This window comes from Sorghum bicolor, chromosome 10 (genome assembly GCF_000003195.3).
Source record: "Sorghum bicolor cultivar BTx623 chromosome 10, Sorghum_bicolor_NCBIv3, whole genome shotgun sequence".
NCBI classification, from domain to species: Eukaryota; Viridiplantae; Streptophyta; class Magnoliopsida; order Poales; family Poaceae; genus Sorghum; species Sorghum bicolor.
This window is the reverse complement of record NC_012879.2, coordinates 46991916-47064004: the sequence shown is the minus strand read 5'-3', so window position 1 is coordinate 47064004 and position 72089 is coordinate 46991916. Positions and strand designations below refer to the sequence as shown.

Here is a 72089-nt window from a genome sequence, read left to right as displayed (position 1 = left end):
GATGTGACGGAGAATCTTGAAAAAAATTGGCAACTAAACAAGGCCTCAATTAAAGAAGCAAATAATTTGATCAGATTGTATAGTGGATACATCTATTGTATATAAATTCAGTTCTAAATGAGCCATGTTTAGGAAACTGATGACAAAAAGCTAGAGTATATCTAGGTATCTTAGACTGTCTCCAACGGCGTGACCGAAACCCAAAAAATAGGTCTTCATAGTGTTTTGCGTCCCAAAAACGAGCTCCAACAGAGAAGGCAAAGATAAGATGCATTTTGCGTAGCTGCCGACCCAGAAGGCAAAAATGCGTCACCGAGAGGGACAACACAAATCTACAACGTCCGTAGTGGTGGGCCCGCGGCAAGGCGTTGCCCGCGATGGGGCGCAGCCGGCTCAGCTCGGCGAGCCCACGACGAGGAGCCGCAGCCGCATCCGCGGCGGGCAGATGCCGGCACGACGACGAGCGACCGACGACGCGACGAGGAGCGCGGAGCAGGGCACGGCGGCGAGGCAGACACGACAGATCTGGCATGGTGGAAGAGCTCGTCGGCGAAGGACATGGCAGCGCTTGCGAGCTGCTGCTGCTGGTCCGGGTCTCTGGGACCGCCGCCATCTTCGCCGACGGCAGTGAGCTGCTACTGGTCCAGGACCGCGCCTCCACGACGGCGAGCCGGGGACCGCAGTGCCGGTGGGGGCCTGCGGATGTGGGCGCTCGGCCAGGGGCGCTCGCTCGCTTGGTGAGAAGAGAGAGCCGAGCTCGGCGAGGAGACAGGGGCAAGGCGGCAAGCTCGGGGAGGTGGGTTTTCTTTTTGGGGTGGCTGTTGGAGAAGCCAAAGATTTAGGTAGCTGAGTCATCTACTGTGTGTGTGACCCAAACATAGAATGGGTACTCTATTTGCATGAGCGCTGTTGGAGATAGCCTTAGTAGCCAATGCAATGTCGCCAGTCCTGGTACCATGTTATTGCGCGCTTGCACCATACAACATAACCCTGTGGAAAATCTTTGATTCCTCAGTGAGAGATCTCATAATGCATCACGAGACAACGCAACATCACTGCTGATGTCAAGGCCTCCTACACTCAATATTTATATGTAGGGATAAAGGGATGCATGATAAAGAAACATTTCTTGATTTGAAAAATACAATTCTATTGTATATAACATGTTTCATCATAAAGACTCTTGAAGAGTTGATCTATATTGATGAGAAAAAACTACAATTTATTGTGGGAAGAAGAATTATCTGTACGTTGGGATAAAGGAGTATATGCAAGAGGGCTTTGATTATAGGGCACCAGAAAATATATTTGTGGGTCAAATAACAAAACTTGTGGATAGGGCAGTAGAGGTTTATGAAAGAATAACTGAACATAGAACTGATACTACATGTTATGAAAAATTAATACACATAAAGGATGATTAAAACATTTTGTGCTTAAGATAACAAACTTTTATTGTTTATAAAGTACTTAGCACAAAAAAGAGTCGTGAAATAGGCTGTCGAGAAATAGGGAGAGGTAAATGGATAAGGGAGGGTCACAGCTGTCGAGAAATAGGCTGAGGAGTCACAGGAGGAGTTGAATGGATGAATGCAGCAGGATGGAAGCCAGCACCGCCACTGCCAACACTGCTACACGATCGGGGCTTTAGTTCCGGTTGTGAAGGGGCTTTAGTCTCGGATTTCGAGCCGGGACTACGCTTCTAGGACTAAAGGCCTCCCCCTTTCGTTCCGGCTCCGTGAACCGAGGCTAAAGCCCCCCCCTTTAGTCTCAGGCGGTATTACAAGCCGGGATTAAAGGGTACTGGCAGTGGTGCTACGCAGCAGCACCTTTTAGTCTCGGCTGGTAATACTGGCCCTGGTTTTATCTTTTTTTCTTTTCTTTTCAGTTTTGTTTTTAGTTTTGTTTATTCATTTAATAGTTTTCCAATATGTATTCTTTGCTGCTAATATATATATATATATATATATATATATATATATATATATATATATATATATATATATATATATATATATATATAAACAAGTATGAATACATACACAATGTAGTTTATTGAGGATGAGAGTAACTACACGTACGTGTAGAAAGGAATTTTCCTATATATATATAATATTAGCAGCGTATGACAATAAGCTTATTTTATGCATATATAATTGAATTATATAACTACATTTATATATAAATATATGCGCATAAATATATATAAGTTGATCTCCAAATCTATTACTGCACAAGTTGTACTCCAAAGTTAATACTCTAAACCTATTACAAGTTGTTCTTTTATCATCCAAAGATCTACAGGGCATACAAATGATCATTATTGTTTGGAATCATCGTCTCGTTAGGATTATAGTGGAACTCGCCGCTTTGATTTATGACTTGTTCCCGAAGAAATCCTACTATTGCCTCTTGTATTGCTTGGAGTTGTTCATGTTGCATGAGTTTTTGCTTCAACCATTCAGTCTTCAATTTGAATTAAAAGAAGGTATTAGTTATATCAAGATTATCAATAGTAATTCGAGAGAAAATGAAAAGAGACATGTGTTACATACTCTAAGGTATTCTTCAGGAATTCTATTTGTTTCTGCCATAATATACTCGCAAACGTAATACCCACATAAGTTGTTCCCCGGTTCTTGTCTCAAGATCCACTGTAGGATGTAAAGATTCATCTCGTAAAAAAGACAAGATATAAGATATACCACGTACATTGACGAAGGATAAACTTACTTGTAGCTGTATTATCTTTAGTGGCGCCCTACATTGAGTTAGATGTTCTCGAACAATGAATCTTTCCCAAACCCTAAACCAATGATATATATGAAACAAGAGAGTTGGATTGTTAAGTATACATATATACAAGCTTAGTCTACTTTACCCATGCAATGGATCAAAATTACCTTTGAATGATGTCTATCATATTTTGGTAATCTTGTTGTGGTTTCTTCATTGAGTCATAATTGCCAACTTACTTTCAGCAAGATCGATGACTATGAGTATCCAGTGAAAGCTGTTCATAGAGACATGAGTCGTAGATTAGGGTTAAGTAAAATTAAAGGTGCACACTTGCATGTTAACTATATATATAACTCACTTGAAGTTGTAGGGGAAGAGTATTCTTTTTTTATCTTTTTGGTTCACGAAGAACCTCATAAGATTCGTACACATGTCATTGATCCAAGTCACCGAATGGTTTGGCTCCTTGAAAACGATGTAAGGATCAACAAATCCAAGAGTATTGTCATTTTTGGATCTGAGCTTAGTCATTTGGAGCCTGCATATAGTGAGTCCATTGACAAGTACGTGTGTAAGGATTACTACTATATAGACATGCTGGAGAGTTTAATAACAACAATGAAATACTTACAAACAAAAGAAGCTAATGGGAGATTTGTTCAAAGTGTCCATGTGGCATAGCTGGTGTAATTTGCTCATCTGGACTAAGATAAGGTCATCGCCACGGAAGTAGTGGTGGTTTCGAATTCGAATAGAAATCCAATCAACTCTGCCTTTAGAAGCCTCCATGCACCAATTGTTGATTCCAAACATCTGCGTACCGAGTACATGTAGGTGCTTGGGGTTCATTAGACTTCTGCCCGGTGCAAAATTTCTCCTCCATTCATCAACTACTTCCGCACGTGGAAACTCTAGCCTAGCAGCAATATTTTCAATCATGGAGTACGAGAGGCCGCTCTCAATGAAATAATTTTTCAGTGAGTCCATCTCAGACAAAGTGGGCTCTCCAGATTTCCTCTGTACTACGTCCACATTTGAACCATACTGATCTGCCACAATTAATAGAGACAAAGGTCTTGATGTGTCCCCGAGCTGTGGAATGTTGACGGTCTTTAAGTATCAAATATAATCATCAAATAAACAAAGAAAAGAATCCAAATGTAATCAACATCTAGACTTAGGGTCTTATCTAACAGAATTCCACGAGTTTTGGTGTTTGTCTATTTCTGCAGGGGGTTATTATGGAAGAAAGGCCCACACGTCGGGTTTACATAGAGATATTAATGTGTTGCGCAAATATCCTACATCTAGAAGAGTCCAGAAGCCACAGGAACGAACGGGAGAACGGACGGGCTCGGGGGCAGGGCGCCCGCCCTCCCCCCTTGGGTGCCCGCCCTGGCCTCGGGGCCAATCAGCTTCAACTTCGCGGATCATGCTCCACCGACCTAAAGGATCAAGGAAAACCGTGCGATTAATGTCGGTTTGATCCGACGGCCAATATTCACTTGGAAGAACTATATAACCAGACCCCTTGGCCCCTAGAGGAAGAGAGCTCAGACCCCTAATTCATTATTTATCCTGGGAGAAGAAGCCTCTGATCAAGCCTTAGAGCCATCACATCAATTAGATCTCTAGTTTAACATAGCTACATAGGATTAGAACTAGAAGGAGTCAATCTTCGATTGGTTTCCGGATCTGTCAAGAGGATTCTTAGTAATTCCTCTACTGTTCTTCAATTGTTCATCTTTGTTCTTCAATATTATGAATATGACTTTGTTCTACTTCAATATATTGATTATGACTTTGCTCTACTTGTTTATATTCGTAATTATATTGTTCTTAGTTTATCATAGTTATATGCTTGGCTTAGTTAGATTGGAATTATATACATGTTTAGGATCGTATAGCGTTTATCCATGTGTACAGTGGGTAAATGATAAGTATTGTGTAGGCGTGGTGCCTATACCGTATTTATCTACGATTGTACCCTATATGCCAGATCGCGGGGTAGTTCATTGTAGTGACAGCTCTATTGATTCTTATATAGTCTCCCTCTCGTGTATAGGGCTGGCAGAGCAACATTATTACAGGGGAGTGATTGCTATGTTTCTCATATTCCTTGATAATATCACTATGCATGGGCGTAGTCCTTTCTCGCAATGATTGCCAATACTAGACTTTGTAGTTAAGAATAACTTAGGAAATATTCTTGTAGTTCATCCTAATTCCATGCTAATGACTTGTTAGAATATCTATTGAGGTGCTTATCATATTTATATGTGGCTAAGTTATGCAGGTCAGATTAATTATCTTTGTCACCATTCATACTTTATCTATCTTTTATGTGACACTTATCCCTGTATGAAAGAGATAGATAAATGCTCTCAATTATACATACAATGATACTCAATTCTATATTCCATTCTATAATCAACATTGATGTTTAGCAATCCCTTCCCAGTGGTAAAAATATAAATAACGATACCTGGAATACTTCCCGATTAAAATGCTACATCGGTATTAATCTGTGCGCTTGCAGATCCTATTTATTATTTATTTAGAAGAGCAATTGCATATTTCAATACCGCGTCTCTCATGTGATGCTGGGGATGACAACTTGGCTTAAGTGGCATGAGGGATAGGTTTGGCATTTTTGGCGCCGTTATCAGAATTAGAAAACTAAGTCTACTTTTGGTAATGACGTTAAAAATACACAACAAGCATTTTTGGCGCTGTTGCCGGGGAAGGTTGATAACTAATTAGGAATGAATATGGAATTTTGGGTCATCACTTGCATCACTAATATGATTGAGATTATCAATTCTCTCATACAGTTTTACCCTGATATTTTTCTATTTTATCTGATGCAGGCTAATGTATGAATAGAAGACATCTTCCAGGAAATTTTGTTGACAATCCCGAAGCATTATTCAGAAAACAAGACCCAAGCTCAAGAAGAGATCATCAACACTTTAGCACGAAGCTTCGTCCAATCAAGAAGATCACCGAAGTTTCACTCGGAACTTGTCTTCAGAATTCGAAGTCATGGCGAACAAATCGATCCGTGAGTTCTCAGCTCCCACTACGGACAACATCCGCACTGGACCTGCTCCAGAGATCGATGGCAATTTTGAGCTCAAGCCTGGACTTATCAACATGGTGCAATCCAACCAGTTCTGTGGGAAGGCACACGAAGATGCTAGTGCTCATCTCCAACACTTCCTAGAGATTTGCAACACATTCACCATATCAGGAGTCCCCAGAGATGCTATACTACTTCGCCTCTTCCCTTTCTCACTGTTGGGGAGAGCGAAGTAGTGGTTTTATGCTACAAAGGAAAAGAATACTACGTGGGCACTCTGCTCCACGAACTTTCTGGCTAAGTTCTTTCCCATAGGCAAGACCAATGCTCTCCATGGGAAAATTACAAGTTTTCAGCAACAACATGATGAATCCATTCCAGAAGCATGGGAGCGCTTCCAAGACTACATCCTAGAATGTCCCCATCATGGAATGGAGAGCTGGCTACTGATGCAGACATTTTATCATGGGCTCGGCAACAGTGCCCGAGAGACCATGGATGCTGCAGCTGGAGGAGCATTCCTATCACTCACCATACCACAAGACACAGCTCTTGTGGAAAAGATGGCGTCCAACCAAGGCTGGAATGAAGAGAGGACCTAGACACGCAAGAGAGGTGGAGGTATGGATCAGCTGAAGGAGGTAGACATGTTGTCTGCTAAGCTAGACCTGCTCATGAAGAAGCTCGATGATAGAGCTGGAGATAAGAAAGGAGTTATGCACATCTACGACTCTCACATGACTTGTGAGGAGTGTGGAGATACTGGACACTCAGGCAATCACTGCCCTAAGATGCTTCAAGATGTGAACTACATGAACAACAACAACAATAACTACTACAACCGTCCTCAACAAAATCAAGGTTGGAATCAACAGAGGCCTACCTACTCAGGTAATTATCAAGGTAAAAATTCTTACAATAATAATAATGATTTTCCACCTCTGAGAGAGTTAGTGTCTAATCAAGGAAAGCTAATGGATAACCTATCTAAGAAATTGACATCTAATGATAAAATGCTAGAAAATATAAATAATAGAATGGATAATTTCTCTACTGCCATCAAGAATCAAATTAGCTTTAATAAAATGATTGAATCTCAGTTAAATCAAATAGCTGCTGTTGTTCCTGCTACTAACCCCGGTATACCATCACAACCGGAAGGAATAGAATCTGCAAATCTTGTAGACATGTTTGATACAGGTACCTACTGGAGTAACCCCGTTGCGGAAGTAACTACTGACCTTCTGCCGGTCAAGAGAGGCGATCCAGGATGCCCCGTCATCCCGATCTCCATCGGCATGGTGGACTTCTCAGAAGCACTCTGTGACTTTGGCTCTAGTGTCAACATTATGCCCAGGGTACTCTATGAAAAATTCTTTACATATCCTTTATTAGAAACAACCATGTGTTTGCAGTTTGTAGATCAGGTGTTGAGTTTTCCAAAGGGAATGTTGAAGAACCTCTGTATTCGAGTTGGTACCTTATACGCTCCAGCAGACTTCGTGGTGATAGAGACCGGTAATGATGAGAGGGCACCCGTCATCTTAGGGAGGCCATTCCTGAACACCTCGGGAGCTGTCATCTATGCTAGTGCTGCCAAGATCAGTTTCTACATCAAAGGGAGGAAGGAGACGTTTTCCTTCGAGAACAAGACTACACAAATCCCAGAGCAATCCAGACATGAACCAAGGAAGAGGACCAACAGGAGGAACAGGAATAAACAAGTGTAGACCGAGTCAACTAAGATGGTCACTGCAGTTCAACGAGGTCAAGATCATCGACTTAAGTCACCGTTTCTGACCAAGAAGGATGACCCAGGTATGCCAAGCATCTACTGCTCCATCAATGGTACAACTTCTGCAAGACACTTTGCGACACCGGATCGGGCGTCAACATAATGGCCGCAGTCACCTATCGGCTCTTGTTCGGAACCATGCCCCTCAAACTGACATACATTCAGCTCCAGATGGCAGATCAGACATTCCGAAAGATTGAAGGTATAGTAACTGATGTCCCTGTCAAAATAGACAATCATTTTATCCATACAGACTTTCAGGTTATTGACATGGGAGAAGATGAGTAAGATCCACCCATCATCCTTGGGAGATCGTTCCTCAGCACCGTTAAAGCAATCATCTACATTGGAACCGGAGAAGTCCATATGCACTTCCCCTCTGAGAAGGTACGCCGCTATTTTACTGACCCTAATTATATAGCTGAAGACTCCAAGCAGGTCAGGACAAGAAGAAGACGACTCAATCGCAACCAGAAGAGGCAAATCATCAAGGACGGATGGGCAGACTACGAAGGAGAAGTTGTAAGATCTGAAGACATACAGCTTGAACAAGATTATCCTGAGGAGACCGTAGCACCGAGTCACGTGTGGAAAGAGAAGATTGTTGGGTATTCTTAACATCACTACTAAAAGTAGACTTAGTTTCTAATTCTAGTAACGGTGCCAAAAATGTCAAACCTATCTCTCATACCACTTAAGCCAAGTTGTCATCCCCAGCATGACATGAGAGACACGGTATTGAAATATGCAATTGCTCTTCTAAATAAATAATGAATGGGATCTGCAAGCGCACAGATTAATACCGATGTAGCATTTTAACCGGAAAGTATTCCAGGTATCGTTATTTATATTTTTACCACGGGGAAAGGATTAACAATCATCACTATTGATTACAGAATAGAATATGAAATTGAGTATCTATCATTGCATGTATAATTGAGAACATTTATCTAACTCTTTCATACAGGGGTAAGTGTCACATAAACGATATATGAAGTAACGAATAGTGACAAGGATAATTAATCTGATCAGCCACATAATAAATATGATAAGCACCTCAATTAGATACTCTAGAAAGTCATTAGCATGGAATTAGAACGAACTACAAGAATATTTCCTAAGTTATTCTCAACTATATAGTCTAGCATTATCATAGTTAGTGCAAGCATACTTAGCAATCATTGCGAGACAAGACTACGCCCATGCATAGTGATATTAGCAAGGTAAATGAGAAACATAGCAATCACTCCCCTATAATAATATTGCTCTGCCAGCCCAATACACGAGAGGGGGACTATATAAGAATCAATGAAGCTGTCACTATCACGAACTACCCCACGATCTGGCATATTGGGTACAATCGCAGATAAATACGGTATAAGCACCACGCCTACACAATATCTATCATTTACCTATGGATCCAATGGATAAACGCTATACGATCCTAAGCATGTATATAGATCCAATCTAACTAAGCCAAGTATATAACTATGATAAACTAAGATCAATATAATCTTGAATATTCATAATATTGAATAACAAAGATAATTAGAACAAAGAGACAAGATATTGAAGAACAAGTCATAAGCATTATATTGAAGTAGAACAAAGTCATATTCATAATATTGAAGAACAAAGATAATTAGAGAACAATTAGAAGCACAATTAGAGAATTACCAAGAATCCTCTTGACAGATCCGGAAACCAATCGAAGATTGACTCCTTCTAGTTCTAATCCTACGGAGCTATGCTAATCTAGATGTCTAATTGATGTGGTGGCTCTAATCTTGATCAGAGGCTTCTCCTCCCTTGAAGACTAATGAATTAGGGTTGAGAGGCTCCCTCTTCCAGGGGCCAGGGGGTCCGGTTTTATAGTCCCTTCAAGTGAATATGAGCCATTGGATCAAACCGACATAGATTGAACGGTTATCCTTGATCCTTTAGGTCAGTAGAGATCTCCCACGAAACAGAGTCCTCATTGGACTCCAACAGAGGGCGGGCGCCCAAGGAAACAGGGCGGGCGCCCTGCCTCTGGCCCCGTTCGGCCTCCGCTTCCTTCCCGTGGCTTCTGGAGTCTTCTAGATGTAAGATAATTGTACGGCACGTTAATATCTCTATGTAATCCCGACGTGTGGGCCTTTCTTCCGTATTTCCTCATAACCCCCAGCAGAAATAGACAAACACCAAAACTTGTGGAATTCTGTCAGATAAAACCCTAAGTCTAGATGTTGATTTCATTTGGATCCTTTTCTTTGTTTATTTGATAATTAAATTTGATACTTAAGGACCATCAACAAACTCCCCCAAGCTTACCTCTTGCTCGTCCCTGAGCAAGGATAGACTCAGCAATGGATCAGAAGTTGTTGCAATACTTTTTTAAAAAAAATTTGACGGTACACATGCTTTTAAATAAGATCTCATCTCTGAGTTAGAGTAAACTGTCAAGACTTAAAACTTACTTACTTTATCTTTCACCATGGGACTTGTAACCGTCACTTCTGTCTTGAGTAGTTAAAAGATAGAACAGTCTAGTCAAGTGCCATGTCTCTTATTCTTGATCAGCTATAGCTCTGGAGTTTTTGCAGATTTTCAAATAAAACTCAGAGATTCCTTGTATGATTCTCTCAGATTTCCCTTTTGTGGTATTTCTGGATCCTTACCAAGGCAGGAAGTGTTGGAGATGAGCACTAGTGTTGATATTTGGTAACGCAATAAGGAAATGATCCGCAAGCGCACGGATATCGGTGAGCATTTCATCCGGGAGGTTATCCAGAGTTATCGTATTTATATTTTTACCACTGGGAGAAAGGGTGCATCTGACTAACCAAATCTATTGCTACTATCCCTTTAGGCACAAAGAATGTCTTTCGATGTGAGTGATAAATAGAGAAGACTGCAACCGTAGTCTCCTTCTAACCTTGGTAAGGATGATCTACTGTTCTAATGGGGAGGCTAACGGAATCTAGACAACACAAAGGATGTTCGACACGCACCTATAATCCCTATCCTTCCTGCTAACGAGATGTGATCTACAAAGGTAGCTCGGAATTGTCACGTTCCTCACTACTACCACGGTCCAGCTAGTCAGGGAATATCTATGAGTACCCCAGCCTAAACACCACGTTTACGCCAGCAATGATTACTCTAAACTCTACGCGAAGAGATTAAAGTAAACTCATAAACCATAAGAACAATAAAACAAGAACTTACTAGAATTTAGAAGTCAAATTACTGAAGAATCCTAGGAGCAAGCTTCGGGTTAGGAGAACTTGATCCCGCAGGTACAAGCTTGGAGTAGACACCGACAGGCCGGGCTTCCTCCAATCTACACCTCCACTCTATCTCTCTCAATCTAGTAGAAACTAGAAGATCTATTTCTACCTTACATTGATTGCTAAGCCTAAAAAGAAATATTAATTAGAGAAGAGGTTTTCCTTCGAGGGCACCCTTCAGTCTCTATGATAATTTCTTCATGTCCTCTCCAGGGGCCAGGGGGGTCTCCTTATATAGTCCTCCCCTTCTATGCGTTTTTGGGTTGATAGGCGAGGTGGTACTATGTTTTCCTTGATCCAATAGGTCGGTGGAACATCCCGAGCGAAGAGAGTCCTGAGCTGCATCCAACAGGGGGCGGGCGCCCAGGTCCTCAGGGCGGGCGCCCTGGGCCTGGCCCCGTTTCGCCTCCTCGTTCGTTCCCGTGGCTTCTAGAGTCTTCTAGATGATAGAAAATTGCGCGGTGCGTTGATATCTCTATGTAATCCCGACATGTGGGCCTTTCTTCCGTATTTTCTGATAACCCCCTGCAGAAATAGACAAACACCAAAACTCGTGGAATTCTGTCAGATAAAACCCTAAGTCTAGATGTTGATTTCATTTGGATCCTTTTCTTTGTTTATTTGATAATTAAATTTGATACTTAAGGACCATCAACAAGCTCCCCCAAGCTTACCTCTTGCTCGTCCCTGAGCAAGGATAGACTCAGCAATGGATTAGAAGTTGTTGCAATATCTTTAAAAATTGACGGTACACATGCTTTTTAAATAAGATCTCATCTCTGAGTTAGAGTAAACTGTCAAGACTTAAAACTTACTTTACCTTCACCATGGGACTTGTAACCGTCACTTCTGTCTTAAGAGGTTAAAAGATAGAACAGTCTAGCCAAGTGCCATGTCTCTTATTCCTGATCAGCTATAGCTCTGGGTTTTTTTTTGCAGATTTTCAAATAAAACTCAGAGATGGTATATGCCTTCTCTCATATCTCTCTTTTGTCTCTTATTCCTTGTATGACTCTCTCATATCTCTCTTTTGTGGTATTTCTGGATCCTTACCAAGGCAGTGATGGTATATGCCTTCTCTCAAGAAATGTGGTATTTGTGGTATAAGGCATAGTGACATTGCCTTCTCTCTCACCCTACTCTAATAAGGCTTTAATATCTGGAGCTCATAGGTGAGAGATAAAGTATACATACTTACAAGACATTTATTGTATAGTCAAACCATGGATCCAGAGAAACAAATCAATAAGCCAAATCAAGATGTGCATGTGTGGCGAATGAATGGTGTATGGTGATGATGGTAATAACAATGGTGGAAGTCTAATTCTACTTTTGCTCTTTTGAGGGGATACATACCTTCCTTGCTTTTTGAAACTTTATGAGGAGAATGAGATGCTCTTCTTTTTCTTTCCTCTCAGGTGGGTATCTTGTACCCCTAATTCTACTATCGGACACTTGTCCATTTTTTACCTCTCGTCTCACTTTTTTCTTTCTTTCGAGGTTCCGGGCACTTGCCCCTTTTTATTTCCTCGTTTATATATTTTTTTTCTTTTCTTTCTCTTTTTTTTTTCAGAGCACTCATCTCTTGAGATAATATAGCAAGTGGTAGTAACCAAAATGTTTGGAGCATTTATTTCACAGGGAATAACAGGGATAGGAAAATGTTTTTGACTATTCTCTCCCGGATTAGGAGTAGAATATTTTTTTGGGTGATTCTGGAGATGGAAATGGATGGATATATGTGGATGGTACTTCCGGAGTAGAAGTAGCATATATGAGTGAACGTGCAAGTGAATCTTGATTTAACCACATGACAAGCTCCTAAGGGTCTACACAGCTTGACCACACTCAATGCTCATAAGCAGTAAATAGTAAATGTGTGGCCCAAAGTCTAGCAAGCATGTATATATGGCTGTGGTAGGAATTTAAACATCTCATCATACAGGAACTCATCATGCAACATTTTAAAGATTTTCAAAGATAAAATTCTCCAGAATTCTAGCATCTCTAGGAACAGATAAACAGCAGCTCAACCTTCCCATATCGTATCCGTTAACAACTTAGACTTCAGATCAAGTTTTCATCCCACAAGTTTAGATCTAGAGCAAGCTTTAAATTATAACAGTTATGTCTAAACTTGAGAGGGAACTTCAAAATTGCAAATTAGGCAGAGCAACTATTCATCATATCCATGCTAGAGTTTTATTATTAAGATTCAGATTAGCATAGCCACTTTATTTATTTATTAAACATACTAAGCAAAAGATATATATAAGCACAAAATCTTTATTTGGTTTTTCATAGTTTATGTATTTTAATATTCTAACATAATATAAGTATAAAGATAGGTAGAAATACTTAGCGAGAATAATGGGGGTGCTTTCCCCCAAGCTGAATTTTGACGTAATTTCTCTTGATGTAGCTAGCAGGTGGCAGAGGTGTATTTGAAAGTCAGCAGCATTCTGACAGCGATTAGAATGTCCTTCGTCTGCTAGTCTTCTTGATTCTTAAATTCTGTGGAGCTCAAATAGACAACAAAGCTTGTGGAACTAATTAAGTGTTAGCATAAATATCTAGCCTTCATCATGTTGAGCTTCCTTAATAAATGTTATTTATTTAGCAGGATCATACACTTATTATTATTATATATATTTATTATTATATATATATATATATATTTTTATTGTAAGATGAAAACTTATTTATTTTATTTTTATGCCACCACAGTGAATGTACTTATGGGTTTTATGCTATGAGCATACTCACATGGGGCTTACTATTTGTTAACATTTTTATTTTCTTTCCAAGATAGCATGAACCTGATTAACTAAGCAAATTATAATTGAATAATTGAAAGGAAAGGGTAACTACCAAGTTTACCTCTTGGCAAGGCGTTCGGTATTTTTATGTCCTCGAACGGGACTCTCTGTTTTCTTAGTCGTCCTGGGACTCGCTAGGTGGCGTAGTCGGTGATTCCGGCGGCGCCTCTCTTCGTGTATAACTATCTTCTCCCTCCACATCTGACTCGGTGCTACGGTCTCCTCAGGACAGTTCTGTTCAAGCTGTATGTCTTCAGTCCTTATCACTTCTCCTTCGTAGTCTACCCATCCGTTCTTGATGATTTGCCTCCTCTGGTTGCGGTTGCGTCGTCTTCTTGTCCTGACCTGCTTAGAGTCTTCAACTATATAGTTATGGTCAGTAAAATAGTTGCGTACCTTCTCAGAGGGGAAGTACATGTGGACTTCTCCGGTTCCAATGTAAATGATTGCTTTGATAGTGTTGAGGAACGGTCTTCCAAGGATGGTGGGTGGATCATATTCGTCTTCTCCCATGTCAATGACCTGAAAATCATCTGGAGCTAAATATATTGGTTGTAGGGGCATGGTTCCATGCAGGAGCTGATAAGTGACTACGGCCATTATGTTGACGTTAGATCCGGTGTCGTAGAGTGTTTTCTAAAAAGAGTATCTGTTGGTTGTGCACTCGATGCTTGGAACACCAGGGTCGTCCTTCTTGATCAAGAAAGGTGACTTGAGTCGACGATGTTGACCTCTTCCGACAAGGATCCAATGTTTTAAGTCTTCTGGACAAGACTTTCCACCATCTTCATCCTTTAGGTGCATCATTTGATTAGGTGTGGACCTTGACGTCTGCATCTCTTGATACGGTGTCACCCATGTTCTTCTTTGCCCAGCAGTTCGGGTATGGTGTTGGCAATTTCCTGCTTAGTGTGTTTATGCTCATAGATCCAGGTCCTTCACTTGGTGGAGTCTGGGAGTTGTAAGACTCCTCCATGTTTTGCTTGAAGTGTACCTGTTCATAGAGACAAGGCAGAGATCAAGTGCATGGGCTCTGTTGGTGGAAAACACCAACAGAACCAAAAGTGTATTTGTTCTTCTCTAACCTTAAGCATAGTGAGCAAGACAAAGTTGATGGATAATAAGATCATGAGTGTAGTATTTGAAACATTTGTCAGATCAGATGGCTCAACCTAATGGAAAGATAATCTATCTATATTTATGTTTTGTTTATATCTTCCAAAGATTGAATGTGCAACATTTTAGCTTATATGTTTAGGAGCGTGGGATCACGAAGGTAGTACTAAGAACAAAGATTAAAGGACTAAACATGTTGAATTAATTGAGTTGGTTAATCTGGAGTTATAAATCATACATGTTTGTCTCTTTATTTATGTGAATGCTAGAACCAAGGAGAAGCTTATAAAAGCGATAGTCAAGTACCTTAAGGTGTTACCTTACTTGAAGAGTGACGGTACAGTATCACCTTGTGGAAGCTTTCCTTTCTTAGCGGTTGTGCATCGTGTTTGTGACACCCTCCATGAATCATCTCTTATGAACCACGTCTTTCTTGTGCAAATTGTTAAACTTAATGTGTCACTTTCTTCATCTCCAATGCGAGTTTATCTTAGGACTTCCCGGGTTGATATTGAAAGTTTTCCTGCAGGGGTTAGTCCAACAAAATATCCCATATCTACTATAGCATACTATCGGCTTAAAAATCAACCTAGACACCATGTCTAATTTGATTTAGAAGGGCATTTTAACCTAAGCACCATGCTTAATTTAAAATCCCTTGGAAGTAAGATCATCATTCCTAAACTAAGCACCATGCTTAATTAAGAGATAAATGAAACTATTCCAAACCTAGACATATACTAAAGCAAATAAAGGTACATGAGAGCATTTATAGAGATCTACTTAAGTGGAGATGAAGTAGTGTAATTAGTATTTAACAAATTGAGCATGTCTCAAAGGTAAGGACAACCAACGTAGCAATATGGCAAAAGATGTTTTTATGTAAAGTACTCCCCCAAGCTTGAATTTTACAAAATTCAAGTTTGGATGAATTTAATTCAATGTTGTGTGATGGTTGGTTGGACATACCCTGTGCTTGTCATTCATCCGATCTTCTTGCTCCAATCCTGGAAAGGTTAGTGACAAGAATACCCAAAGGAATATTTCTACAATTCTTTTTATATGCTCAATACACAAGGCAATGTTGCAAATAATTAGAAGTTCATGTTATGATCTGATAAGTCCTTGTTTTAGGACACTAAGCTTGTCCTTGGGAAACCATCAAGTTATGTTGGTGAAGTGGTTTCCCCTCCAACACCTACCTATATCAAGATCAACTCAACGAGATCTGCAATATTTATTATAGACATATGCATCGACAACCGCCCTTTTAAAGTTTTTATAAATGAAGAGGAAGAGGGGGTTGGAGATCTCAAATGTGGTAAGGATGGAGAGACAAATTGATTGGAGAGATGTTTTATATGAGCAAGGACTGGGTGAGGTATTTATGAAATAACTTCCATGCTCACTGTTGTTTCTCTCATTCTTAAACTCCAAGGATGATTTTTCATGAATGCTTAAAATTCCTCTAGGATTGTCTCTCAAGTTTGTTTTATCTATCCATTCAATGGTGATAGCACATGGATTTTTAATGCCCTCTAGCCATTGATGTTGCTCTTCTCGATCCTCCTTCTTATGCATGGGATGTCTAGAGAGATTCATAGGATTATCGGGTGGTTCAAGAGAAAAAGCATAGTAGAAATTATTAAGCTCAAGGATGGGTTGGATAGCCGAATTATGGGATTGAAATGTTTGGAAATCGGCTATTGAAACTTCCTCTCCTTGTATGGGAGATGATTCCTTCTCTATCTCTAAGATTTTTCTATGAAGACTAGTGCAAGAAGGATGTCTACGAATGAAGACATACCTTCCTTTACTAATAGATAAAGAAAGAAAGACTCTACCAAAGGTTATATGATTAAGACCAATGTGAAAATATCTAGGAAAAACATGGTCTTGTAGGGCTAGGTCTAAACCAGAATTTATAGAAAGATTAACAGATTCCCTAGGTGTGGCTAAAAGTGCATTATCTTCTTGATTAAAAGATAGGACCTCAGCTATAGAAAAGGGTTGGTTTTGACCTATTGCAATCAACTCCGGACACAGATCATAATTAGGGGCAGGACGTGTTGACTCCCATGGTCTATGGCTGGTCTCCGAAGGTGCAAAGAATTTAATAATAGGTATGGAATTTGAGTTATCCATAAAGATAAAAATAAAAAGATAAAAGAATAAAAGTATAAAAGTATAATACAATATAATAGCAAGACTCAAAGTTATCTCAGCAAACCGTCTTTCTCCCCGACAACGGCGCCAAAAATGCTTGTTGATATTTGGTAACGCAATAAGGAAATGATCCGCAAGCGCACGGATATCGGTGAGCATTTCACCCGGGAGGTTATCCAGAGTTGTCGTATTTATATTTGTACCACTGGGAGAAAGGGTGCATCTGACTAACCAAATCTATTGCTACTATCCCTTTAGGCACAAAGAATGTCTTTCGATGTGAGTGATAAATAGAGAAGACTGCAACCGTAGTCTCCTTCTAACCTTGGTAAAGATGATCTACTGTTCTAATGGGGAGGCTAACGGAATCTAGACAACACAAAGGATGTTCGACCCGCACCTATAAACCCTATCCTTCCTGCTAACGAGATGTGATCTACAAAGGTAGCTCGGAATTGTCACGTTCCTCACTACTACCACGGTCCAGCTAGTCAGGGAATATCTATGAGTACCCCAGCCTAAACACCACGTTTACGCCAGCAATGATTACTCTAAACTCTACGCGAAGAGATTAAAGTAAACTCAAAAACCATAAGAACAATAAAACAGAAACTTACTAGAATTTAGAAGTCAAATTACTGAAGAATCCTAGGAGCAAGCTTCGGGTTAGGAGAACTTGATCCCGCAGGTACAAGCTTGGAGTAGACACCGACAGGCCGGGCTTCCTCCAATCTACACCTCCACTCTATCTCTCTCAATCTAGTAGAAACTAGAAGATCTATTTCTACCTTACATTGATTGCTAAGCCTAAAAAGAAATATTAATTAGAGAAGAGGTTTTCCTTCGAGGGCACCCCTCAGTCTCTATGATAATTTCTTCATGTCCTCTCCAGGGGCCAGGGGGGTCTCCTTATATAGTCCTCCCCTTCTATGCGTTTTTGGGTCGATAGGCGAGGTGGTACTATGTTTTCCTTGATCCAATAGGTCGGTGGAACATCCCGAGCGAAGAGAGTCCTGAGCTGCATCCAACAGGGGGCGAGCGCCCAGGTCCTCAGGGCGGGCGCCCTGGGCCTGGCCCCGTTTCGCCTCCTCATTCGTTCCCGTGGCTTGTGGAGTCTTCTAGATGATAGAAAATTGCACGGTGCGTTGATATCTCTATGTAATCCCGACATGTGGGCCTTTCTTCCGTATTTCCTGATAACCCCCTGCAGAAATAGACAAACACCAAAACTCATGGAATTCTGTCAGATAAAACCCTAAGTCTAGATGTTGATTTCATTTGGATCCTTTTCTTTGTTTATTTGATAATTAAATTTGATACTTAAGGACCGTCAACAACTAGCATCTTCGTGTGCCTTCCCACAGAACTGGTTGGATTGCACCATGTTGATAAGTCCAGGCTTGAGCTCAAAGTTGCCATCGATCTCTGCAGCAGGTCCAGTGCGGATGTTGTCCATAGTGGGACCTAAGAACTCGCGGATTGATTTTTTCGCCATGGCTTCGAACTCTGAAGACAAGTTCCGGTGATCTTCTTGATTGGATGAAGCTTCTTGTTGAAGTGTTGATGATCTCTTCTTGAGCTTGGCTCTAGTTTTCTTGAATAAGGCTTCGGGATTGTCAACAAAATTTCCTGGATGATGTCTTCTATTCATACATTCCCCTGCATAAGATAAAATAGAAGAATATCGGGGTAAAACTGTATGAGAGAATAGATAAGCTCAATCATATTAGTGATGCGAATGATAACTCAAAATCCTTTATTCCATTCCTGATTAGTAATCAACCTTCCCCGGCAACAGCGCCAAAAATGCTTGTTGGGTATTCTTAACATCACTACCAAAAGTAGACTTAGTTTTCTAATTCTTGTAACGGTGCCAAAAATGCCAAACCTATCCCTCATACCACTTAAGCCAAGTTGTCATCCCCAGCATGACATGAGAGACGCGGTATTGAAATATACAATTGCTCTTCTTAATAAATAATGAATGGGATCTGCAAGCGCACAGATTAATACCGATGTAGCATTTTAACCGGGAAGTATTCCAGGTATCGTTATTTATATTTTTACCACGGAGAAGGGATTAATAATCATCACTATTGATTACAGAATAGAATATAAAATTGAGTATCTATCATTGCATGTATAATTGAGAACATTTATCTAACTCTTTCATACAGGGGTAAGTGTCACATAAAGGATATATGAAGTAACGAATAGTGACAAGGATAATTAATCTAATCAGCCACATAATAAATATGATAAGCACCTAAATTAGATACTCTAGAAAGTCATTAGCATGGAATTAGAACGAACTACAAGAATATTTTCTAAGTTATTCTCAACTATATAGTCTAGCATTATCATAGTTAGTGCAAGCATACTTAGCAATCATTGCGAGACAAGACTACGCCCATGCATAGTGATATTAGCAAGGTAAATGAGAAACATAGCAATCACTCCCCTGTAATAATATTGCTCTGCCAGCCCAATACACGAGAGGGGGACTATATAAGAATCAATGAAGCTGTCACTATCACAAACTACCCCACGATCTGGCATATTGGGTACAATCGCAGATAAATACGGTATAAGCACCACGCCTACACAATATCTATCATTTACCCATGGATCCAATGGATAAACGCTATACGATCCTAAGCATGTATATAGATCCAATCTAACTAAGCCAAGTATATAACTATGATAAACTAAGATCAATATAATCTTGAATATAAACAAGTAGAGCAAAGTCATAAGCAATATATTAAAGTAGAACAAAGTCATATTCATAATATTGAAGAACAAAGATAATTAGAGAACAATTAGAAGCACAATTAGAGAATTACCAAGAATCCTCTTGACAGATCCGGACACCAATCGAAGATTGACTCCTTCTAGTTCTAATCCTATGTAGCTATGCTAATCTAGATGTCTAATTGATGTGGTGGCTCTAATCTTGATCAGAGGCTTCTTCTCCCTTGAAGACTAATGAATTAGGGTTGAGAGGCTCCCTCCTCCAGGGGCCAGGGGGTCTGGTTTTATAGTCCCTTCAAGTGAATATGGGCCATTGGATCAAACCGACATAGATTGAACGGTTATCCTTGATCCTTTAGGTCGGTAGAGATCTCCCATGAAACAGAGTCCTATTGGACTCCAACAGAGGGCGGGCGCCTAGGGAAAAAGGGCGGGTGCCCTGCCTCTGGCCCTGTTCGGCCTCCGCTTTCTTCCCGTGGCTTCTGGAGTCTCTTCTAGATGTAAGATAATTGCGCGGCACGTTAATATCTCTATGTAATCCCGACGTGTGGGCCTTTCTTCCATATTTCCTGATAACCCCCTGCAGAAATAGACAAACACCAAAACTCGTGGAATTCTGTAAGATAAAACCCTAAGTCTAGATGTTGATTTTATTTGGATCATTTTCTTTGTTTATTTGATAGTTAAATTTGATACTTAAGGACCGTCAACAAAGATAAGTATACACGAAGAGGAGGCGCCGCCGGAACTACCGACTACGCCATCCAACGAATCCTAGGACAAGTGAGAAAACAGAAAGTCCCGTTCGGAGGACTTAAAAACATTGAACGCCTTGCCAAGAGGTAAACTTGGAAGTTATCTTTTCCTTTCAATTATTTCAAATAGTTTGCTTAGTTAATCATATTCATACTATCCTAAAAAGAAAATAAAAATTTTAAAAATAGTAAGCCCCATGTGAGTATATGAGTGGCATAAACCCCATAAGTACATTCACTGTGGTGGCATAAAAATAAAATAAATATTTTTTTCTGCTCTAAAAAAATGAAAATATAAAAATAGAGAGTAACACTTATTGAGGAGGCTCAACATGATAAAGGCTAGATATTTATGCTAACTTAATCAGTTCCACAAAGTTTTGTTATCTATTTGAGCTCCACAGAATTTAAGAATCAAGAAGACTAGCAGACGGAGGACATTCTAATCGCTGTGAGGGTGCTGCGACATTCAAATACACCTCTGCCACCTGCTAGCTACATCAGAAGAAATTACGTCAAAATTCACCTTGGGGGAGGACACCCCCATTTATCCCGCTAAGTATTTCTATCTATATTTATACTTATACTATATTAAAATATAAATATACATAACCATGAAAAACCAAATAAAAATTTTGTGCTTATATATATATATATGTGTCTTTTGCTTGGTGTGCTTAATAAATAAATAAAGTGGCTATGCTAAATTGAATCTTAATAAAACTCTAGCATGGATATGATGAATAGTTGCTCTGCCTAATTTTCAAATTTGAAGTTCTCTCTAGTTTAGACATAACTGTTATAATTTAAAGCTTGCTCTAAATCTGAACTTGTGGGAAGAAAACTTGATCTGAAGTTTAAGTTGTTAACGGATATGATATGGGAAGGTTGAGCTGCTATTTATCTGTTCCTAGAGATGCTAGAATTCTGGAGAATTTTATCTTTGAAACTCTTTAAAATATCACATGATGAGTTTCTGTATGATGAGAGTTTAAATTCCTTCCACAGCCATATATACATGCTTGCTAGACTTTGAGCCACACATTTACTTTTTACTGCTTATGAGCATTGGGTGTGGTCAAGCTGTGTAGACCCTTAGGAGCTTGTCATGTGGTTAAAACCAAGATTCACTTGCACGTTCACTCACACATGCTGCTTCTACTCTGGAAGTACGCATCCACATATATCCACTCATTTCCATCTCCAGAACTACCCAAAAAATATTCTACTCCTAATCCGGGAGAGAATAGCCAAAAACATTTCTGTTTTTCCCCTGTGAAATAAATGCTCAAGTTATCTTGGTTACTACCACTTGCTATATTATTATTTCAGGAGATGAGTGCTCTAAAAAAAGAGAAAGAAGAAAAATATACGAGGAAATAAAAAGGGGCAAGTGCCCGGAACCTCGAAAGAAAAGAAAAAGTGAGACGAGAGGTAAAAATGGATAAGTGTCCGACAGTAGAATTAGGGGTACAAGATACCCACCTGAGAGGAAAGAAAAAGAAGAGCATCTCATTCTCCTCAAAAAGTTTCAAAGAGCAAGGAAGGTATTTATCCCCTCAAAAGAGCAAAAGTAGAATTAGACTATCACCATCATCACCATACACCATTCATTCGCCACACATGCACATCTTGATTTGACTTATTGACTTGTTTCTCTAGATCCATGGTTTGACTATGCAATAAATGTCTTGTAAGTATGTATACTTTATCTCCCACCTATGAGCGCCAGATATTAAAGCCTTATTAGAGCAGGGTGAGAGAGAAGGCAATGTCACTATGCCTTATACTACAAATACTATATACCTTGAGAGAAGGCATATACCATCACTGCCTTGGTAAGGATCCAGAAATACCACAAAAGAGAGATCTGAGAGAGTCATACAAGGAATCTCTGAGTTTTATTTGAAAATCTGCAAAAACTCCAGAGCTATAGCTGATCAAGAATAAGAGACATGGCGCTTGACTAGACCGTTCTATCTTTTAACTGCTCAAGACAGAAGTGACGGTTACAAGTCCCATGGTGAAAGGTAAAATGAGTAAGTTTTAAGTCTTGACAGTTTACTCTAACTCAGAGATAAGACCTTATTTGAAAGCATGTGTATTATCAAACTTTTAAAGGCATTTCAGCAACTTCTAATCCATTACTGAGATTATCCTTGCTCAGGGACGAGCAAGAGGTAAGCTTGGGGGAGTTGTTGACGGTCTTTAAATATCAAATATAATCATCAAATAAACAAAGAAAAGGATCCAAATGCAATCAACATCCAGACTTAGGGTTTATCTGACAGAATTCCACGAGTTTTGGTGTTTGTCTATTTCTGCAGGGGGTTATCAGGAATTATGGAAGAAAGGCCCACACGTCGGGTTTACATAGAGATATTAACGTGCTGCGCAATTATCCTACATCTAGAAGAGTCCAGAAGCCACGGGAACGAACGGGAGACCGGACGGGCACGGGGACAGGGCGCCCACCCTTCCCCCTTGGGCGCCCGCCCTGGCCTTGGGGCCAATCAGCTTCGACTTCGCGGATCATGCTCCACCGACCTAAAGGATCAAGGAAAACTGTGCGATTAATGTGGGTTTGATCCGACGGCCCATATTTACTTGGAAGGATTATATAAGCAGACCCCCTGGCCCCTGGAGGAAGAGAGCTCAGACCCCTAATTCATTATTCATCTTGGGAGAAGAAGCCTCTGATCAAGCCTTAGAGGCACCACATCAATTAGATCTCTAGTTTAGCATAGCTACATAGGATTAGAACTAGAAGGAGTCAATCTTCGATTGGTTTCCGGATCTGTCAAGAGGATTCTTGGTAATTCCTCTACTATTCTTCAATTGTTCATCTTTGTTCTTCAATATTATGAATATGACTTTGTTCTACTTCAATATATTGATTATGACTTTGCTCTACTTGTTTATATTCGCAATTATATTGTTCTTAGTTTATCATAGTTATATGCTTGGCTTAGTTAGATTGGAATTATATACATGTTTAGGATCGTATAGCGTTTATCCATGTGTACAGTGGGTAAATGATAAGTATTGTGTAGGCGTGGTGCCTATACCGTATTTATCTGCAATTGTACCCTATATGCCAGATCGCGGGGTAGTTCGTGGTAGTGACAGCTCCATTGATTCTTATATAGTCCCCCTCTCGTGTATAGGGCTGGCAGAGCAACATTATTACAGGGGAGTGATTGCTATGTTTCTCATATTCCTTGATAATATCACTATGCATGGGCGTAGTCCTTTCTCGCAATGATTGCCAAGTATAATTGCACTAACTATGATATACTAGACTTTGTAGTTAAGAATAACTTAGGAAATATTCTTGTAGTTCATCCTAATCCCATGCTAATGACTTGTTAGAATATCTATTGAGGTGCTTATCATATTTATATGTGGCTAAGTTATGCTGATCAGATTAATTATCTTTGTCACCATTCATACTTTATCTATCTTTTATGTGACACTTATCCCTGTATGAAAGAGATAGATAAATGCTCTCAATTATACATGCAATGATAGATACTCAATTCTATATTCCATTCTATAATCAACATTGATGTTTAGCAATCCCTTCCCAGTGGTAAAAATATAAATAACGATACCTGGAATACTTCCCGGTTAAAATGTTACATCGTGTGCGCTTGCAGATCCCATTTATTATTTATTTAGAAGAGCAATTGCATATTTCAATACCGCGTCTCTCATGTCATGCTGGGGATGACAACTTGGCTTAAGTGGCATGAGGGATAGGTTTGACATTTTTGGCGTCGTTATCAGAATTAGAAAGCTAAGTCTACTTTTGGTAATGACGTTAAGAATACCCAACATGGAACACCCTTTCCTGCTTTCTTCTTGGCGGGTTGAGCTTTTACAGCTTTTAGTAGTTGGCGTTCATAGTCTGACTTTGGTAGAGGCTTTCGAGCTTCACGCATTTTTCGGTTGTGCTCTTCCACCCTCTTCCTCAGCTCTCCTTGGAACACCCTTTCCTCCGCTTTGCTTCAATTTCCTTTTTAGTTTTTTCAAAGTGTGCTTTCACATCTGAAGCAGTTGATGCAATTAGCTCCTCATCACTCTTCTCATAAGACAACTTTTCACTGGCCATTTTTTTACCAGAGGGAGCCTGAGCTTGCTTCTTTGTAGGATGTGGGACCGAAGCCTTTGGTGCTAGGGCGGACCTCTTCTTACTAGCTTGAGGCGGTGGCGGTGGTGGGGACGGTGCGGCCTGCGGTGGTGTTGGAGACCGTCGTGGAGGATATGGGGTTGCAGTTGCGTCCTCCAAAGCATCTTCGCCGCCCACAACACTATGATGCGCTGGGGAATGAATACTTGGACTGAAGTCCCTGCTAAGAAAACACGAGTGTTGTGAGTAATTATAAGCTATATGTTGTAGAATTCAATATATACATATATATAGGATGTTAGCGAATATATTGTTTTTGAATCCACGCACCTACGCTGAGGATCTTGATCATCAGTAAGACGAGGTGGCGGCAGTGAGACTCTAGGAATGATGATAAAGCGCTTATGCCAACAAATGTCTTCTCTGCCTCACCTAGAGTCTTCTCCCCATCTCCCCCTTCAATGTCGAGAGGCACGCTGGCACAACCTCTCTCCACCCTATGCAACAAGACACGAGCATATCCTTCTGGTACCGGTTGACCATGGATTCTTGGTGTTCTCATCAGGTCAATAGCATTTACAACACCGATCGCCACCTTCTTCGTCCCGATTCCTTCTAGAATGTGCAGCTCACATGAATTAACAAGTTCTGTGAGGTCATCCACGGGGAACCGTAGCTTCGCGTCAGCTTGGGTGGTTGGTACTTCAGTGGAGGCGACTGCTCCTCAACTGACCTGGGGGCTAATGTTGATGTCTGCCGGCTATGATGATGTAGCCCGCCTCTCGTCATAGAACTAATTGCTGCTTGCACTTGCCTCTTGATCTCCTCCTACATCCATTCTTCTCGACTTCTTTCACGCTCTTGCGAGCTATGCACAAACTCCTCCAACTTGCGAATCCGCTCTGCCTCCTCCTCCTTCTTTCTCTGGTGGCTTCTATAAGTTCCTCGATTAGCTGGGAAGGAATGGTACCATGAAACTGCCCTATACCCTCTCGTACGCCCGCCGTGTTCTGGATGTTCAAGGGCATACGTGAGTTCATCCTTCTCTCTATTGGGCTTGAGTAGACCAGATGCAACCTCTGCTCGTGCATGAAATAGCCTCTCTGCTGCTCTTGAGATTTCTAGGCCCCAATCTAGCAGCCCAGTTATGGGATCTACGGTTCCCCCATGACCGTATAACCATTTCTTCCAGCGTTCAGCCCAATTCTTCTGTATTGTCTGAGGTACTACCCCCCTGGCCATCATCTCCCGTTCCATTCTCTCCCACTTTGGAATGGCACTCATATAGCCACCTGATCCCAGATGATGGTGGTATTTCTTTTTTGCAGCATTCTCTTTGTTCGTTCTGATAATAGCTTCGCTCTCTTCTGACGTTTTGTACTGCACGAATTCATCCCAAAAGGGCCTTAGCTTGACATACGCCTTGGTGCTGAAATTTGGCGTCTCATTTTTCTTCACAAACTTGGTGTACAAGTTCTTCTTCCAAGCCTAAAAAAGTGTTGCCATCTTCTTCATTGTCCACTCTCAGATTCTCTCCTTCAGCTCGTCATCGTTCGTGTCGAACGTGAAATGGTGTCTGATGTTAGTCCACATGTCGGCTTTATCACGATCGAAGACAAAACTGATATGAGGAGCACTTGGCTTCTTCCATTCTCGAGCACTGATCGGTATCCTATCCCTCACCAGGTAACCACAATAACCGACATATGTCTTTGCATGCGGTCCTAGTGGTTGGCCTGTAGCCTCGTGGAATTCGGAGAATACGAGACGGCCCTCCAACGGCCTCCATGGCCCTCGAACCGGTCTGCTCTTCCCAGTTGTAGATGTCGATCCAGAGGGCTACATATATAAATACACAAAGATGAAATTAATACAAGATGCAATATACCCTAAAGTCTAAACCCTAAACCCTAACCCTAATCACTAATAAACATGTATAACTAATATATCTCGCCAGTATTGGCTTGCTCGACAATTTGTTGCTCATTAGGCGGTAGGGAGGATCCCTGCATGATCTCCTCGTAATCTACCCGCAAGTACTGACTCCGATCATCATCATCCTTGATTTGTTCGTCACCACCGGCGATGAGATTCATCATGATGGCCTCATCATCGATTTGTTGATCCCTCGGATCGGCCATTGTCTATATATATAAAAGCTATATAAAAAACTATATAAATATTATCCAATCGTAGAGTAACTAGGCTTAAAAGATTGTCTCGTAATTTACAGGCATATACAAAAGACGTGTCTATATATATAATGCATATATATATTGATTGCAAACATATATATCATAGAGTACCTAGGCTTTGTCTCGTAAAATAAATATATACAATGAGTCATATGACATTCATATCAAGTTATATATATATATATATGCCAATTTTGGTTTATTAACTAAAGAAATGATATATTTAATATTATTAATTTTATTGTTTTGTTGTTCAAAGTTGTGGATGAGAGATAAATAAGTCCGCCTCGGTTCCGTACTTCCGTGTGGAGTGGAAACAACAAAAGCCGCTCCGCCTGCCCGCTCATCCTCCGCCTCCTTACAATCTATCTTCTCTAATATATAATCGTGAAAGCCCAAAATCTGTCCGCCAGCTATGAAAATTTCAATCTGTATATGTCCGTGTCCCAGCCATGAAAATTTCAGTCTGTATCTATTGCCAGCCTGTTTCCGAGAAGCGCCAGTACTCAACAACGAACCAAACCAAATCCAAATTCCAAAACAGAGTCGCATACCAAATCGATGAAAATTCATACCAAATAAAGGACAATAGTCATATATAGATAAGATGTCGAGCACAAAATCAACACCGGTCTGACGACCACCACAACAAGCGCCAAAAATCAATCCCTTCTACATCCGTATACAAATCGATGGAAGAGAAAAATAGAGAAGAATCGAATCGATAAAATCATAGAGAGAATTGCGCAGGTCGCGCCTCCAGGCCGCCAGGGGCGCCCACGCCCTCGCTTCCGAGCCACCAGCCAGGTTCGCCGGTGTCGCTGCCTCAGCACTAATTGGCCAGGGCGCCTGCGCCATCGCTTCCCCGGGAACGGTACACGCGACGCAAGCGAAGGCCAGCGTGGGGAGCGTTGGATGCCGCGCGAGGCTGCAAGCAAAGGCTGGCAGGGAGGCGGCGCGAAGCTGCAACTGCGAGCAGAGGTCAACGTGGAGAGCAGCGGGGCAGAGATGACGCAGATAACCCAAAAAGAAGTGTTGGTTCTTCTCTTGCCTCTCCTAGAGCTTTCATGGTAGTTTACTGGTTGGGTAGGAGAGGAGGTAGGAGACGGCGGTGTATGCGGCAAGTTTGTGGACGTATGGCCAGAGTTAAATCCAATTTACTTTCTTACGTCCACTAGGGTAAAAGCTTACTGTTAGAATGGCCCAAAATAGCTTCTAACGTTCCTATAGGCTGGCCCAAACCTACCTCTTCTATTTTCTTATATAAATATTCAATGACAGTCTAATTTCTTGTATTAGAAAAGTTTACGATCAAAAGTATTCGACAGAGTAATAAAATCCAGAATGGTGCCCAGTACCAAATATACCATTCTGAAGAACAAACTGATCTTTCAAAAAAAAAAAGCAAACCAGAATGAGCACCGGAAAATTTACAAGTTAGCTATTCAATCCAGCATTTAAACAGAAGTTGACAGAAAAGACAATTTAAAAGATTAAGATTAGTTCAAGTAAATCCAATCAAAATAACTACTCCTTTCATTCCAAGATATTCCAAGATAGTTGACATTTTAGGTTTGGACACGAGCGGCAAAAGCGGTTCAGCAAACGGTCACTCTTGACCATGGTTATCAACTCACTGTAAAAGTGCACGGTCATGAATAAGATAGTGTAATATTATTGTCAATACGAACTTATATTATATATGCCATGGTCGTCATAAAATATTATAATTTTAAAGTTTGATAGAAAGAGTAAATGGTAAATATGTACGCAACATTTATGTCTATATTTTTTATTAAAATTTGATATTTTTTTCTCCCGTTGCAACGCACGGGCATATTTGCTAGTAAATACACAAAGATGAAATTAATACAAGATGCAATATACCCTAAAGTCTAAACCCTAAACCCTAACCCTAATCCCTAATAAACATGTATAACTAATATATCTCGCCAGTATTGGCTTGCTCGACAATTTGTTGCTCATTAGGCGGTAGGGAGGATCCCTGCATGATCTCCTCGTAATCTACCCACAAGTACTGACTCCGTTCATCATCATCCTTGATTTGTTCGTCACCACCGGCGATGAGATTCATCATGATGGCCTCATCATCAATTTGTTGATCCCTCGGATCGGCCATTGTCTATATATATAAAAGCTATATAAAAAACTATATAAATATTATCCAATCGTAGAGTAACTAGGCTTAAAAGATTGTCTCGTAATTTACAGGCATATACAAAAGACGTGTCTATATATATAATGCATATATATTGATTGCAAACATATATATCATAGAGTACCTAGGCTTTGTCTCGTAAAATAAATATATACAATGAGTCATATGACATTCATATCAAGTTATATATATATATATATATATATATATATATATATATATGCCAATTTTGGCTTATTAACTAAAGAAATGATATATTTAATATTATGAATTTTATTGTTTTGTTGTTCAAGTTGTGGATGAGAGATAAATAAGAGGGGTTCTATGGTACATTGGCTACCAATCCGAAGGATGCCCTAATCGGGGTTGATTAAAGACCACTCCCTTTTGCTCGCACCACATAAATTGAAGCATCGGTGGCTTCTCCAGGCACTGACGCGTGGTTCTGACACTTTTTGTAAAAACACTCTCAGCACTTTTAGAATCAACCCGCGGTCCAACTCCTCTATCGAAAATAGTAAAGACGTTCAGATGTTTTCCAGTTAAACCCAAGGTGGAAATTTCAAAAAACATGTTGTTGTTTCGAGAAGAAATCCTTTACAGTTTTTCACAAAAGGGAGACGTGTGGCCTTCTAAGAGCATCCCCAACCGTTTTGCATAATTGGTTTGGCAAATGAGGGAGTTTGCCAAGTCTCAAAAAAATATGGCAAAGGTGAAAAGAGGCAATCTCCAATGGTTTGGCATTAATCACTTCGCGCCAATTTCCCAATGCCAAGTGTGAACAGGTTTGACATATATGCCAATCCTTCCTCTCTTTTTGCCAAGTTAACAAAATTGCAAAGTCTAAATTCCAAACCGTTACATAAGTGTTTTTAAGATTTTTTTGCAAATACATGAATGCAAAGCTTATTTGCAAAACGGTTGGGGATGCTCTAAGTGCGAGGGAGTATGTCGAGCCGTGCGGGATCCGGCGGCGTGCGAGATCTGACATCGAGCAAATCCGGTCATGGTGGACGAACTGACGAAGAGGTGGAAGATCCGGCACATATCTGCCTTTCCGTCGTCCACCCTCCAAGGCGAGCATGCTGGCACTAGCGGCTTCAACATGTTGCATCTTCCCCAAATCGCGGCTCACTGGATAAAAGCAGACCTAACTGCTCTGCACACAAATCCATAAGATCCAGCAGAACATGCCTATAGTGGTAACCTCCTCTGCGTTAGCTGGGACCTAACTTCTGTATTCTGAGACCTAATTTTCTTTTATTTGGGGTGGAGTCGTCTATGGATCATCTCGACAACTCTCTGCCTCCCCATCCGGCCTTTGGTAAAAGTACTAAATTTGGATTCTGGAGTTTTTATTTATGCTGAAGCATGAAACACACTTTCCGTGTTCTGCACAAAACTTAAAGGATGTCTTATTCCTATTTTTTATTTAGTTAATAACGTGTGAATCCAAATTGCCTAAATATGTCATCGTCCTGCTACTCCCTATGTCAGTTGTCCTAAGTTTGAGTTTGTTTTTAAGTTTGAAGAAATTTATATAGGAAAAAAGATTAATATTTATGAGTTTTGACACAAAATTAGTAATAGTTAGATATAACATGAAATAAATTTTTATACTCTACTTTTTTTGGTGTCAGCTTGGCTTAGCACGGCACTAATCATGACTTCATGAGTGCTGCTGCTAACTGGAGTATAATTAAGGACAGCCCTTGCAATGCTACTTTGTGGAATTAAAAGGGTAAAGTGCATGATAATGGCAAGGACATGCAAAGTAGGCTACCTGACTAGGCCAATAAAATGTTGGTGGGTTTTGGTAAGCAGATTTGTTACACTGGATTTGGCCTCATTCTAAACCCGCGTCATTTCTTAATTATTGGCATATGTGAGTTTATTCTCCAATCCCTGAACTTGCTATATGAAGTAGTTATCGTAGAGCTGAAGTAAAAAAAGGCTGATTTGGGACTGATATCCAGAATGCACTTGCTCTATGAAGTTGCTCCACATAAGATAGCTCTATGCAACAAGTGTTGGAATTTATAGGTCACTTCTCTTGTTTATCTACTGTAATTAAATTAGCTATAATGATCGCTAAACTTGATAGGAGTGCAATATATATGATGTTAATGTGCCCTTGTTTATCTACTGATAGTTCTCTAGCTATTGAGTTACATAATTTTAAAACAGGCTCCTGATCTGATTGTGCTTGCAGCTATATTGCAGCCACATAATTTTAACTATAGGACATTCATGTTGAAGGTGTCAGGATGTGTCACATCTATAATCTATACTCATGCTCAATTGTTCCTGCATTTTTGGAGTTTTCAAAATAAGACAATTGAGAAGCCTGAAGTTCATGATGTGGCTAGAGGGGCTGCTTCGAGGTACAACTTCCATCTTTCTACAGAGCTATTCTTTGCAATTTTAATGTTATATTAATCTAGGAACTTTGTATTAGTAAAGTTGCTATTGTTGTTATTTCTCATCCTTCCACCACATTGTTTTGTACTGAGACGTTTTTAGGCACTCTTACTGAATGCTCATTCTTATGTACAGAAGCACCAGAGGCAGTGGGCACATGTGGTGCTGATCCAATGCTAGCTATGCTTGATCCTTGCTTTGTGTTTCTCTTCTCTAGATAAGATGTGTGGCAATGCATTTATCCCTTTGCAAGCTACTATGATTTGCCCCATAGATGAAATCTTCCAATAGACTGTACTTACATAATTCATTCTACTTTGTTTGTGTAGTTACTATATATTGTTTCTGTCACTATTCTTCATGAGTCATTCAACTGCTCATTTGGGCAGAGTCTCTGTTTTTTGTATATGGAACTATGATGAAACCCAATCTCAATGCTTTTGAGTGAATATGATGATTGGAGATACTTGACCTTGTATGATTTGAGGTTGGCTATTTCAGTTCACCCTATGATCATGGCAACAAAAAGGAAGCTTGCTTACAGGCATTCTGCTATTGGAGACGAGCGTAGAGGTGTCACAGGAATTATCATTTATTTGCACCATTTCTTTCCATGTTATTGTGTTCCTTTTTTATATGGAATGGTGCATGATGAACCTTGTGAATGTATCTAACAGTAAACTTTTTAAATAGGTGCCTATGGCAAAAGAGTTTGTTTCCTATCCAAAATATGCTTGTCTGTAGTCTGTACACATAAGAGTTGTTGCACTACCAAAGGGCTTGTATAATCTGTATTGAGATGGAAGTGGACATATGTTAAAAAAGTCATGTGTTCAATTAGCAGTTGTTAATATGGTGAATAAAAAATTATACTTTAAACTTTGAGGTAATAGCAGGGCGCCCGAAGGGCGCCTGATGTTCTAGTTAGTATTCATTTTGCCTTGCAAGTACGAGTGGCATGTAGAAGGAGCACAACTACGTCATTCTATATATATACATATATACAATGAGTCATATAAATAAATAAATATATATATACATCTATTCATACATCATTCATATATATATATATATATTATAGAAATAGTTCATAAAACAGTTCAAATATATAAAAATATATACACTGCATTATATATATATAGAAATACATACATTTATATATAAAAAAGTTAATTATATATAAAAAAACTCTATATAATTAATCATATGCAGGGGGCCGGGGCCGGCGGTGCCATCACCAAGGAGCACGATGGCGACGGCGAGGGCACGCGGTGTCACGACGGCGACGGCGACGGCGGGCGGCGGTTGGAGAAGACAACAGCGAGGGCGGTGTCACTGCTGTAGGAGATCGACGGGGTCAGGCACGCGCGACCGGAGAAGACGACGGAGGGCGGGGTTGGCTAGAGAAGGCGGGGGCGTGGCGGCGGCGCTGGGGCTCGAAGATGTACAGGCCGAAGTGCGGCGGCGGCGCTGGAGCTTGAAGACAGCCGGAGAAGACGAAGGCGCCCGTGCGTGAGGCTGACCTCAGGGCCGGGTCAGAATTTATAGTGGAGGGACCTTTAGTCCCAGCTGGTGGAAAGGCCCGGGACTAAAGATCCTTTAGTCCCGGTTGGTGTTAAGAGCCGGGAATAAAGGGTAGTCTTTGGTCTCGGGCCGATCCACCAGCCGGGACTAAAGGTCCCCCCACACGCGGGATCTAAAAAAGGCCTTTAGTCCTGGCCCTTAACATGGGCTAAGACTAAAGGCCCAGAGCCCGCCGGTTACATTAGTTTTAGGTTTTTAATTTTGTTTCTTTTTATTAAAAGGCAAAAACTTTGTTAAATGTTCAGAAAATTAAATACTTGACATAATTTCTTCAAAAAATAATATGTGTTTACTTTTGCTTTAATTTACTTAGTAAAAATTTGTAACTTAAAATCTCTTTGTTTTTTTGAAAATATTATGTGCAACCTATTTTTAAAGACTTATGTTATATTATATTAATATTTAATTATAACGGTTGTAATATAAGTTTTTACATTATAGATAATCAAAGTTGATGTTTCAGTTTCGTATTCAAAGTTAGAGTTAACTATCTTTTTTTTAACTCCCTCGTACATGTACATATGTTATCGTCATATTTTGTGTTTCCGTTGCAACGCACGTATTTACCTAGTATTTTAACATTTTGCATTTAAAAAGGATTAACTGAAGATATGACGTGATAAGATCGAACTAGAATCACAATCAGTGCGAAACCACATTTCATGCACGGTTTTATGCTCTCGGCAGCCAGCTAGACTCATTCTGAGCGAGAATCATTTTCGCTGCTATAACCCATTTGGCTCTTATTGACTGATTCCACCGATCCTTAGCTAAGGATAATATAAGTGATTCGTGATGCAAAACACAGACCCTTAAAATACACAAAAAAAATATATAGAGAAAAAGTTATCATGATGAGAAAAAGAAGCTTATCACGATATTTAATATATATTATTCGAAATTGTAAACATCGACTGAGGAACGCGCATATGCATCCTTGTGACATATTATTGAAATAGGAGACAACATAAACAGAAATACAAACAAAGGTCTCAACACGAACAAAACATAAACATAGGAGAGCATACAAAATCGACGGCGTCGATCGTATGCATTATTAATTCATAACGATAATATAAACCATGCATGCAAATTCAATGAGAGATGGAGGGGCAACGAGCAGCGCGCTGGGTTGTTGTGGAGGTTAATATATGATCTGCTCGAAATCCTTGAGCTCCCACTTGCCTTTGGCGTTCTTGACCATGCTCTTGTGCTCCGCCACCCACCAGCTCGCCGGCACCGGGTGCTCGTCCTTGAGCGCGTCGGCGCTCCTGTTGAGCAGCGCCACGTCGCGGTCCACCACCAGGTCGAACCCTCCGCCGGCGTCGCTTCCCTGAACCCCGGCGACGCCATGCAAGTAGCACTCGAGCTCGTGGGCCGTGTTCTGGGGGTCCTTGAGGTACGGCGACAGGCTCGTGTCGATGGGCAGCGTCACGCCCAGGTCAGGCAACCAGTCCATGAGCAGGGGCACCAAGTCTATCTTGTTCTTCACGTGGAGTGCCTTGAGGTCGTCGAAGGAGTCGAAGGCGTCTTTGAAGGAGTTGTTGCCAACATGCGGGCAGGCGAACACGACGGCTGCCACCGGGCAGGAGTTGTTCACGCCGTTGCTGACGAGGTCGACGGCGTTGAGGATGGAGAGCGCGGCGCCGAGGCTGTGGCCGACGACGGTGATGCTCATCTCCTGGTCCTCGTCCTTGTAGAGCTCCACCAGCCTGCTCACCTCCTGGAGCACCTGGTCCCTGGCGCTGGTCTTGCCGAGCTCAGAGTCGGCGTTGCTGGTGGTGTACAAGGACAGGAAGCCGCTGTGCACGTACGCCGATGGGTACGCGGCGGCGGCGGAGCCCAGCACGGACTCGGCGGGCGCCGGCACGAACTCGAAGATGTCCTTGGCCCACTCCGCGCGCGTCGCCGACCCGCGCCACGCCACGACGATGTCGCGCCTGCCGAGCGCGGCCACGCCCTCGTCCGTGGCCACCGCGACGTACCCCATCCAGGTGGTCTGCTTGTACAGGCCGAACAGCAGCTCCGCCGTGGCGTACACGAATTTGGTGACCCTGTAGTAGCGGGCGCCGTCGACCACCCCGGACTTGACAAGCAGGTCGTCGGGGCAGTACCTGCACAGACCGTAGTGCGGCGAGCGCTTCTCGTTGTTGAAGCCGGCGCCGGTGGCGGACACGAGCTCGCCGTAGGAGATGAGAGACTTGCGGAGGTCCAGGTCCAACGGGTCAAGCAGGCCGTCCCACGAGCGCGAGCCCTGGAGCTCACGCCACCTCTCGGCGATGCTTCTTCCGCCATTTCCAGTCCCAGCTGCAGCAGCTACTACAGACGACACCATGGCTACTAGCTAGCTAGAACACTCACTCAGCCACCTGCTTTTGTTAATTAGTAGAACGTGTTTTAGTTTGCTGGTTGTGGTTCCTAGCCTTCAGCTTGGGTGCCCATTTATAGCAGTCGATGGATCCGTGTGTAGGTTGAAAAGAAGTGGCTCAGTCAGTGTGTGACAGGTATATTATTACGTATTACTACAAGTCTACAAGAGATGCAAGCAATCAGCGTGCATGTGTCCGTGTCTCACGTGTCTGAACCACTAGCTGTCCTCCATACATTCATACGGTCCCTGACAAAGTCACAAGAGGCCAAGTGACTGATCTATATCGATCCCGTACACGTGATTCATTTTACATGCATCTTTCCCATTGGCCTGAAAAACATGCTCAACATGCATTCCCAGGCTTGTTTACTTCCTAAAAAATTTATAAAGTTTTTTTAGTTCTCCGTCACAAATCTTGCGGCGCATGCATGAATTATTAAATATATATAAAAGAAATAATTAATTACACAGTTTATCTGTAATTTACGAGATAAATCTTTTGAGCTTAATTAGTCCATGATTAGACAATATTTTTTAAATACAAACGAAAATGCTACCGTGGACAATATTTTTTTTATGATTTTGTCTAGCAATACCCCTAGCTTCATGTAAATTTGTCTTTAGTTTGATTGTAATGTTTCACCTGAATAAATAAAGTGTTTATGCCCAAAAAGACAACCTAACTAACAAAATCTAAAAGCTGAAATATTTAACTATAAAATTATAGAATTCTATATGAATATAAAAAAAAAATTCTTTTAAATTTTGGCGATGAGCCTAGCCGGCCGCACCGGGTGGCCGGGCGGCGGCACCGCTTGTGTATAATATAAATATATAGTTCCATCAAACGAGGAAACTTGGTGTTTTTATCAAAACGTGATCTACATTCAAGATCCAGAATATCAAATCCCCGGATATTCGCGTATACCTAGCTTGGCCATATATGTTGATCATGCTTTTGAGGCGAATGAGAAACGTGTTGAGCATGTTGGCCATATACGTAGCCGGAAGAACAAGACAAATTACTCCGTCCGGGACCGTACGTGTATATATGCACGCATCTACATCCATGCACAACGATTCCGACACGTGAGACACGGGCACAGGCACTAATTTTTTATAAGGAGATCGCCCTGCACTATTTTAATTAGCATTAGCACTAGTAGTGTATACCAAACGGCAAACGCGCAGGAAGTCCTATAAATAGGCACCAAGCTCTGAAGCCAAGAAACCACACAACCAAAACACACGATCGAGCTAGCTAGCTTACTAGTTGAGACACAACAACAAAGCAGCCGGTCGGTTGCCATGGCGTCCTCTGCAACTGCGTCTGGAAACGGAAGCATCGCTGAGAGGTGGCGCGAGCTCCAGGGCGAGCACTCGTGGAACGGCCTCTTGGACCCGCTGGACCTGGACCTCCGCAAGTCCATCATCTCCTACGGCGAGCTCGTGTCTGCCGCTCTCGACGGGTTCAACAACGAGAAGCGCTCGCCCCACGCCGGCGACTGCATGTACGGGACCACCGACCTGCTGTCCCGCTCTACAGTGGCCGCCGCCGGCAACTACAGGGTCACCAAGTTCATCTACGCCACGGCGGCGGAGCCGGCCCTGCGCGACGCGTTCCTGGTCCTGCCGAACGCGGCGCTCAGGGACCCGTGGTCCACGGAGTCCAACTGGATCGGGTACGTTGCCGTGGCCACGGACGACGGCGTGGCTGCGCTGGGGCGGCGCGACATCCTCGTGGCGTGGCGCGGGACGCTGGCCCTCGAGTCGCTCAAGGACGTCGGCGACGCGCTGGTGCCCACCGCGCCGGCGCTGGGGCAACCGCTGGGCAGCGTGCACGGGGGCTTCCTGTCCCTGTACACCTCCAGCGACGCCGGCTCCGAGTTCAACAAGATCAGCGCGAGGGCGCAGGTCCTGGAGGAGGTGAGGAACCTGGTGGAGCAATACAAGGACGAGGTCACAAGCATCACCGTTGCCGGCCACAGCCTCGGTGCGTCCCTCGCCACCCTCAACGCCATTGACATGGTAGCCAACGGCGTCAATGGCGCCTCTTCCCAGCCGCCGCCGTGCCCAGTGTCGGCGGTCGTGTTCGCGAGCCCGCGCGTCGGGGACGAATCCTTCGCGGCGGCCTTCCGCTCGTTCGGTGACCAGCTCAGGGCCCTGCACGTGAAGAACAGCGGCGACCAGGTGACCTTGTACCCGACGGCGAAAGGGTACTCCGACGACGTGGCCGTGACGCTTCCCGTCAACCCGTCACTGTCGCCGTACCTTAGGTCGCCGGCCACGCAGCAGACACTGCACAACCTCGAGTGCTACCTGCACGGCGTCGCCGGCGAGCAGGGCAGCGCTGGAGGATTCAACCTGGAGGTGTGCCGCGACGAGGCGCTAGTGAACAAGGATGCGGACGGGCTCAAGGACGAGTATCATGTGCCGGCGAGCTGGTGGGTGGTGCTGAACAAGAGCATGGTCAAGAATGCCAAAGGGAAATGGGAGCTCAGGGACTTCGAGTAACCCCTGCTGCTGACGAAGAAGCTTGCTAGCTTTGCGCCTACCATAACGCCGCCATCGATTTGTTTGTGTTTCGTTCGCATTTCACATCTTTGTTTATGTTTATGTTTTTGTTTGTGTTGTGTTGTTTTCTTTTCTTAATAATGTTGTGAGGATACATGATGTATCCCAAGCCGGTATCACACTACACGTTAATAATGTTGGCGGGCTACGTTTCATTGTAATTTCAAATAAACATATATTTATGTCTGTTAGAACACTCATCTAGATATCTGTTAGCATTTGTAATGTCATTGCCACATTGAAATTTCACCTCTGTAGTAATTGATGTAAAATTGTTTCAACCTCTGTAATACTCTGAGCCAACATGGACATGTGGGTCTTGACATTGATGCAAACACTCAATTTCATTGTTAGTGCTGACTCTATATTGTCACATGAGAAGGTTCCTAAAGGCAGCAAAAAACTTAGAAGAAGGTGAGATACTATAGATACTCCTATTTTTGTGATAGCTGAATGGAGATATGCAGTAATCTTTTTATTGAGGACAGTAAGCTCTTTACATATTTTCATTGAGATCTTGTTGGACTTGTAGAATAGCTGAATGGAGATATACAATCATGAAATATACAATCATATTTTATTTCTCAGTACCTTGTTTGCTACTACAAATTTTTATTTGATCAAGTGTTACTTTCATTTCAGACCATAGTCCTTTTATTTGATCAAGTCTGAACTTGTCACATATTTGTTCATAACTGATTGATATCAGTCTATGAGATTTAGTACAGAGCTGGTCTATTGCAAGTTCAGCTATGTTTTCTGATGCAAGTCTATGCTCCTGTCTTCTTCATATTAAGTTGACAATTTTCAAATAAATAACAGCTGTGATATAGAAGTTTTAACTTGGCCAAAAGACCCTTGCACTTTTCAAAGATAGTACCTTTGCACATGTGAGTTTTATTACCGATCAAGTATTCATTGCAGATGTTTGATGAGGGTATATGTGAATTGCAGCAAGAGGATCAAGGTGCTCATGGCGGCTATTTTCATTAGTCATGAAAGATTTTGTTGTGCGAGCAAATCATACGAGTTATGTGTTGTACAAGCCAACATCTTAGTTTTGTAGATACTTGAGTGTAGCTTGGTTATTGTCTTAGTATTTCGTGTGAAATATTGTACAAGTACAAATGTTGATAGTTTCAATAAAAATGATGGGCAATATTAGTCAATTATGAGCTTTGTTCCAGTTTATGTGTGTTGATATGGCAGTAAAACCATGACGGTTCAGTTCATTACCATAGTCTCTTCCTATAGTTGTCCTTGGTTCGTCCATGACGATCCAAAAAACCAACCCGTGACGTTCCATTTTGGTCCAAAAAATGTATGACGAGGAATAGATGACATTCCTATAGACCGTCACAGATAGTTAACTGTGACGGATTTTCGCTTGTCCATGACAGAATCAAACTGTCATGTATAAGTTAATTTCTTGTAGTGTATTTTGATTCCTCAACTTTCAAAATGAGCCATTTCAATCCTTGCGCTCAAAACTTAGTTTTGGTTTAGTTTCATCCCAAAGCTATCAAAGTGACAATTTTAGTCCTCAAACTTTGCATTTCAGGCTCCATCTATTAAAGCGTGTTTCAGTCCTCAAACTTTTATTTTCAACTTAATTTCATCCAGTGTCCTATATGCAACGCCACGCCATCACGTCTAGTCAGCTCTAGCACCACCCATGATTAGGGATAAAAAAATAATATTCTCAAACCATCTTAAGGGGTTATCAGAAAAAATCATGGCGTCTCAAAAAATTGGTTTTTAGTTGTATATGGATTTTAAACCATGAACGATATCTCAGACTCAGAGCTTCTAAATATTCTTAAGGAAATCCTAAAAATAGCATGAGACATCGAAAAATCCAAATAAAATATTTAGAGCCCACGATTATACCTCTAAAAACTTAAATCAATGTGTAAACATGATTTATAAACTTTCGGCAACAAATGTGCATGAATGCATTCAACACCATGCAACTAGCTTTGGACAATCCATGAGTCTTAGGTGGTTAGTTATGCGACCATAGTAGTTAATGATATACTCTAGAGCTTAAAGTCCATACTTCAACGAAATATAAAAAAAGATTTTAAAGGTTCAATTTATCATGCTTAAAGAAACACATGTACTCCCTCAAGTCCAATTTATAAGTCATAGTCAGACATGGTACAATCTCCCAAATTACAATTTGACCACTCATTTGTTCTCCCAAAGATATATAATTTTACTAGTTGTAGTTATTACTATAGCAGGTAGGTGTGATAGAGGTGCAGCGAGATTAGGGGGTGAAATATTGTCATAATCTTGTGCACACTTAGTCATCATTCTGTAATTTGGCAGTTGCATTTAGTTGCACGTTTACAATTCCTAAAAGTTAGCTAGCTGCATGTTAGATGAGCGGTGGAGAGGGCCACAACGATGTTGCGTTCATGGAGCGGCTATGAGTGGTCAGTGCCATGTCTGTATGAAACATTCCTGTGCATAAGGCGGCACGACGCAGCATGAGGCGCGCATGGCGGGGGAGATCGTTGGTCATGGACCATGTAAACACCGTGAATAAATACAAACAAGAAAGACTAAGAAAGCTGCAAAGCACCACTTCTTTTGCTTTCAGTTGCATCTGAGAGAGAAAGAGAGAGAGAATAGGCAACGTGCACGAGTGTTGTCACTAAGCATTGAGAGATCATCGTCGGTGCAGCCATTCCGACAGCCGGCGCCAACAGCGCACTAGGTCTGCGGCTCCATGGCGCCGAGGGAGGCACAGTGGAAAGGAAGGCAGAGAGGTAGCCAGCGACACAGTAGCAGTTGTAGGAGAGGTCAAATGGGTGGTGCCAGCGAGGGAGGGAAGGAGGAGACCGTCGCTGGCACACGCTCTTGGCGAGACCTGCCGAGTAGACCGTACACCGACGAGGTTGCTATAGGAGGACACCTCGGAGACATGGACCTGCCTAGAAGCCGTAGGTCTCTGTGGCAGTCGCCGTCGATATGGCTTGTCCCCCGCCGAAGATGATGAAACCGAGCGGACGCCGGACAGGCAGAGGGCGTCGGCGAGCTGAGGTCGTGTGGCAAGAACGGCGGTGATCTGGGATCTACGGCCTTCAGAGGCGTCAGAGGTGCACGAAGGCTGCGGAGACGAGGTGGACGGGGTGAGCTAGGCTCGTAAGCGGAGGGGGCAGAGAACTAGGCGATACCGGCGGAGGGGTGGCAAGGTGAAAGAAATCAGCGTCGACGTCTCCTTCTCACGCTACATGGAACCGATTGACCGCCGGATCCGTGGTAGGAGGGGAAACGATAAGGGGGCTCCGGATGTTTTTATATATATATAGGTAAATTCCATCCTACACGTACGATACACGCATCTGAGATATAGGCATCGACGCACACGGAAAACGGAGATGTTGGGGGTGGAGAAACGGAGACATCAAGGGTGGGGTGCGCCTGTTTTATGTACTAATGGGTTCGGATAGGATCCCGTTGGTCCGTCGCCCGTATGGGTACCGATGTTGTGTACGTGTTTTTTTAGAATATATACGTGGGAGGTGCACCTGGCCGTATAATTATTAATAAAAAAAGCGGATCTATATGGTGGGTTGGCTACATACAGGGGACCTCTATCCGGCTCTAGTCATGGTACGTCCAAAAAAAATCTTTCGTTTGAGTATATATATACACAAGTATATACTTTTACTCAAATACTCTTGTGAATTGTATACAATATATAATTTTTTTGTAAAGTAGTATGTATACATACTCTCTTTTCAAAAGTATATACTCATACTAGCTCGTAAAAAAGTATGTCCGCATACTATTTGATACTTGTGTCAAAAAGTATGTCTACATACTATTTTTAATTTGTTCTCCTAAAAATGTTACATACTCCTTCCGTCTCAAAAAGATCGTTGTTATTGACTTTCAAACATCTTATTTGACCATCTTTCTTATTAAAACTTTTTTATAAATACCGTCTATTTTGATATGACTTATTTGATCATTAGAGGTACTTTAATAATGATTTATTTATTTTAGAATTTACATAAAAATTTTGAAGACGAGCGATCAAATATAATTTGTCAAAGTCAAAAACGTCGGTTTTTTTGAGACGGAGGGAGTATACTCTAATAAAATTCCTTGTGTATATGGACCTACTCGCAAATACATGTATGCAAAAATCACTATTTATATATATGTGTGTATGTACCCATACTCTCAGCATATACACGTAAAAACTATATATATATATACGTCATCGTAGTAAATTGTATAATTTATTGATCAAAAAGACTCGAATCACGACGAGACATTAGAAATAATATATTATCATTTAAATAGATGAGATCGATTTGTTACTTCCATGCCGCAATGATTGGATCCCTCGCGATTCCAGGAGGTAACGGACTTCACCCCACGTCTAGCGGCAGCACCCCCGACGTCTACACAGCCCAACCATCGCGTGGGTATACTCCAGGTCGGAGTAGTTACACGCACGTGTAAAAAAACTATATATATAGAGAGAGAGAAATTTCATTCTACACCGACGTGTATCTACTCACACCTAATAATATACGCACGCGAGCAGGCAGCCCCACGCGCGGAGCCACAGAAGTAGCTAACGGGCCGATGACGGCGTTTCTTAGGTTTGACATTATTAACGGGTTAAAAAATTGGACCATCACTCCAACTAATAGCTTGAGCCCCTCGCGATTCCTCGCGGCAGCTGCCGCCGCCGCCGCCACCTCCCCAAGCGGTGACATTCCTCGGCCCCGACTCCTCACTGGACTAACGGCAGGCCTCCACGGCCTCTCCTCCTAGGGTGCCTCCGCCCCCCCCATCGGCGGCCAGGCAACGCCTTGGGTCCTCCCTTCAGCGATGGTGGTAGTGGTGGTGGCGCTCCCTTGCCATGGCGAATCTAGCGGTATCGTCTCGTACCGGTGCTGTTGGTGCTACTGGCGCCGCCCCTAGTGACGGTGGCCCCTGGCCACAATGTCCTTTCCCCTCTCTTGGTGGATCAGATCGTGACTTACCTTTCTGATGCCCCTCCGGCGGTGGCAACGGCAGCTGGGCCCCTCCCCTGCATCCAACGGCGTCATGGCTAGGTGCTGCCCCGCGAGGACGCACGTGTCCCAGCCCGTGTGGGTGGAGTCCCGGCAGTTGCGTGTTTGAGCCCGAGCAGACGACACCGGCGTGCTTGTATGGTGGCCTCGGCATCGGATCGTTTTGGGTAGCGCCTGAGCATTGATAGCAGCCCCTTCAAGGAACTGCATCCCCTTCCTGCCCGGCTAGTCATCAGTGAACATGAAACGGGTATGACTCTGTGCCATACAGATTACTGGGACTATGTGTACATCTTCCATCTTATTGCGTACATGCATACCTTCTCAGATCTCCATTTAATCCTTCCGACGAGAGGCTGCAGCTTGCTAGCCACCGGGAGGCCGCCTCTACTGGACGTTGGTGCTGGTTCTCCTTGGAGTGATCTCCCACCTAATCGGACCTTGACCCGCGCCCTGATCGGGGGCGCCCAGCCCATCTATGGCTGGTGGGCCCCTGTCATACTGCGCTATAAATACAAGGTGGGGGCCGCCGGCTCTCAGTACGAGGTTCACCGTGAGCCGCCACTGCCCACCGAAACCCTAATCCCGATCTAGAGAGGGGCGCAGCCAGTGTCGGGGAGTCCCCAGCGCCGCCACTGCACTGCACCACCGAATCTTCTCTGCCGGTCGCCACTGCACCACCGAGTCTTCCCCACCCGTCGCTGCCTAGCGCAGATCCATCACCGTAGACATGGCGGCCTCCGGATCCGGATCTTCCACTGCGCCCGCTCCTACCTCCTCCGATGGTATGAATCGTATTCTCCCATTCCCGAATCCTATAGATCTTGTACTATGACACTTGTTTATCCCGAATTGAAAGCTTGTACCCCATCTAGACTCACCACTAGCCGATCCTAGTTTTAACAATGGTATCAGACGCCTAACTAGTGAGTAGATCTAGAAAGTTGGGGAAAGAAAAGATCACAGAAGAAAAGACCTTGACGGATCTCGATCCGGACAGTCCAAAACCCTAAACCATGATTAGAGTTTCGGCCTAGAATCAAAAACCAATCCGAGACCCTAACCCCAAAAAAGTCAGATCCGGAAATTTTTTTCCTTACCCGCACGACACTGTTTTGGGCTCGGGTAAAAGGGCACCGTCGCACAACTTCTTGACGGCGACGCGCTCAACCGCGAACGGGAACGCGCACGCCGGCAAGAGCCGAGCGGCGGCGCCGCCACCCTTCATCTCCGGCCACCATGGCCGGACGCCTAGCTGCTGTGTGGAGCCGCTGCAGGCCTTGCTGCTCCTGTTGGGGCGTGGCAAAAGAGAAGGGAAGGGGTAAAGAGAGGAAAGGTAGAGAAGGGAGCAGCCGGATCTGCACGGCGGCGGCCCTTCTCCACCAGCGTCGGTGGCCACCATGGCCGCCGCCGTCCTGGCTCTGCCAGAGCAAAGAGAGAGAAGGGTTGGATAGAATGAGGCTAGGGTTTGGGGGAGCCAGCAGCCAGGGGGTTTTTATGCGACCGTTTTTTGCTCCCAGCCGTTGGATACAGACGGACGGCCGAGATCGGCCAGAGACCGTGATGGGCCACTTTGAGCCCAGGCGGGATGGACAAATCCCGGCCCAGGCCTAGGTTGCGGCCTGGGACCCGGGGTGCGCGTGCGCGCGGCCTTTTTTGGGCCGCGATTCTGGCCACTGGGCCGAAAACCGAAAGCAGAAAAAAAAGGTGTGCATGCTGCTCCGTTGGGCCGCGCTTCTGGGCCGCTCCCGCGCGCCGCGTGGGCCGCGTCGCGAGGTGCTGGCCGAATTGGCCGATTGCATAGTTTTCGTTTTTTCTTTTTCCAGAAGCTATAATTGATGCATTTTGAATGTTTTTTGCACAGTTTTAATGCTTTTCTCTGTATATTTTTTGTCCAAAAATAATTATATTCAGAGAATAGTAAAGTTTTTGTATAGTTTCTGGAAAATGAAATTAAAAGTTTATTAAAGTTTCCGCTGCGTACTTAAAGTTATTTATTCATTTTCATTATTAAATTCAAACCGATGGTAGATTTTAATTTTGGAAATTGGATAAATTTACAGATTATTATAATATTGTTATCATTCTGACCAAAGTTGATTTATAGCAATATTATGATATTATGGTTTGTTGTCATGCATTAATTCTATTTCTGCCCAAAGGTGATGTAGAATTAGTGTAAAAAGGTTAAAATTGGATTATAATATTGTTATTATTCTGACCAAAGTTGATTAATAGCAATATTATAATGTTATTATGGTTTTTTGATATATATTAATTCTATTTCTGCCCAAAGGTGTTGTAGAATTAATGTAAAAGGACTAATTGTATGTTTTACTTTTGACCATAATTGGAATTAAATCATGCAATTATTGTATTATGTTCTCACTTAATTTGAATGTGTTTGAGGAGTCTCCTTGATGGGATATATCAAAGATATTCCAGCCCTCAAAGGAGACAACTACACTGGATGGAAGGAAACGATTGACCTGGCCTTCATCTTGGCTGAGGTCGACTGGGTCACCTACACACCATGTCCCACTGAGCCAGTGGAACCGGTGAGGGGAGCTGAAGAGACTGATGCTGCATGGGCAACAAGAGAAGGAAAGTATGCAAGTGACAAAATGATCTTTGATCTTCAAAAGAGACAGTGGGCCACTGCCAACAAGAAATGTCTAGCAGTGGTAAAGAACACAATTGATCCCTCCATAGTGGGGTCAATTGGAGAGTGTGACACTATTACAGAGTACCTTGAGAAAGTAAAGAGTCAGTTTCATGGCTCTTCAAAGACATATGCTACTCAGCTGATTAAGCAGCTGATGACAGAAAGGTACTCTGGGCCTAGCAATGACAATGGCATTAGAGAACACATATCAAAGATGAACCATCTAAACAACAAGCTTAAGCCAATGGACTTAGAGCTCAAGGAAGAGTTCCTTGTTTATGTGGTTTTTGCTTCGTTGCCAAAGGAGTTTGACACCTTTGTTGTCAACTACAACATCCAGCCCGAGAAATGGACCCTGGAGCGTTGTATAGCGATGTGTGTTCAAGAGGAAGAGAGGATCAAGGACGCCAATGGTGGCACCCTCAACTTTGTTAGAGATAACAAAAGAAAGAATGTCAATGCCAATGCTAGCTCTCCTTCAAAGGCAAAAGGCAAAGCACCCATGCATCAGCAGCCCTAGCAGAAAAAGGCCCAACCTCCAGGGAACAAAGATCTGTGTCACTACTGCCACAAAGAGGGGCATTTCAAGCATGATTGCCCTAAATGGTTAAAGATGATAATGGAAAAAAATGGTGAGAACATTATTACTTTTGTAAATGAATCTCTTTATGTACAATATGCAAAATCTACTTGGTGGATTGACTCAGGGGCAACTGTTCATGTTGTAAATTCTTTACAGGGATTCCGTTCGACGCGGACTACGCAAAGAAAAGAAAGACAAATTAAAGTGGCAAATGGAGTCCAGGTGGACGTGGAAGCTGTTGGCGATGTTTCTTTAGAACTTGCTAATAGTTTTATTCTTTTGCTTAGAGATGTTCTTTATGTTCCGTCTTTACAGAGAAACTTAATAAGTGTGTCTTGTTTAGACAATGATGGTTATGGCTGCCATTTTGGTAATGGCAAGTGTGAGATTTTCTGTAATAATGACAGTGTTGGTATTGCTTTTTTAAAGCAAGATCTTTATTGGTTATCACTTCATGAATGTGTTAATTCCGTATGTGATGTGATTGATAACGTATCCTCGTCTGTACGCGCCCTGACTTAGCGTTTGTTACCGGGTTACTTGGCAGATTTCAAAGCAATCCAGGACAGGAACACTGGAAATTGGTAAAGAAAGTCTTGCGTTATTTGCAAGGGACAAAAGGCCTCATGCTGACGTATAGAAGATCAGAATCCTTGCACATAGAAGGGTACTCGGATTCTGATTATGCGGGAGATGATAGAAAATCCGCGTCTGGATATGTCTTCACTCTCGCAGGGGGAGCTATTTCATGGAAAAGCTCAAAACAAACCGTCACTACATCGTCCACAATGTATGCTGAGTTTGTAGCATGTTATGAGGCAACGGGGCAGGTGAACTGGGTAAAGAAGTTCCTACCCGGTTTAAAGGTGGTCGACAGCATAGATAAACCACTAAAGTTATACTGCGATAATAATCCAGCAGTACAGTATGCTCACAACAATAGGTCAAGTGGTGCTGCCAAACACATTGACATAAAGTATTATGTTGTGAAGGATAAAGTTCGAGATCAAATCATAAGTCTTGAGCACATAAGGACTGGAAAGATGCTCGCGGATCCGCTTACAAAAGGCTTACCACCCAATGTGTTTAGAGAACACGTAGTCGGGATGGGTTTAAGGGAAAGCCTATGATTCCTGAACTATAAATGGCCCAAAGTTAAAGTTACTGTTTCAGATCAGAGACCTGCATTGTAGTTGCCAAATCTATCGGCGATAGACCGTGACGATGAAGCATGCTCTATGCACTCATCTGTGATGGAATGAGTAAAAAGTAAAGTGTTTAAAGTCAAAGGTTAAAGGTTAAAGAAAGGTTGAGATCAAGGGGGAGAATGTTAGAGTGATCTCCCACCGATTAGGCCCAAAGGCCTAATCGGGCCTTGACCCGCGCCCCGATCGGGGGCGCCCAGCCCATCTATGGCTGGAGGGCCCCTGTCACACTGCGCTATAAATACAAGGTGGGGGCCGCTGGCTCTCAGTACGAGGTTCACCGTGAGCTGCCACTCCGCACCGAAACCCTAATCCCGATCTAGAGAGGGGCGCAGCCAGTGACGGGAAGTCCCTAGCACCGCCACTGCACTGCACCACCGAATCTTCTCCGCCGGTCGCCACTGCACCACCGAGTCTTCCCCACCCGTCGCTGCCTAGCGCAGATCCATCACCGAAGACATGGCGGCCTCCGGATCCGGATCTTCCACTGCGCCCGCTCCTACCTCCTCCGATGGTATGAATCGTATTCTCCCATTCCCGAATCACTTGTTTATCCCAAATTGAAAGCTTGTACCCCATCTAGACTCACCACTAGCCGATCCTAGTTTTAACACTCCTTTGACTCAAGTGCCCTGCCCCTTGTGAGCTCCTTTGCTGGAGATTGATTATTTGTGTTGATTATTATGGACGGGAGTGTATGGAGCATGAGATTGGGATGAGGAATTTGCTGATTTGGGATGGGGAAGAGGCAGGAATGAGATTGAGATTGTGTTATCGTTGATTTGTAGAGAAGTGCCTATCAGTTGTTCTAAGCTACTAGCCTACCAGTTACCAGAGTTTAGGTGTTTGATAAAATGCCTATTATTTGGGGGCAGATTAGGCGTTATTTTATTTGATCGGTGGGTAATATTTTAAGATCTACTGCACTCTTCATTCATGGATGCATTTTCTCTTTTCCATTCTCATGATTTCAATTTATGAAATCCATTCTATTGAGGTTTCTGACACTCTACTTCTTACATTTTGGAAGTCAAAGAACAATTCATTATCTATGACACTACCTGGAGGAGGTGAGCAGGAATGTAATCAAACTATTTTTCTTGTTTTTTTAGATGACAGTTTCACTTGTATACTCTTTTAAGACTAGAAGTATCACCTAATACCTACACACGCCACAAATGATTTTTAGATTGACAAGAGTATGGTTGCATACATTTTTAAGACCATCATAGTACCATGCCATACTTTCCATATTATAGTATCACTTGATACTTTTCAGATAGTAGTATCTCCTGATACTTGTGTCTCTCTATTCTTTTTTCAGAAAAGAGTGTGACTGGTTGTTGATCATCAGGCTGATGCCCGGCAGCTATGTTCCGAGTCGTGTTTGAATAAGGCTGCATTTTAATCTATGGATGCACATATACTTATTTTTTGTATGCATACAACGTGTATGCCTGATAACCAACATGATAGTGTACTCATATTTTTTTTTGCAAACCATGTATGTACTTGTATTTAATTGCTATACATTATAATCCCTGCTTTTATCCTTCTCGAAAGTATGTGCTCATACTATATACTGCTTTGCATATGCACTCATACTTTGAACAATATATATATACTTTAATGGAAGAGTATGTACTCATACTTCAATTATAATATGCGTCTGATCAAACAAGTATGTACTCATATTTTATATTTTCTGATTATGTGTCTGTACTCCTTTGATAATGTGTACGTACTCAACTCCTTCGGTATACTGCCTGAGAAGGTATACTGCCTGAGAATATGGGTAGGATCTCATATAATTACAAAGTATCTATAGATACTCTGTATATATCTGTATATGAACATACGCTCATATAATTATAAAGTATCTATAGATACTTCATATATCTGTATATGAACAAATATACTCGGTAAAATCATTTACTCGCATGTATTAATGTATACTTATCAGTGTTGTATGGCATATTCCTAATTAAGCATATGTGTAGTCTAGTGTAGCCAGTACTAGTTATGAACAATACGTACTAATATCCGATTCAAACACTGGCTTCCACGTACATAGCAGAGAATCCAGCTGCGCAACAGTCATGCGGCCCTAATAGATTTTTGTGGTACCCGATAAGATTTGAGAAAGGAGGGACGGGACCGAGGGAGTTGCTAACGGGCCAACGCCTCCTGTTCCCTGACGTTTCCCGAGCGCGTGACTGGCTGGACGGCGTGTAATCTCAGGTGCGCGTAGATACTCGTGACTGGTGAGTTTTTTACAGGTGGGTGTAACTACTCCAACCTGGAGTATACCCACGCGATGGTCGCGCTGTGTAGACGTCGGGGGTGCTGCCGGTAGACGTCGGGTAAAGTCCGTTACCTCCTGGAATCCAATTAGATCCAATCATTGCGGCATGGAAGTAACAAATCGATCTCATCTATTTAAATGATAATATATTATTTCTACTGTTATGTCGTGATTCGAGTCTTTTTGATCAATAAATTATACAATTTACTACGACGACGTATATATATATATATAGTTTTTACGTGTATATGCTGAGAGTATGGGTACATACACACATATATATAAATAGTGGTTTTTGCATACATGTATTTGCGAGTAGGTCCATATACATAAGGAATTTTATTAGAGTATACTCCCTCCGTCTCAAAAAAACCGACGTTTTTGACTTTGACAAATTATATTTGATCGCTCGTCTTCAAAATTTTTGTGTAAATTCTAAAATAAATAAATCATTATTAAAGTACCTCTAATGATCAAATAAGTCATATCAAAATAGACAGTATTTATAAAAAAGTTTTAATAAGAAAGATGGTCAAATAAGATGTTTCAAAGTCAATAACAACGATCTTTTTGAGATGGAAGGAGTATGCAACATTTTTAGGAGAACAAATTAAAAATAGTATGTAGACATACTTTTTGACACAAGTATCAATATTATGCGGACATACTTTTTTACGAGCTAGTATGAGTATATACTTTTGAAAAGAGAGTATGTATACATACTACTTTACAAAAAAAATTATATATTGTATACAATTCACAAGAGTATTTGAGTAAAAGTATATACTTGTGTATATATATACTCAAACGAAAGATTTTTTTTGGACGTACCATGACTAGAGCCGGATAGAGGTCCCTTGTATGTAGCCAACCCACCGTATAGATCCGCTTTCTTTATTAATAATTATACGGCCAGGTGCACCTCCCACGTATATATTCTAAAAAAACACGTACACAACATCGGTACCCATACGGGCGACGGACCAACAGGATCCTATCCGAAACTATTAGTACATAAAACAGGCGCACCCCACCCTTGATGTCTCCGTTTCTCCACCCCCAACGTCTCCGTTTTCCGTGTGCGTCGATGCCTATATCTCAGATGCGTGTAGATACTCGTACGTGTAGGATGGAATTTACCTCTCTCTCTCTCTCTCTATATATATATATATATATATATAAACATCCGGAGCCCCCCTATCGTTTCCCCTCCTACCACGGATCCGGCGGTCAATCGGTTCCATGTAGCGTGAGAAGGAGACGTCGACGCTGATTTCTTTCACCTTGCCACCCCTCCGCCGGTATCGCCTAGTTCTCTGCCCCCTCCGCTTACGAGCCTAGCTCACCCCGTCCACCTCGTCTCCGCAGCCTTCGTGCACCTCTGACGCCTCTGAAGGCCGTAGATCCCAGATCACCGCCGTTCTTGCCACACGACCTCAGCTCGCCGACGCCCTCTGCCTGTCCGGCGTCCGCTCGGTTTCATCATCTTCGGCGGGGGACAAGCCATATCGACGGCGACTGCCACAGAGACCTACGGCTTCTAGGCAGGTCCATGTCTCCGAGGTGTCCTCCTATAGCAACCTCGTCGGTGTACGGTCTACTCGGCAGGTCTCGCCAAGAGCGTGTGCCAGCGACGGTCTCCTCCTTCCCTCCCTCGCTGGCACCACCCATTTGACCTCTCCTACAACTGCTACTGTGTCGCTGGCTACCTCTCTGCCTTCCTTTCCACTGTGCCTCCCTCGGCGCCATGGAGCCGCAGACCTAGTGCGCTGTTGGCGCCGGCTGTCGGAATGGCTGCACCGACGATGATCTCTCAATGCTTAGTGACAACACTCGTGCACGTTGCCTATTCTCTCTCTCTTTCTCTCTCAGATGCAACTGAAAGCAAAAGAAGTGGTGCTTTGCAGCTTTCTTAGTCTTTCTTGTTTGTATTTATTCACGGTGTTTACATGGTCCATGACCAACGATCTCCCCCGCCATGCGCGCCTCATGCTGCGTCGTGCCGCCTTATGCACAGGAATGTTTCATACAGACATGGCACTGACCACTCATAGCCGCTCCATGAACGCAACATCGTTGTGGCCCTCTCCACCGCTCATCTAACATGCAGCTAGCTAACTTTTAGGAATTGTAAACGTGCAACTAAATGCAACTGCCAAATTACAGAATGATGACTAAGTGTGCACAAGATTATGACAATATTTCACCCCCTAATCTCGCTGCACCTCTATCACACCTACCTGCTATAGTAATAACTACAACTAGTAAAATTATATATCTTTGGGAGAACAAATGAGTGGTCAAATTGTAATTTGGGAGATTGTACCATGTCTGACTATGACTTATAAATTGGACTTGAGGGAGTACATGTGTTTCTTTAAGCATGATAAATTGAACCTTTAAAATCTTTTTTTATATTTCGTTGAAGTATGGACTTTAAGCTCTAGAGTATATCATTAACTACTATGGTCGCATAACTAACCACCTAAGACTCATGGATTGTCCAAAGCTAGTTGCATGGTGTTGAATGCATTCATGCACATTTGTTGCCGAAAGTTTATAAATCATGTTTACACATTGATTTAAGTTTTTAGAGGTATAATCGTGGGCTCTAAATATTTTATTTGGATTTTTCGATGTCTCATGCTATTTTTAGGATTTCCTTAAGAATATTTAGAAGCTCTGAGTCTGAGATATCGTTCATGGTTTAAAATCCATATACAACTAAAAACCAATTTTTTGAGACGCCATGATTTTTTCTGATAACCCCTTAAGATGGTTTGAGAATATTATTTTTTTATCCCTAATCATGGGTGGTGCTAGAGCTGACTAGACGTGATGGCGTGGCGTTGCATATAGGACACTGGATGAAATTAAGTTGAAAATAAAAGTTTGAGGACTGAAACACGCTTTAATAGATGGAGCCTGAAATGCAAAGTTTGAGGACTAAAATTGTCACTTTGATAGCTTTGGGATGAAACTAAACCAAAACTAAGTTTTGAGCGCAAGGATTGAAATGGCTCATTTTGAAAGTTGAGGAATCAAAATACACTACAAGAAATTAACTTATACATGACAGTTTGATTCTGTCATGGACAAGCGAAAATCCGTCACAGTTAACTATCTGTGACGGTCTATAGGAATGTCATCTATTCCTCGTCATATATTTTTTGGACCAAAATGGAACGTCACGGGTTGGTTTTTTGGATCGTCATGGACGAACCAAGGACAACTATAGGAAGAGACTATGGTAATGAACTGAACCGTCATGGTTTTACTGCCATATCAACACACATAAACTGGAACAAAGCTCATAATTGACTAATATTGCCCATCATTTTTATTGAAACTATCAACATTTGTACTTGTACAATATTTCACACGAAATACTAAGACAATAACCAAGCTACACTCAAGTATCTACAAAACTAAGATGTTGGCTTGTACAACACATAACTCGTATGATTTGCTCGCACAACAAAATCTTTCATGACTAATGAAAATAGCCGCCATGAGCACCTTGATCCTCTTGCTGCAATTCACATATACCCTCATCAAACATCTGCAATGAATACTTGATCGGTAATAAAACTCACATGTGCAAAGGTACTATCTTTGAAAAGTGCAAGGGTCTTTTGGCCAAGTTAAAACTTCTATATCACAGCTGTTATTTATTTGAAAATTGTCAACTTAATATGAAGAAGACAGGAGCATAGACTTGCATCAGAAAACATAGCTGAACTTGCAATAGACCAGCTCTGTACTAAATCTCATAGACTGATATCAATCAGTTATGAACAAATATGTGACAAGTTCAGACTTGATCAAATAAAAGGACTATGGTCTGAAATGAAAGTAACACTTGATCAAATAAAAATTTGTAGTAGCAAACAAGGTACTGAGAAATAAAATATGATTGTATATTTCATGATTGTATATCTCCATTCAGCTATTCTACAAGTCCAACAAGATCTCAATGAAAATATGTAAAGAGCTTACTGTCCTCAATAAAAAGATTACTGCATATCTCCATTCAGCTATCACAAAAATAGGAGTATCTATAGTATCTCACCTTCTTCTAAGTTTTTTGCTGCCTTTAGGAACCTTCTCATGTGACAATATAGAGTCAGCACTAACAATGAAATTGAGTGTTTGCATCAATGTCAAGACCCACATGTCCATGTTGGCTCAGAGTATTACAGAGGTTGAAACAATTTTACATCAATTACTACAGAGGTGAAATTTCAATGTGGCAATGACATTACAAATGCTAACAGATATCTAGATGAGTGTTCTAACAGACATAAATATATGTTTATTTGAAATTACAATGAAACGTAGCCCGCCAACATTATTAACGTGTAGTGTGATACCGGCTTGGGATACATCATGTATCCTCACAACATTATTAAGAAAAGAAAACAACACAACACAAACAAAAACATAAACATAAACAAAGATGTGAAATGCGAACGAAACACAAACAAATCGATGGCGGCGTTATGGTAGGCGCAAAGCTAGCAAGCTTCTTCGTCAGCAGCAGGGGTTACTCGAAGTCCCTGAGCTCCCATTTCCCTTTGGCATTCTTGACCATGCTCTTGTTCAGCACCACCCACCAGCTCGCCGGCACATGATACTCGTCCTTGAGCCCGTCCGCATCCTTGTTCACTAGCGCCTCGTCGCGGCACACCTCCAGGTTGAATCCTCCAGCGCTGCCCTGCTCGCCGGCGACGCCGTGCAGGTAGCACTCGAGGTTGTGCAGTGTCTGCTGCGTGGCCGGCGACCTAAGGTACGGCGACAGTGACGGGTTGACGGGAAGCGTCACGGCCACGTCGTCGGAGTACCCTTTCGCCGTCGGGTACAAGGTCACCTGGTCGCCGCTGTTCTTCACGTGCAGGGCCCTGAGCTGGTCACCGAACGAGCGGAAGGCCGCCGCGAAGGATTCGTCCCCGACGCGCGGGCTCGCGAACACGACCGCCGACACTGGGCACGGCGGCGGCTGGGAAGAGGCGCCATTGACGCCGTTGGCTACCATGTCAATGGCGTTGAGGGTGGCGAGGGACGCACCGAGGCTGTGGCCGGCAACGGTGATGCTTGTGACCTCGTCCTTGTATTGCTCCACCAGGTTCCTCACCTCCTCCAGGACCTGCGCCCTCGCGCTGATCTTGTTGAACTCGGAGCCGGCGTCGCTGGAGGTGTACAGGGACAGGAAGCCCCCGTGCACGCTGCCCAGCGGTTGCCCCAGCGCCGGCGCGGTGGGCACCAGCGCGTCGCCGACGTCCTTGAGCGACTCGAGGGCCAGCGTCCCGCGCCACGCCACGAGGATGTCGCGCCGCCCCAGCGCAGCCACGCCGTCGTCCGTGGCCACGGCAACGTACCCGATCCAGTTGGACTCCGTGGACCACGGGTCCCTGAGCGCCGCGTTCGGCAGGACCAGGAACGCGTCGCGCAGGGCCGGCTCCGCCGCCGTGGCGTAGATGAACTTGGTGACCCTGTAGTTGCCGGCGGCGGCCACTGTAGAGCGGGACAGCAGGTCGGTGGTCCCGTACATGCAGTCGCCGGCGTGGGGCGAGCGCTTCTCGTTGTTGAACCCGTCGAGAGCGGCAGACACGAGCTCGCCGTAGGAGATGATGGACTTGCGGAGGTCCAGGTCCAGCGGGTCCAAGAGGCCGTTCCACGAGTGCTCGCCCTGGAGCTCGCGCCACCTCTCAGCGATGCTTCCGTTTCCAGACGCAGTTGCAGAGGACGCCATGGCAACCGACCGGCTGCTTTGTTGTTGTGTCTCAACTAGTAAGCTAGCTAGCTCGATCGTGTGTTTTGGTTGTGTGGTTTCTTGGCTTCAGAGCTTGGTGCCTATTTATAGGACTTCCTGCGCGTTTGCCGTTTGGTATACACTACTAGTGCTAATGCTAATTAAAATAGTGCAGGGCGATCTCCTTATCAAAAATTAGTGCCTGTGCCCGTGTCTCACGTGTCGGAATCGTTGTGCATGGATGTAGATGCGTGCATATATACACGTACGGTCCCGGACGGAGTAATTTGTCTTGTTCTTCCGGCTACGTATATGGCCAACATGCTCAACACGTTTCTCATTCGCCTCAAAAGCATGATCAACATATATGGCCAAGCTAGGTATACGCGAATATCCGGGGATTTGATATTCTGGACCTTGAATGTAGATCACGTTTTGATAAAAACACCAAGTTTCCTCGTTTGATGGAACTATATATTTATATCTATACCTATCTATAAAGAGGGAAAATTTCAGTCTGCCCACCAAAATCTTCTGCCCAATGTGTCCGTGTCGAGGTCACTCCCATCATGTCCGGAATCCTACCTACGCTGGCCCCACGTGAACCGGCACCTCAGGTTGATGCAGCCACGGCGGGCACTCGGGGTCACGGGATAGCACAAAGAGGCCGCGCATGGGTCCCTCGTCATCGGAGTCAGGGGGCACAGTGGGGGAGGAGCGCTTGCCGCGTCGGGTGGAGAGGGCGCAAAGGCAAGGGTTGTCGTGGAGGCGGAGGCGAGCACCGAGGCGAGAGATGGCGCCGCAGAGCATCGCAGGCTCGTAGGCGGGCGGCAGGCGGCGGCGTCAGGACTCAGGAGCGTGGCGGTCCGAGGTCTTGGGTCCACCAGTAGCCAAATCACGTACGTCCTTTGATCAGTTTTGGTCGTTTTTTTCTTTTTTTTAGGTTTGCTCTTTATAGTTGCTTCGCGAAAGAATATAATTCTCAGATTTTGAGGAATCAAACAATTTAACTAAATCTATCCTCCCTGATAATCGTGTGCGTCCTTTGGATCAGCTTTGGTCGTTTTTATTTTTTTTTAAGTCTGCTCTATATAGTTGCTTCGCGAAAGAATATAATTCTCAAATTTTGAAGAATCAAACAATTTAACTGAATCTATCCTCCTTAATATTTAATTGTATAAATTTCAATCTGTCCATTTTTCTGTCCGGCTCCCACACCAGCTTATGGTCTGCTTCCACACCGCGTCCTGGACCTTGAGTGTCCTGACGACAACCCCGTTCAGCGACAGCGACGCGGCGCGGCGGCTCCCCGCCACCAGCTTGTGGGGCGGCACCCAGTCCACGGAGTCCTCATCGTCGTCGAGCTCTGGCCAGTCCCCGTCGCCTCCTGGTATGATCATATACTTCATGTATATATACTCCATCGGGTCATATACGTCATAAATCTAGAGATATATATAAGTCCAGACGGTAGTTAGAGAAAGACGGACAAAAAATATAGATGGACAAAAGAAGAGCCTAAAATTTTGCCTCTTTATTATTATATATATATATATATACAAAATTATGTAATAATACAGATATAGATATAGATTTGATAGCTTTTTTTTCTCCCGTTGCAACGCACGGGCATTTTTGCTAGTATTTATATTATACACAAGCGGTGCCGCCGCCCGGCCACCCGGTGCGGCCGGCTGGGCTCCTCGCCAAAATTTAAAAGAATTTTTTTTATATTCATATAGAATTCTATAATTTTATAGTTAAATATTTCAGCTTTTAGATTTTGTTAGTTAGGTTGTCTTTTTGGCATAAACACTTTATTTATTCAGGTGAAACATTACAATCAAACTAAAGACAAATTTACATGAAGCTAGGGGTATTGCTAGACAAAATCATAAAAAAAATATTGTCCACTGTAGCATTTTCGTTTGTATTTAAAAAATATTGTCTAATCATGGACTAATTAAGCTCAAAAGATTTATCTCGTAAATTACAGATAAACTGTGTAATTAATTATTTCTTTTATATATATTTAATAATTCATGCATGCGCCGCAAGATTTGTGACGGAGAACTAAAAAAACTTTATAAATTTTTTAGGAAGTAAACAAGCCTGGGAATGCATGTTGAGCATGTTTTTCAGGCCAATGGGAAAGATGCATGTAAAATGAATCACGTGTACGGGATCGATATAGATCAGTCACTTGGCCTCTTGTGACTTTGTCAGGGACCGTATGAATGTATGGAGGACAGCTAGTGGTTCAGACACGTGAGACACGGACACATGCACGCTGATTGCTTGCATCTCTTGTAGACTTGTAGTAATACGTAATAATATACCTGTCACACACTGACTGAGCCACTTCTTTTCAACCTACACACGGATCCATCGACTGCTATAAATGGGCACCCAAGCTGAAGGCTAGGAACCACCACCAGCAAACTAAAACACGTTCTACTAATTAACAAAAGCAGGTGGCTGAGTGAGTGTTCTAGCTAGCTAGTAGCCATGGTGTCGTCTGTAGTAGCTGGTGCAGCTGGGACTGGAAATGGCGGAAGAAGCATCGCCGAGAGGTGGCGTGAGCTCCAGGGCTCGCGCTCGTGGGACGGCCTGCTTGACCCGTTGGACCTGGACCTCCGCAAGTCTCTCATCTCCTACGGCGAGCTCGTGTCCGCCACCGGCGCCGGCTTTAACAACGAGAAGCGCTCGCCGCACTACGGTCTGTGCAGGTACTGCCCCGACGACCTGCTTGTCAAGTCCGGGGTGGTCGACGGCGCCCGCTACTACAGGGTCACCAAATTCGTGTACGCCACGGCGGAGCTGCTGTTCGGCCTGTACAAGCAGACCACCTGGATGGGGTACGTCGCGGTGGCCACGGACGAGGGCGTGGCTGCGCTCGGCAGGCGCGACATCGTCGTGGCGTGGCGCGGGTCGGCGACGGACGCGGAGTGGGCCAAGGACATCATCGAGTTCGTGCCGGCTCCCGCCGAGTCCGTGCTGGGCTCCGCCGCCGCCGCGTACCCATCGGCGTACGTGCACAGCGGCTTCCTGTCCTTGTACACCACCAGCAACGCCGACTCTGAGCTCGGCAAGACCAGCGCCAGGGACCAGGTGCTCCAGGAGGTGAGCAGGCTGGTGGAGCTCTACAAGGACGAGGACCAGGAGATGAGCATCACCGTCGTCGGCCACAGCCTCGGCGCCGCGCTCTCCATCCTCAACGCCGTCGACCTCGTCAGCAACGGCGTGAACAACTCCTGCCCGGTGGCAGCCGTCGTGTTCGCCTGCCCGCATGTTGGCAACAACTCCTTCAAAGACGCCTTCGACTCCTTCGACGACCTCAAGGCACTCCACGTGAAGAACAAGATAGACTTGGTGCCCCAGCTCATGGACTGGTTGCCTGACCTGGGCGTGACGCTGCCCATCGACACGAGCCTGTCGCCGTACCTCAAGGACCCCAAGAACACGGCCCACGAGCTCGAGTGCTACTTGCATGGCGTCGCCGGGGTTCAGGGAAGCGACGCCGGCGGTGGGTTCGACCTGGTGGTGGACCGCGACGTGGCGCTGCTCAACAGGAGCGTCGACGCGCTCAAGGACGAGCACCCGGTGCCGGCGAGCTGGTGGGTGGCGGAGCACAAGAGCATGGTCAAGAACGCCAAAGGCAAGTGGGAGCTCAAGGATTTCGAGCAGATCATATATTAACCTCCACAACAACCCAGCGCGCTGCTCGTTGCCCCTCCATCTCTCATTGAATTTGCATGCATGGTTTATATTATTGTTATGAATTAATAATGCATACGATCGACGCCGTCGATTGTGTATGCTCTCCTATGTTTATGTTTTGTTCATGTTGAGACCTTTGTTTGTATTTCTGTTTATATGTTGTCTCCTATTTCAATAATGTCACAAGGATGCATATGCGCGTTCCTCAGTCGATGTTTACAATTTCGAATAATATATATAAAATATCCTGATAAGCTTCTTTTCTCATCATGATAAGAGTCCTCGTGTACCAAGATTCCCTGGAAGCTCTGAGTAGTATGGGCGAAATGCCGTAGTTTACCTTTCTTTCTCCAAATCCTCCAGATCCCCGATCTTTCCTCCCTCTAATCCTTTTCCCCTTCTTCGATTCTTGTTCTCCTCTCTCCGCTGATTCCGATCCACCCTAATTTCTCGTTTTCTTCCGTCTCCTTCGGCGGGTCTCCCGGTCCCCGCGGCGGCGTCTCCTTGCTGGTTCTTGCCCGGCGCCGGCGCTGCCTCTTTGTCCTCTGCTCTCCCTCCCCGTCCAAATCCCTGCTCGGGCTTTCTGTTCTTGCTGCCATGCTTTATCCTTTAGATGAGGCTCCTGATTCCAGCTTCTGTTCCTCCGTTGTTCACTTTCTTCTTCTGATTTCTGCTCCGCCCAGCGACAGATCCGAAGCCCCAATCCCCTCTACCATGGAGGATGTGCCCCCTGATCCTCCTCCACCCACCACTCCGCCCGATCCGCCTCCTCGACATCCTCCTCAACCTACTGCTCAGTCTGCCCTGCCAACCTCCGTGACGCACCTTGCTTGGAACTGTCGAGGCTCGGGTGGAAGCCTTCGCAGTCCGACCATGAACCATCTTGCCCGTCTCCTGGTGTCTACTAGAGCTCAGGTATGCTTTCTATCAGAAACAAGAAATGCCTCCATCACTAATACTTCCATTACAAATCGTTTTAATTATAATGATGCTTTTGTTGTTCCCGCACAAGGTCAATCAGGTGGCCTTTGGCTCCTTTGGAATGATGAGGTTGATCTTAATGTTATGGACCATAGTCACCATTTTATATTTGCCTTGTGTACCAATAAATCTACCTCTAGGCAGTATGGTTTAGTGTGTCTATATGGGGATCCTCATCACATTCTCACTACTTCTATTTGGGCACAAGTGCTTGACTTTGTTGTTCTCAATTCCAACTTACCCATCCTCTGTATGGGTGATCTCAATGAACTAATGCATGTTAAAGAAAAATTAGGTCCAACCAGGGCTGATGTGAATCGTATTAATGAGTTCTGTGCTCTTGTTAAGTAATGTGGTTTTATTGATCTTGGTTATAGTGGGCCTGCCTATACTTGGACTAACAAGCAGTTTTCCTCTGTTCCCACTTATGAAAGACTTGACCGATGCTTAGGTAATGCTGAATGGTGCATGGATTACCCAACAACAACTATTTACCACCTTCCTATGTTGTATAGTGATCACGCCCCTATTCTAGCTGTTTTAAACTCTTGACCTCCTTGCACTAATAAACCTTTTCGTTTTGAGAACTGGTGGTTGTTGGAACAGGAATATCATGAGATTTCTAAGCAAAGTTGGCTTCGCTCCTCGGCTCGTGACTTCGCTCAAAAAACTAAGTACCTTGCTGCTGATCTCAAGAAATGGAGGAGAAAGAAACCTAAAAACAACGACCTTCTTGCTCAGATTGAAAACCAACTCCATGATCAACAACTCCTTTCCCCCTCTCATCAGAACCTCGCCTTGCAACATCAACTCCACTAGAAGCATCAGAACCTGCTCACTAAGGAGGAGACCTACCATATCCAAAGAGCTGAGAAGAAGTGGGCTGTTGCTGGTGACCGGAACACATCCTTCTTCCACCAAGCAATTGTCAAAAGGAACACTAAAAACAAGATTTCTCACCTTCTCAATCCCGATGGCACTCATTCCACTACTCCTCAACAGCTTGCTGACACTTTGGTTAATTATTTCACCACAATCTTTAGCTCTCCCAATAACATTCATAGTCCCAGCTCCCATACTACCCACGCTCACACCAATGCCAGCATGTCTAACGAGGCAAATTTCAACCAAAGTATTGAAGAGGAAGAACCAACTGAGATGACAGATTTGTTCAGGTACACCTATTCCATTCCTAACCTTAAAGAAATTCATGATATCATCAGGGGAATGAGGAGCAATGCAGCACCGGGCCCTGATGGCCTCAATGCAGCTTTCTACAAATCCGCGTGGCCATGGCTGAAAGAGGATGTCTATAAAGTGGTAAAAGATTTCTATACTCACGCTCATATGCCTACAGATCTTAACAAAACTTTCATTACTCTGATCCCTAAAATTAACCATCCTAACGTGCCTCAAGACTACAGGCCGATAAGTCTCTGCAATGTTATTTATAAGATTATTACCAAATCCCTTGCTAATAGACTTAAAAATCATCTTCCTGTTACATCTCTCAGGCTCAGTCAGCTTTTGTTGCTAACAGGCATATTTCTTCTAATATTTTCATCACCCAGGAGATTATTCATTCCTTCAATTTAAAAAGCTGGAAAGCGAACGCCTTTATCCTCAAAATTGACCTTGCAAAAGCGTTTGATAGACTGGAATGGAGCTTTGTTGCAGCTGCACTTCAAAGATTAGGTCTGAATGATAATTTTATTTCACTTATATATGCTTGCATCTCTTCACCTACCTTTGCAGTGCTTGTTAATGACGAACCTTCGGCCAATTTCAAACCTCAAAGGGGCCTAAGGCAGGGTTGTCCTCTTTCTCCTTACCTCTTTGTCATAGCGATTAATGAGCTTTCTATAAGATTACAGGAGGCTCTTCACAACAACAATCTCTCAGGGGTCTCCTTGGGACAGGACTGTCCAGCCATTCATTCACTCTTATTTGCAGATGACCTAATCCTTTGCCGGCAAGCAACAAGACAGGAAGCACAAACAATGAAAACAATTCTGTATGATTTCTGCCAACAATCTGGTCAGACTCCTAATCTCCAAAAATCTTACATATATTTCAGTAAAAATGTTCCCGACACCATTAGAGACCAGATCAAAGACATCTTTCCTATGCTTGATTTACAACCCAATACCATGCATCTAGGTCATCCGATGATTTTTAGCCACAGAGATAAGAACAGAGCCTACAATTTTATTTACAACAAATTTTTTGCTAAATTCGGGTTCCTCAAAGCTAACAAGCTCAATCATGCAGGTCGTCTACAATACATTAAATCTGTACTTGCATCTATTCCTATTTACTATATGTCTATAATTCTCTTTTCTAAAGGTTTTATTGAAAAAATTAATACCATTATTAGAAAATTCTGGTGGTCTGGAGTGCAAGAAGAACAGGTCACAAGCCCAATTGCCTATCGATCATGGGATGATATATGCAAGTCCACCGACCAAGGAGGTCTTGGGATCAGAGATATGGAGGCGGTCAGTCACAGTCTAATTATCCACTCGGCATGGAACATTGCCACTAACAAAAATCCTTTCCTTACTGCTATTTTAAAAGCCAAATATTTCCCTAATGACTCTTTCTGGACTTCCCCAAACAGAGGATCCAGATCCATTTATTGGTCCTCTATAATGCAGGTCAGGCATCACATTCTATCCAATTCCACATATCAAATACATGCAGGTAATTCTTCTATTTGGTCTTCTCCTTGGTCCCCTGTTTGGACCAACATTCATGACCACCTTATAACTCCGGTTGTCAACACTCCCTTGCCCTCTAAGGTCTCTGATTTGTGGGTCCGTGGCACTAACAATTGGGATCACCAATTGCTGTCCTCTACTTTCACTGAACAAGCTGTACAGATCATCGAGGCAACCCCTGTGGTCAACTCCAACCAAGATGACATTCTCAGATGGATGCCTACTACAAATGGTCAATGTACCACTAAAGCAGCTTATGCCTATTTGGCCAACCAGGAGTCTCACTAGCTCCCCAGTCAAGGTTCCAGGAGCATATCTCATGATGCCAACCTCATCTTGCAAAAGGTATGGAAAAGTAAGTCTATTCCTCCAATTCTTAAAACCTTTGCTTGGCGTCTTATTAGAAGAGCGGTGGCCACTGGTGAAAGAGCAGGTAGATTCTCTACCCACATAGAAAAGCAATGTTCTTATTGTGGGGCAATTGAAAATGATACTCATCTCTTCTTTCTCTGTGATCTCCCTAGACAGGTTTGGTCCACCACCACCCCTCCCTTGCCGACTAATGACATTACTGCAGATGAAGATGGGATTCAGTTGGCCCTCCCTTTACTTATCTCCACAAATCCTACTGATATTATCTTGTCTAAAACTCTTTTCACTCTTTGGTATATCTGGAAGGCACGCAATGATCATCGATTCAACAGGAAAACCTGGACCTCTTTTCAGGTTCTTCAGGCTGCTAATTCGCATATGCAAATTTTCATGTCTGCACTTTCAGAGCAGGGATCACCCCTACCAAATGTGCAAGAGGCCGGCCTTGCTCAGCATCAGAACTATGCTGATACTCAGCAACAGCCACAGCAAAGTCCCATGGGCCTCTTCAACCAAGGTATGGTTCTTTTATCTATAGATAATAGAGCAGAACCACTACAACAGGTCCAGGACCCTCCAAGCTCCAGGGACAACCTGCTGGTACCTTTCCCAACTCTTTTGCAAGGGATACGCTGTTACACTGACGCCTCCACAGCACCAGATCTCCATACCCATGGATCCAGAGTCGCTGGTCTGGGGGTCTTCTTTGTCAACCTGCAGACTACTCCTCCTCAGAGCATCTATATCAAGGCAACAATGAAGACTGCCTTCTCTGTGCTTATGGCAGAGGCAGCGGCCATGGCCCTTGCAGCGACACTTCTTGAATCCCTACAGCTTCACCTTCAGCACGCCACAATTCTGAGTGACAACCAGCAACTGGTCAATTTCCTCAATGGATCTGATCTTGCTCATCCCCCAGATTGGAGGATCAAGCCTTACACACAGCTTATCAACACCTCAGTGCACAACACCGCCACATCTATATGCAGGATTCCTTGAAGACTTAATCAAATGGCTGATTCGCTTGCAAGACAAGCTCTTAGTATTGCTCACTACAACCAGCTTAGCCTTCATGGTGTTTGCGCTAATGCAGCCCATGCTCATGAGTGTCCTGTTATTACGGCGCTCCAATGTGTTACCATTAACATGTAATGGTTCTAACAGCTTCTTGCTGTTAATTAATATATTCAGTTTCCTTGTCAAAAAAAAATTTTTTCTCTATATTTTTTTGTGTATTTTAAGGGTCTGTGTTTTGCATCACGAATCACTTATATTATCCTTAGCTAAGGATCGGTGGAATCAGTCAATCAGAGCCAAATGGGTTATAGCAGCGAAAATGATTCTCGCTCAGAATGAGTCTAGCTGGCTGCCGAGAGCATAAAACCGTGCATGAAATGTGGTTTCACACTGATTGTGATTCTAGTTCGATCTTATCACGTCATATCATCAGTTAATCATTTTTAAATGCAAAATGTTAAAATACTACTCCCTCCATCCAAAATTGTAAGTTATTCCAAGAATCTTGGAGAGTCAAGGCATTTTTACGTTTGACCAAATTATAAAGTGAAACACTAAGATTTGTAACGTAAAGTGAGTATACTATGAAAATATAATTAAGGAAGAATCTAATGATATTTAGTTGGTATCATAATAATTATTATTTTATCATACAAATTTGGTTAAACTTTAAAAAATTTGACTCTCCAAAATTCCTGGAATGACATACAATTTGGGATGGAGGGAGTAGATAAATACCCGTGCGTTGCAACGAAAACACAAAATATCACGATAACATATATGTATGAGGGAGTTAAAAAAAATAGATAGTTAACTCTAACTTTGAATACGAAACTGAAACATCAACTTTGATTATCTATAATGTAAGAACTTATATTGCAACCGTGATAATTAAATATTAATATAATATTACATAAGTCTTTAAAAATAGGTTGCACATATATAGAGCATTAAATATAGATTAAAATAATAACTTTGCACAGTTTGCCTGTAATTTGCGAGATGAATCTTTGAGCTTAATTAGTCCATGATTAGACAATATTTGCATAGATAAAAGAATAACTAATTATATAGTTTGTCTATAATTTGTGAAACGAATCTTTTGAGCCTAGTTAGTTCAAAATTTTTGAACGAAAGTGCTACATTGTTAAAATTCAAAAACATTTTGGATTTAAACCAGGCCTAAGGCCTTGTTTAGTTCATCCCAAAATTTAAAATTTTTTCAAGATTCCCCTTCATACACATGGGAGCGTTAAATATAGATTAAAAATAACTAATTGCACGATTACATATAATTTGTGAGATGAATTTTTGAGTCTAGTTAGTCTGTGGTTCAACAATAATTATCAAATACAAATGAAAAGGCTAGTAAAAAAATGGATCTAGTGCCTTGTTTAGTTTATCCTCAAATCCAAAATTTTTTCAAGATTTTCTGTCATATCGAATTTTGCACCACATGTATAAAACATTGAATATAAATAAAATAGAAAACTAATTATATAGTTTGTCTGTAATTTATGAGATTAATATTTTAAGTTTAATTAGTATATGATTGGATAATAATTACCTAAATATAAACAAAATTGGTATAGTAAAAAGACTTTTGATCTCAGGAACTACACCAGGCCTAAATGTGTGCGTGCCCATGAGTTAGAGTGCTTGGGGACCAGCACCTGCATAATGTATGAGAGTATACATTTGCACTACGAGACAGTTCATCCTAATTTTCATATCAGCCATCATGTTGCTAGGCCTAGGCAGCAGGCCTAAGCACCACCATGCTACCCGCTAGGCAGCGGCGGCGGCGGCAGCAAGAGGCCTAGGCAGCAGGCAACACTGCAGGATGTACAGAGGAGGCAGGCTGGGTGGCACTGAGACTGCCCGGTGAATGAGAGCATTGCCGGCGAGCGAGCGACTGCCTGGTGAACGATTTACGTTCCCGCTTTTTAGTAGTAGGATAAGTTATATCTAATTTGTTCTTCACCCCCAAAGAAGTTCTAAATTTTTGGCATTTTCTATTTATATGATATTTTAGTGAAAACAACTTTTCTAGTTAAAACCTAGCCGCATCGCACTACTAGAAACTCAAAATTTCCTGTCGGTAATAAAGGCTACCGACAGAAAAATTATAATTATTCTATTGGTGCACAAAAATTCATAATTTCCTGTCGGTATATGCGTAACCGACAGAAAACTTAGATACACAGGGAAATACGTTAATTTTTTGTCGGGCAAATATTTTTTCTGTCGGAATATTTCTAACAAACACGAATATTAAAGGAGAAAATCCAACGTGCCAAAACTTGCTGCCATTCCCGCCAGCCCAAACATCGGCACCAAACTAAAACCCAAAAGCAGGCCTTCAGCGCCAAAAGAAAAAAGATAGAGCCCACAACTGTGACTTAGGCTAACAAAATAAAATTCAGACCTGACGAACTTTGAATTTGTTTCTCAACGCTCCACTGACAGTAAAACAACGAATCGACAGAAAAACAATATTACCTACAGTAAAATTTGTTTTCCTTGTTGAGCTAGTCCTATCGGAATTTTCTTGTCGGTGTACATTTCCTATATTTTCTGTCTATTTTTGGTATTTTCTTGTTGGTTTTTTATCGACAGGAAATTTTGAGTTTCGAGTAGTGACGGTCTAATAAAATGATTCTAATTCACAATAACAAGCATTTAGAGAGAATGTGAATCCAAAAAATTTCTAGAGAGCCTGAATCCCAACCAAAATACATCCTAAAACAACATTCTATCTATATTTTAGCACAAGTTGAAAAAAATGGGACCTAACTATTCTTGATGCCCGTCTTCTTCTTTTTGTCGTCGGTAATGATATCCAGCGGGCGTCCGACGCTCCCGCAACTGTCCGGACGCCTTCTCGCTGGACCGCGCCGAGCCGTATGCGGGCTTTCAGACCGTGGGCGGCCCAATTCATTCCTCCACTCAACGGATGGTTTTTCCCCACTGCCACTCATCACACACGACACAGTTATTCGCTTTAGACAACCGCGGTCGCGGCCGCATCCACATCGCTGCGCGGCGCCTCCACCACGCCAGCCTCCACCGCGCCGCCCATCTCCAGCGCGTCGCCAACCGTGGGCGCGCGGCCAGCCTCCACCTCGGCGCGGAATCAGCTACCGTGCCGCGCAGCGCCTCCACTGCGCCATCCGCCCACCGTGCCGACCTCCACCGCGCCGTCTGTCTCCAGCGCGCAACCAGCCTCCAGCGTGCCTCCAGCCTTCAGCGTGCCGCCGGCTTCCAGCGCGCCGTCTACATTTGCCGCTTGCCATACGCCCCCACCGTCGCGTCTGCCTGCTACGCCTGGTCACCCCAACCCTAGCCGTGCAGGTACGATGCCGGTTGCGTGCCTCCGGTCCCCTCCTCCTTCTCGGCCACCACCAAACGCCGGTTTCGATCGATCCATACCAGATCGAGCCTCAATGCGTCACCCGTTAGGGCCGACTCGCCTAGCAGCACCGACGAGGATGCAGAAGCTGGGCGGGGACGTGGTCGCGTGCGTCTGGCAGTCAGGAAGGTGGCCAACAGCACGACATGAGGGGGTTTGAGACTGAGCAATGTCTCCAACCGCAACCGCAAGATAGGACAATCATCTTCGAGCAAAGCACAAACCAACATCCCTGTGAAGAGATCTCCAATGAAGAAGGTCCCAAAGCAGTAAGGTTGTGTTTAGTGCTTTGATATATTGCATATGTGATGCTGATTATGCATATCATGTTACTATTATGCTGATTATGTTGTATCTATGTAGTGGTTAACCAATGTGTGTTTAAGCATAGTGTAAGATCACCAAGGTTGTTATCTAGGTGTGCATAGTGCTCTACTAGGAATGTGTTTGTGTCCCTACTGTTTATTTGTTTGTTGCCTTTTATTTCGACCAGCATATCTCCTTCGATCTAATAGTATTATACAATCATATAATATCTAAACAAAAGTCAATAGATCTATAATCATGGATTTAATACGAACTGTATATACTGCAGTATGTTCTGTTAGATAATATTACCGATAATATTATGATTCAGTGGCAATTACTGAAACAATATATCGTTAAACTTGAGGTTTATTACAAGCTGCTAGGATCTAGTAATCATATAATTGCTACATCTTACTGCGTTCACTTTTTGCATATTCACATTTGCACTACTTCTACTGAATGGTTATTTTAATTTCATAACTAACATAGCTATAGGTTTGGCTTATATAAGTGGTCGATAGGTTTACGTGATCAGTGATATTATCTTTATATTCGCCCATGCTCAATAAAATTTCTGGATCTGACACGATAAACAACTTTGAACATGTTTTATTAACATGTATTTCTTTGTTTCACCATGACATTACCAGTATTTCATGCCTTTTTATACATATATATTTTGCAACAATCAGCAACATGGCATCTATATATTGGCATGTTTCATTTTTTACAATGTGATGTGTTATCAGAGCATCTATGTTGTCCACCTGTGTGTTGATACATATATCACCTTGTGTGTATTTTTTTATGTATTACGAACTATATACAACAATTTTTGGATTTAATTTTAATATGTTGTTTTTTCTCTCTTTTTCATACAGCAATTAATGTTCCCAAAACCAAATGCAAAAGCAATGGTGATGCCTTCAAAACTCGATTTTCGTTGCACAGGATCCGTGACTGCAAGTTCAGTCAGGATCAAATAGGGTGGATAAATGAGGCTAGTTTAGGTGCTTTACTTGGCATGTCTGACTTTTCCATCCCTCTAAAGCTTGTTGCATGGATCATGAAGCACATTGACCCCGATTTGAAAGAGTTTGGGCGCAAAGATAAAGTTATCGTATTTGACAAACAACTTATTTGCAACATTCTTGGTGTGCCAAGTGGAGATGAGCCTGTTAAGCTTACTTGCAATGCGGATAAATATGAAGCATTCCTGAAGATTCGTGAGCCTTTTATGGTTGGAGTGCGAGGAAAGTTGTCCAAATGCATTCATGTGTTGAAAACAGGTAATGACAAGACCACTTTTCTCAGGGCATTCATGTTGCTTGCCTTGGGGTCTGTACTCTGCCCAGGCACAGACAATGCAATCACCCCACGGTAATTGCACAACTTAAAGGATGTCTCTTTAATCAAATCATTTGACTGGGCTGGGCATATTCTTGATAGCTTAATGAATGAAGTCCGAAAGTACCGATCCTTTTCTTCTCAAGATGAAGGTGCTACCGAATGTCCCTACCTTGGCTCTTGCCTTGCGGTTTTTGCGGTATGTTAATTATCCCTTCTATGTTCCACCCATCCATATTTCCATTACAATAACATTGCTGATATGTTTCATTGGTACTACCTTATATGTTGCATTAACTATCTATACACGTTTGATTACATCTGTTTCCACATACTACATCCGCGATTTCCTAATGTTGGCCCTTCATGATTTTTGTACCATTTTTTCTATAATGTAGATTGCATACATGGACCATCTTGACATACCTGCTGACCGGGCTACTCACAAAATCAACTATTTTCTCCCACGCATTTGCCATGCCACCGAGAAAGACTTTGAATTCATTTCAAATATTGACAGGATTAGGCTTTAGCTTAATGCATATGGGCAACAACCTATGAGTTTGATGCTTTTTTCCATCTTCATTCATCTTTAATAATTCATTTTAGTCATTGCATTATTTCTTTGGCATAATATATCTTCATTCACTATTAGTTCCGAAAGACCAGCCCCTATCCTATCCCAGTTCTCATGACTGGTTATATTCCAACCACTCCGTCTCCATTGTCTGAACAAGATGAAGAGCCATACAGCCAAGCCTTAATGACTGACTGGATTCCCAAGGCACTTCCTGCCACCATCCAGTTGGTACTCATGCAGTTTCCATTGAGGTGATTTTGTCAAAACCAACTGGTAAATTATAGACATGTTGCACAATGTGCATTCATATATTGCACTGTACTTTTCCTAATGTTTCATTCTCTCCACTTCATATATTGCAGTGCCATTTGCTACATGTGTCAATGACTCTATTTTATTTTGTGCAAATTTATATATGCACATATATGTTGCAACTTTCTATGTTTAACATTGTATATATTATTTTATTGCAGTCTCTTCCTGAAGAATACCAAGTTCTATTGGCGCAGCATAATTCTTTGTTGGAAAAAGATTTTGATGAACTTGCACATGCAATGAAAGAGCAAGGAAAGGTGATCATGGAAAAGCGTGGTGCTGAGTTGGCTTCTAAGTTGATTCATTTGAACAAACATCTGAATGATGTTGCTGATATGTCAAATAAGATGAGCCACCTAAAGAAACCTACCAATGACAATGCCAACATGCATCCTCCACTAGATCCAATAGGTTCACCTGTTGTGTCACCCAAAAAACCATTTAACCCACTAGAGAGTACAGTACATGCAAGTACTTCTAGTGCACCAATCGCACGGGAGGAGAGTACAAAAGGTCTAGTTCCTTCCCCTCCACCAATTACACTGGAGGTGAGTACAAAAGGTCCAGTTCCTTCACCTCCACCAATCCCACCAGAGGATAGCACAAAAGATGCAATTCCTTCTCCTCCACTAATCCTACCAGATGAGAGTACAAAAGGTCCAATTCCTTCCCCTCTACCAATCCCACCAAAGGAGATCACAAAAGATCCAGTTCCTTGCAAGCTATCAAGCCCTTCATATATAGATGATATCCCTTCATTTGACCTATTCCAACCTGATGACCCAGAGTACAAAGATGTCTGTGGAGAAAGATCAAGAAGCCCTACACCTACTAGTAAAGACTCCTAATCTGTATATGTGTTCAGATGTGTCTTCTTTCACATGGAAACCTTTGGTGATTGGTTGGGAAAAGAATGTCAGGGTGATGAAAAACATAGATGAGCAGTTTTATTTGTTGGCCAGGCAGCCATCATAGTATATCAGCATGTACAAAGGGTATGAGATCAATGGGAATACATTTTACACATTAGCCCAAGATAAAAGGAGCACCAACCAAAATAGTGGTGTACGAGTAGATGCCACAGGTCCAAATGGGAACAAACAAACATATTATGGCCAAATACATGACATATGGGAACTAGACTATGCAACAAATTTTAAAGTTCCTTTGTTCTGGTGTAAATGGGTGAATGACCGGAGGTGGGGTAATAGTCGACAAGGAGTATGGAATGACAACCAGGGACCTTAATAATGTTGGGTACAAAGATGAATCATTCGTCCTTGTTGTGGATGTGAGTCAGGTGTTCTGTGTGAAAGACTGTTGATATTTGGTAACGCAATTAGGAAATGATCCGCAAGCGCACGGATATCGGTGAGCATTTCACCCGAGAGGTTATCCAGAGTATCGTATTTATATTTTACCACTAGGAGAAAGCGTGCATCTGACTAACCAAATCTATTACTACTAACCTTTAGGTTACAACCATTGTGATTTGATGTGAGCGATGTATAGAGAAGATTACGACTGCACCCTCGTTCTAACCTTGGTAAGGATGATCTATTCTTCTATTGGGGAGGCTTACAGAATCTAGACACCACAAAGGATGTTCAACCTGCTCCTATAAACCCTACCGATCCTGCTAACGGGATTATGGGCTACAAAGGTAGCTACGGAAATGTCACATTCCTCGCTACTACCACTGTCTGGCTAGACAGGGGATATCTATAAGTATCCTAGCCCAAACACCACGTTTACGCTAGTGATGATTACTCTAAACTCTACGCGAAGAGATTAAAGTAAACTCATA

General features: G+C 42.8%; 5 protein-coding genes across 5 annotated transcripts; 3 read left to right on the top strand and 2 right to left on the bottom strand.

Annotated features, from left to right (window-relative positions):
- On the bottom strand, positions 33862–35412 carry LOC8155536 (phospholipase A1-II 7). Its single transcript, XM_002488904.2, has one exon. It carries the CDS (start codon positions 35342–35344, stop codon positions 34154–34156), a length of 1191 nt encoding a protein of 396 aa, XP_002488949.1. The 5' UTR covers positions 35345–35412; the 3' UTR covers positions 33862–34153.
- On the top strand, positions 36583–38231 carry LOC8072679 (phospholipase A1-II 7). Its single transcript, XM_002438473.2, has one exon. The coding sequence runs from the start codon at positions 36689–36691 to the stop codon at positions 37892–37894; it is 1206 nt and encodes a 401-aa protein (XP_002438518.1). The 5' UTR covers positions 36583–36688; the 3' UTR covers positions 37895–38231.
- Positions 45420–46184, top strand: LOC110431157. The gene has a single exon (XM_021449874.1). It carries the CDS (start codon positions 45420–45422, stop codon positions 46182–46184), a length of 765 nt encoding a protein of 254 aa, XP_021305549.1.
- LOC8058883 (phospholipase A1-II 7) lies at positions 53983–55614 on the bottom strand. The gene has a single exon (XM_002437068.2). The coding sequence runs from the start codon at positions 55507–55509 to the stop codon at positions 54304–54306; it is 1206 nt and encodes a 401-aa protein (XP_002437113.1). The 5' UTR covers positions 55510–55614; the 3' UTR covers positions 53983–54303.
- Positions 57895–59437, top strand: LOC8058882 (phospholipase A1-II 7). The gene has a single exon (XM_002438472.2). It carries the CDS (start codon positions 58018–58020, stop codon positions 59206–59208), a length of 1191 nt encoding a protein of 396 aa, XP_002438517.1. The 5' UTR covers positions 57895–58017; the 3' UTR covers positions 59209–59437.

Bases quoted from the DNA above. Each gene is read 5' to 3' on its own strand.
- LOC8058883 (XM_002437068.2), bottom strand. From the start codon at position 55,509: ATGGCGTCCTCTGCAACTGCGTCTGGAAACGGAAGCATCGCTGAGAGG.
- LOC8155536 (XM_002488904.2), bottom strand. From the start codon at position 35,344: ATGGTGTCGTCTGTAGTAGCTGCTGCAGCTGGGACTGGAAATGGCGGA.
- LOC8072679 (XM_002438473.2), top strand. From the start codon at position 36,689: ATGGCGTCCTCTGCAACTGCGTCTGGAAACGGAAGCATCGCTGAGAGG.
- LOC8058882 (XM_002438472.2), top strand. From the start codon at position 58,018: ATGGTGTCGTCTGTAGTAGCTGGTGCAGCTGGGACTGGAAATGGCGGA.
- LOC110431157 (XM_021449874.1), top strand. From the start codon at position 45,420: ATGGGATATATCAAAGATATTCCAGCCCTCAAAGGAGACAACTACACT.